General features: G+C 34.6%; 6 protein-coding genes, 2 long non-coding RNA genes and 2 pseudogenes across 10 annotated transcripts; 3 read left to right on the forward strand and 7 right to left on the reverse strand.

Moving 5' to 3' along the window:
• Window positions 1–2,790: 2,790 nt before the first annotated feature.
• Window positions 2,791–6,606, forward strand: MIK (pfkB-like carbohydrate kinase family protein). Its single transcript, XM_047324642.2, is given in 3 exon segments — window positions 2,791–4,122; window positions 6,045–6,181; window positions 6,183–6,606. Coding segments are annotated over 3 exon segments (1,095 nt in total). The 5' UTR covers window positions 2,791–3,273; the 3' UTR covers window positions 6,292–6,606.
• A 1,181-nt stretch (window positions 6,607–7,787) lies between these two features.
• LOC124847188 (elongator complex protein) lies at window positions 7,788–12,372 on the forward strand. Of its 2 annotated transcripts, none has more exons than XM_047324629.2 (10): window positions 7,788–7,856; window positions 7,964–8,178; window positions 8,256–8,348; window positions 8,494–8,660; window positions 8,821–8,867; window positions 9,685–9,754; window positions 9,952–10,172; window positions 10,264–10,353; window positions 11,714–11,789; window positions 11,876–12,372. In XM_047324629.2, exons 2-10 carry the CDS (start codon window positions 8,012–8,014, stop codon window positions 12,058–12,060), a joined length of 1,116 nt encoding a protein of 371 aa, XP_047180585.1. In that variant the 5' UTR covers window positions 7,788–7,856; window positions 7,964–8,011; the 3' UTR covers window positions 12,061–12,372. The 2 variants fall into 2 exon arrangements, with proteins under 2 accessions (XP_047180585.1, XP_087947767.1); XM_088091641.1 differs by having other exon boundaries at window positions 7,798–7,856; window positions 8,010–8,178.
• Window positions 12,373–14,178: 1,806 nt separating this feature from the next.
• Window positions 14,179–18,849, reverse strand: LOC148204399 (uncharacterized). Of its 2 annotated transcripts, XR_015783961.1 has the most exons (7): window positions 18,508–18,849; window positions 17,859–17,976; window positions 16,393–16,506; window positions 16,145–16,208; window positions 15,284–15,916; window positions 14,774–15,040; window positions 14,179–14,434 (listed from the first exon to the last, which is right to left on the reverse strand). It is a non-coding gene; the product is annotated as an uncharacterized LOC148204399 (long non-coding RNA). The 2 variants fall into 2 exon arrangements; XR_015783960.1 differs by having other exon boundaries at window positions 14,774–15,916.
• Window positions 18,850–26,501: 7,652 nt separating this feature from the next.
• LOC124847181 (uncharacterized) lies at window positions 26,502–27,703 on the forward strand. Its single transcript, XM_047324609.2, has 3 exons — window positions 26,502–27,112; window positions 27,451–27,508; window positions 27,577–27,703. The coding sequence occupies exons 1-3, from the start codon at window positions 26,649–26,651 to the stop codon at window positions 27,655–27,657; spliced, it is 603 nt and encodes a 200-aa protein (XP_047180565.1). The 5' UTR covers window positions 26,502–26,648; the 3' UTR covers window positions 27,658–27,703.
• Window positions 27,704–29,775: 2,072 nt separating this feature from the next.
• On the reverse strand, window positions 29,776–36,123 carry LOC148204400 (uncharacterized). Its single transcript, XM_088105611.1, has 6 exons — window positions 36,058–36,123; window positions 31,337–31,809; window positions 31,129–31,255; window positions 30,733–31,011; window positions 30,546–30,650; window positions 29,776–30,462 (listed from the first exon to the last, which is right to left on the reverse strand). The coding sequence occupies exons 2-6, from the start codon at window positions 31,804–31,806 to the stop codon at window positions 29,950–29,952; spliced, it is 1,494 nt and encodes a 497-aa protein (XP_087961737.1). The 5' UTR covers window positions 31,807–31,809; window positions 36,058–36,123; the 3' UTR covers window positions 29,776–29,949.
• A 1,619-nt stretch (window positions 36,124–37,742) lies between these two features.
• LOC148204401 (uncharacterized) lies at window positions 37,743–38,753 on the reverse strand. Its single transcript, XR_015786952.1, has 3 exons — window positions 38,661–38,753; window positions 38,438–38,539; window positions 37,743–37,921 (listed from the first exon to the last, which is right to left on the reverse strand). It is a non-coding gene; the product is annotated as an uncharacterized LOC148204401 (long non-coding RNA).
• A 5,657-nt stretch (window positions 38,754–44,410) lies between these two features.
• Window positions 44,411–44,951, reverse strand: LOC148204402 (uncharacterized). The gene is made up of 2 exons (XM_088092144.1): window positions 44,739–44,951; window positions 44,411–44,671 (listed from the first exon to the last, which is right to left on the reverse strand). The coding sequence occupies exons 1-2, from the start codon at window positions 44,949–44,951 to the stop codon at window positions 44,411–44,413; spliced, it is 474 nt and encodes a 157-aa protein (XP_087948270.1).
• A 10,944-nt stretch (window positions 44,952–55,895) lies between these two features.
• On the reverse strand, window positions 55,896–56,345 carry LOC148204403 (uncharacterized). The gene has a single exon (XM_088104532.1). It carries the CDS (start codon window positions 56,343–56,345, stop codon window positions 55,896–55,898), a length of 450 nt encoding a protein of 149 aa, XP_087960658.1.
• A 1,614-nt stretch (window positions 56,346–57,959) lies between these two features.
• LOC148204404 (uncharacterized) lies at window positions 57,960–59,770 on the reverse strand (annotated as a pseudogene).
• A 1,289-nt stretch (window positions 59,771–61,059) lies between these two features.
• Window positions 61,060–64,241, reverse strand: LOC148204405 (uncharacterized; annotated as a pseudogene).
• Between the last annotated feature and the right edge of the window lie 7,848 nt (window positions 64,242–72,089).

The raw sequence follows: 72,089 nt of genomic DNA on the forward strand, positions 1-72,089 counted from the left end.
TAAAATAATCTTATAATATAATTAGAAATTTCTAAAGCTCGGTTCATTATCTAAATACATTCTATCTCTCTAAAACATTGTTTCCTTTCCTTTCTCTCACATCTCTCTAGATTTTCTCACGCTTGGATCCTCTGTTTAACGACCAGGAAGTGTCTAGGCGATCCTGACGTCGAGGGCTACAATTCCTAACGATCAATTTCTCGTTTTGAGCCGGTAAGATTCGTTCCCTTTTTCTAGGTTTTTCTTGAATCTGTAACGTGCAAAGAAAATTTGTCTTTGCATGAGAATTTGATCTTTCTTTCTTGATTCTTAGCTTAATTTAGGTTCTAAGGATGGTTTTCAATCACAAATATGGGATTTGTAGGATTTTCTAGAGTTTTCTTCCAGTGCAAGCAACTGTCGGGGTTTCTCTAAGTCGTGCAGTGTTTTCTGAGGTAAGGGAAAGTAGATTTGTTTTGAATTAGTAGTGGGTAGTATATGCATGATAAATTGTAAATGTTGAATTGGTTGAACTGATTTTGGTTTTAAGATGCATGTGATGTGTAACTTGAATATGGTAGTGCACAAATTGATGGTCTGTGTAATTAAACATGATTGGTTGTTGTAGGATCGGTAATTGGCAGTATGAAAGGTTAGAAATATGTTAGGAAGGTGTTTAATTTTAATTTGAGATTATCTATATTTGTTTTAAGTTATTTGTGAGGAAGTAGAGCAGTGAAATTGAGAAGTTGTGGTTAGAAATTTAATTGGTTTGTTGGAGCAGGTTTGGTAAGTCAAATATGACTGGTTTGAGCCCTTAAATTGGTCAAAAGTGTGTTAAAAGTGGTAAATTTGATTTTGGGTCTATAGGTTATGATTTTAGGGGTTTTGAAGTAGGAATTGGTCCATAAACACTATAAAATGATGGTAGGAAGGTGTAGAAACATTTAGTCAAGTCTAATTAGGTATATAACACAATTTATGAGTGTTAGAAGTTGAGAAAAATAGTTAGAATTGGTAAGAGGGGTTTGAGTTGCATAATTCTCCAGAATTTCGTGCTGTAGAATTATGCAGACTCGCTGAGCAAATGAACAATGAGTGGTTAGGGTGAGTGCTCTCTGTTTGAGCATTCGTCCAGCGAGAAGATGCGTTGTGCGAATGGTTGTGGCTAGTTGCTCTCTGTTTGACAATTCACACAACGAATCATTTCACTGAGCCACTGGTTGTGGCGTGGGGTCACTGCCAAATTAATTTGAATAACGATAGAGGCGCATAACAAGTGTTTGGGGAGTCTGGGTCACTGGCTAGACTTTCGCATAACGAATTTGGGGCGCTATGCGAGGGTTTGAGGTCTAGTAGCACTGGAAGTTTATTCGCACAACGAGTTTGGGTCGCTGTGCGAGAAACCTCTAGATTCACTATGCGAAAGGGTGCGCTGAGTGAATGGTTCAGTTTTAGTTCACTCTTTTCTTCTTTGTTTGAATTTCATCTAAATGAAATATTGAGTATATTATGAAGTATGTTTAAGTGAGTAGAACATTATATGATTGATTATTATCACGAGTATGTTTCCAAGTGGAATTATGTGAATTCTGAGTAATGAAAGTAAGTTTCAATGTGGAATCTCTTGGTGAGATTCAAGTTGTTTAGAATGAATGCAGGAGCTCAATCTTGTGGTTTATCCTGAAACTCTAATGGTATTTCATTCTCATGTAGAGAGGATTGATCTATGTCGTGAGGAATAACAGGAGGTCTTAGTCTTTGAGGCTTCCAGTATGCTCCAAGGCGTGGTATAGACTAACCTCATGAGTGTGGTAGGGTGAAACCCATTGACAATGACTTTGCAAAGCAGTAGAGGCCACCACGAGTACACAACCCGCCATAGCTCGACAATCATTCTAAGTCCGGACGGTCAAGTCTAGGTTATAACATGTTAGGATGTTTGAGATGGTTTATCTTATTTGATTAAATCTTGAGTATGTTGTATGTTAGGTAATATTATGAATTCTTTTATATTTAGCTTACCCTTCTGCTTGTGATTGTGTTTTGTATGTTTGGTGTTCTTTCTTTGCAATGATAATCTTTTGGGTGTGAGCAGAGGGAGATGGGGTACTTCTAGAGCAAGCGTTGGAGAGAGAGGATGTAGCTGCTTAGTATAGTTAGAATGTTATTTTGGTGAATAGTTTTAAAATACTCTTCTTGTATATAAAATTTTAAATTTTATGGTTATTTTGGATGACTGTAAAATTAATACTTTATTTACTAGTCTATAACCGTTCTATCATATTATTTTGTGATTAATGATTTATGACTATATTTTGGGATGTTAAAATAACATTAAACTGATTTAGAAATAATTAATCTAGTTTTATTTTACTTAAAAGAAAACTAATTCTACTATAAGAATAACAATATATCTATAATTTAAAATAAATATAATGTAAGTTACTGAGGACGATAAATTTCGTTTATTAATGAAAACTCAGTTTCTTATTCCAATCTCTCTTGAAAAACAATTAACAACTTGTTCAATAACTAGTACAAAAGCATATAATTTAATCAAAAAATATCCGCAGTCATTAACTTTTTATTTTATTCCTTTATGTATGGAAAAAAATTATATTTGACTTTTTGAAATAGAAAAAGAATATATGCACATCAACATTAATTGGTCATACAGATGTGGACTCTTGTTTAAATTCGTTTATGGAACTTGGTTGTTATCATTAGCAATTTGTATTGGTTATTTTTCTATAGTTGTCAAATACTATAGAAAGTGGTGCATTCCCATTCGTTTTTGGTCTAAAATGATATTTGTTTTCATTAGCAATAGGATGATGAACTTCTGGTTTTCGTAACTAAAAGGTGGTAGGGTTAGTCGCACAAAACTTAAATGCAGTGTTTTTATTTTGGTTTTGTTATGATTCACTGAAGAAAACAAAATAAAACCGTATCTGCTTAGGTCTAGCCAAGAACATAGTTTCCAAAATTGACCTGGATTTCAAATTTTTAAAAAAGTCCAAAAAGAGAAAGAAAAATCGAACAATTACAATATCCATTGAGTATGATTTGGTGCTTGGTGTCGGCGGTGGAGTCACCATAGCGTGACACCAAAATCTGTTTTTGGCGCGCGTCCACTTCCTTTCACATCTCCGCTGTTCGTAACAAAACCTTTCATCATCATCATCTTCTTCTTCTTTTTTCTTCTGATTGTTGTGGAATTGGCATGAACGATCACAACCCATAAAAAAAGACCCTTCATTTCCGTCCCATGATCGACTTTCCACTTTCCTCATGGTCACGGACTCCATAGCCACTCCCCGTCGCGGCCTCCTCGTTGGAAACTACTGCCACGACGTCCTTCACCGCGATGGCCGCATCTCCGCCGAGACCCTGGGCGGGGCCGCCTCTTTCATCTCCGTCATCCTCGACGCGCTCTCTCTCCCCTTCCACACCGTGTCAAAGGTGGGCCCGGATTTTGCCTATGCCGCTGCTACATCCTTGCACCCACCATTAACGATGCCCACATCGCGAACCACCCTCTTCCACGCCCATTTCGGTTCGGGCAACCCGGACCGTCTCCTGAACCGCGTGATTTCCTGCGATCCAATCCGACCGGACGACCTCCCGGTCCAGACCCGGTTCGCGTTCGGCCTGGCAGTCGGGGTCGGCGGGGAGATTCTCCCGGAGACTCTTGAGAAGATGCTCGAGATCTGCGACACCGTGTTCGTCGACATTCAGGGTTTGATTCGCAGGTTCGGTCCCTCCGACGGTCGCGTTAGCCACGTGACGCTCAACGAGAGCGGGTTCCTCCACCTCTTGCCTCGCGTTGCGTTTCTCAAGGCCTCTGCCGACGAGGTGTCGTTCATCGACGTAGAGGAGGCGAGAAGGTGGTGCTGCGTGGTCGTCACGCACGGGAAGGATGGATGCGAGGTTTTTTCTGAAAACGGTGCGTTTCGGGCCGCGCCGTTCAAGGCTTATCAGGTTGATCCCACTGGCGCCGGCGATTGTTTTCTCGGCGGCTTTGCTGCTGGGATTGTGTGGGGCTTGAGCGTGCCTGATGCGGCCCTGTTGGGGAACTTCTTTGGGTCGTTGGCCGTGGCGCAAGTGGGACCCCTTAAGCTTGACTCCAACTTGGTTCAGGTTTGTTTCTCACAATATTTTTGTCATCAATTGGTTTAGTGGCCATGTTGTTTAGGGTAATTTGATGTTGGGTTAGTCTGAAAGGTAGAGAATGGTTAGTTTGACTAGTGATGATTTAGGATGATTGGATTTGTAGTTTAGTAGAACTGAATAAGAAATACAGAAGGGCATTGGGTTCATGAAAAATGTAACCCTTCTTAATTGGGCTCAACCTTCTTAGATTTATGTTTGTGGCTCTGAGAAAATTTTAGAGTGCTGTGATATATATTTTAGGTTGGGAAGATGAAAGAAAAAGAAAGAGGGAGAAAGAAACAAAAAGAGAAAGAAGAGGGGAAGTGAGAACAAAACAGACAGGGAGGTTTAAGGGAGATATGAGAGAAGTTGAGGAGTCAAAGAATATGTGCACTGCACTTCTATCATTAACATTCAATCTGGATTCAGCTATCTAGAATACAGCAACCCACCTTATCTATAGGCAGCTATCAAACAACTATGAATTAACGGTACCTGGCTGACTAACTAACTAACTAAAACGATTGTCCTGCCTATATTCACATATCAATCAATTCCCCTTCTTCAAGGATGATGCTTTCCCTCAAGGGTCTTGCATTTCAAATGTAGGGAATTGGTGTTGAAACTCGGTAGAGGAACCCATGTACTCTTTATGAGGAAAATCATGCCACTGCATCAAAATTTTAGTTAGAATTTAAGTGGGAAAGATGAAAGAAATATAAAGACAGGGAATGAGGGGAATAGGGAAGAACAAAATAGAGAGTTCAAAGAAACTGTGCATTGCACTTGACTGTCATTTCAATTTGTCTAAACTCGGTCTAGATGCAGTTGTCTATAATATAACAACCTACCTTATTTATGGGCAATAACCATACATCCACAAACTAACAATAGCTGATTAACCAACTAAAACCTTCGTCTTATTAATATTTACATATCATGGTAGATGCTTTTTTAAGAACAAAATAGGTAGTTAGATTTATATTTGAGGCCTGATAAAACTTTAGGAGTGCTACGTGTTATTTTTCTTTGTACACCTTGCTACTTATGATTTATATGGAAACTGGCTATGCTTACCAGTGGAATTTCCATTTAAAACTGTTGTCAGTTTGTTTCATGGCAATCTATATATAGTTGTCAATGTTACTTCAGCCTGCAGCCTTGGAAAGGTTAGAAATTTGTAAGTAATTCATGTGCTTCAATTTCCATTATGGCACAAAAATGATCTATGGAAGACCATATTCAATTAAGAATTTAATTATTATTTGGTGTCTTTCTGCTTACTCTGTAGTGGTTGAATTCCTTTAATTGTAAACTACATGTTTCAGTTATTTCTTTTCTATGGGTACCATTGTCTTCGTCGACCTTAAGAAAGAAAACACGCATCAAATCTAGCGAATATCATAGAAGAATTGAATGGAGATTGGGAAAAATGACTTAGCAAGATCAAAGAAAGTGTCTGCTGCAATCTGCAGCAATAAGAATAAACCATCATTTTAGCTACTCAAATTGGTATATTTTACCAATGTCCAGGGAATAATTTGATGGATTTTTCATTACTCGGAGGACTATTTGTCGTGATTTCTAATAGTTGGAGAATTGCTTAATTCTTTTACTTTAGGAACCGTTTAGGAGAGAATAATATTTCAAGAAATGAAATTAAGAATTTATTGGCTGCAATAAATAAAAGTTAATGATCATAAGCATAGGCCTGAGAACATTTGGTTTGTAGCAGGTTACTTTAATTTGCCACTCAATTACTGCTGTATTCTTGTTCTGTATTGTGAGGAGTGGATACTTGAAACTTGAGAGGGTGTTTTGTTTATATATTCATCAACTCATGTTAGCAATGTAAAAACATAGGTAATGATGTATTCTTCACTTCTCTTATTATATGATACAAATTTCAGATGATTAAGGATGAGATGCAAAAAAGGGAGGTGCAGGATATTCCCTGCTTAGAAAGTACAAATGGGTGCCCGGGGATTTGGAAGGCACACGAGCAAGACCAGTTCCATGCATCTCTTGTTGCTGCCAAAAACATAATTACAGGTTCTACTAACCTCTCATAAAGTGTTGGAGCAAACTAATGTGAAGGCAAGACGACTGAATTCTGTGAGCGAGGAATCGGTTCCAAGCGTTGATGGAAAACCTTAATATGGTATAGATGGAGTTCCATATCTCAATGCAATTCTCCACTTCCCTTCATTTTGTCTCTCAAATAGGTTAGAGATGGCTTCTCTTCCAGAAATCTTTCATTTTATTGCACCTTTTGTACACCAAGTCTCACCTGCAGCCTAATTTGTAGTTTTATTACTAATAAATTATTCTTAAAAAATCAAGAAATTTAAATTCCATTGATGTTTGTGCCATTTTCTTCACTTTCCATGGAAAGGGAGAATAAAGTGACACTATGACTTGTGTCTGAACTATGATCTGTAGTATAAATAGTAACTGGATCCTTATGTTTTAGAGACGAACGAAAAGTAAAGAAAATTCTAAATGGCTTTCTATACATGAATTACGATTATGATTCATAGCATAAATAATAATAACTGGATCACTATGCATTAAAATAACCATAAGGATATTTTTTAAATGGCAGTTTCTTATAATCACTATTTCTGCACATCGACTCTATCCTTCATACAAATGATGTTACATTGTTTGACTGTCATCTCCATGTTGTTTCTCTTGAAACTTTGAAGAGGGAAATTCCAACAACACTAGCACATTTCTTTTATTAAACAAGTGGTTGATTTTTATTTTTTTTAAATCATAAAAAAATGTTGATCTTACAAATTGTTTAATGCCTTTCTTATGTTGTTTATGAATTTTGAAACTTAGTTAACAATGCATCTAACTAAAACGGTGATTTTATAAAAGTAATTAGAGTAAGATGATTTTATTTTGCACCGTAATTGCTCATATGTATCCACATAGAAATTAATTGCTTAATTAAATTTTAATTTAATTATAAATTTAAATAATTTCAATTCAATCTCTGTTCATTTTTTCTTCTCCTATTCAATACACAATATCTTTATGTTTTTAGTTGAATTGATTATTTTGTCTTTAATTTGAGTAATATAACCGCTGCGAAGTATTAAAACCTACTTGTCTTTATAAAAGAATCACATCATGTTATTTTATGAATTAAATACTAAAACAAAAATTAAATCAACTGTATAAAGACACAGGTAAAATAATTAATGTTTTATAAATATTATTCAAGTTGATAGTGTTTTGCTCTAAAGTGCAAAATCAAACAATTAAATCATTACATTAGAAGTATAATTATTGTTTTTAATAAAAAAAAATATATTTTAAAAATTAAATATATAATTAAGTTTTCATTTTTACTTTTATGTCAAGCCAAACACAATGATAATTTAAAACAAGTGAAGTGTTTCATCATCTCAATTGAGGATACAATAAAATGATAGACTCTCGTTTTAAAAATATAAAAGTTTTAAATACCTAATAAAAAATTTAAGAAAAAACTAATTTAAAATATTTCAAATTTACTACATTTCAAATTAATTAAACCTAGTAATAAATTTACAAGCTTTAATTCTACATTTTTGCTGTAAAAAGTTTATAGTTAAACTTAATTTTATTAAAATAATTCAACCACATTCTAAAAGAGATTACCAAAACGGCGTCCAGTTTAACGCCTTCGACATTCCGTTTAACCAGCAAAGGAATATCAGTCGGGACAGGTCGAACCCTTTGCCTTTTTCTTTTTCCGTTGTTTTTTAAATCTGTTCATAGCGGTTGTGCGGCCGTGCCGCCACTCACTGTGAACTATACATATTCCATCTCACAGTTGTTTCCGCCGCGCCGTCGTGAGTAACAGTTGTTCCGTCCCACAGAGATGGCAGATTCGATTTGTAGGACACTGAGGGATGGAGCGTTAGAGGGAGAGCTTGCACCCACACTCACAATCAAAGACTCTCTCGCTTCCCCTTTTGCCTTTCATGTATTCTCTCACATTCTCCTTCAACTCTCGTCACACGTCATCGCTCAGAAATCCCAGTCACAGTAAGTTTACTATCCCGGGATTTTTTTATCACACACTTTGTATTTTTAACCTCAAAGCTTGGAATTCTCTTGTATAGGGGCATAGTAATTGTTGCTCTTTCTCGGGGTCCATCGTCTTACGCTGCTTTGTTAAATATGAATGGAGTGGATGTTGCTTCTTCTAACAAATGGTAAATGTTCTGAACTTAATTTTTAAAATGTCTCTTTGTTGTTTTAACTGCATTTCTTGTCCCTTACCAGGTTTTTTTTTTAATTTCATTTCAATCTTGGATAAATTTAGATTTGTTGAATTCATAATGAAATGTTATTTTGCAGGATTCACATTTTGGATTGTTATACAGATCCTCTTGGTTGGAAGGACAAGACAAGGAAATCTGCAAATGCGACAGATTGTTCTCCCCAAATTTCGATTGCTACTAGTTCTTTTAAAACCGTGAAGGATGTGGATAAGTTGTTTTCGGTAATCACTGAACTGGGTAGAGGTATTGAATATAAATTGTTATGTAGCTAAAGTTAGCTTATAATTTGTCTTGTTTATTTTACTAAGTAAAAGTTTGCTGTATCAGTTGATGAATTTCAGGCTTACTGTTTTTGAAAAAGTTGTTTCTCTTTTGAATATTTTTTTGAATCATATACCTGCAGGATTGGTCGGAGAAAATAAAGCCCGCTTCTGTGTTGCCATAGATTCGGTACGTATTCATTATGTGAATTTTAAAATAAAATAAAAGATATACAAAGAGAATATCATGCCACAACTTTAAATGAAGTTGAATTTAGTTTGATGGTGTCTTGGGAATGACTATTCTTTGTGCCTCAATGCTGGACATGTTGCATGAATAAGTACCAGAATACTGTATGATTGAAACTTAGTAGAATTCTTTTTTTGTTTTCATTTTCTCGCTAATGGAAATAAATAACCCTGGAACAAGAACACCTATTCTTGAAATGGCCATAAGAACATTTTATCTATGATTACTATGCCAATTTGAATAATAGGTTTTCTCATTTCACTGAATGGAGTCTGGGGCTTACGTTCTAAGATTTATACTGCTTCAATAGTTATTAATTCAGCTAATAGGAACTTGTTAACTTTGGCCACATCATGATTTGAATTCTAAAGTTGGCTTCCTGAAAGTTAAAAGGGCTTGGGAAAAGCAGGAAAATCATGGATGGAATGCATCAATTTATCTTGTTTAACCTTTTAATTTTTCTTGGAAATATTTGAACTTGTTAAGCAGTTATAAAGCTATTGTGTTACAACTTTTTTTCCCAGTAGTCTGTATCTAATTATCTAACCTGTTTGTATATGTAAGTTTCTTGTGCAAGAAGATTTTACAATGACTTCCAAATTAAACTTTAATATGACAATATGAAGAAGAGAAAGTACTTCCTGCTCAAGGATTCTATGTGGAATATTCTATTTTAGTTTTTGTGGTTTGTTGGTTTCTCTCATATTATTAGTTTTTGTATTTGTAATCCTAATGCATTCTTGTCGGATATAATCAGCTAAGTGAACTGTTGAGGCATGCATCTTTGCAGTCAGTTGCAGGACTTCTTAGCGATCTGCGTAGCCATGGTATTCCATCTTGAACTATTTTAGTGAAGTTCTTTTCATTGTATTGTGTAATGAAGTGTTATTTAGTTGAGTAAATTATTAAGAGTATCTGAACGAGTGGGACAATTTGATTATTCAGCAACTAAAATTTATGGCGTGGATTGACTTGATGCATCAGTGATTTCTTCCTTACATTGGTTTCTGTTCTATTGTTGCAGATCAAATTTCAAATATTTTTGGATTATTGCATTCTGACCTTCATGAGAAGAGGGCTGTGGCTGTTCTCGAGTACATGTCCTCCATGGTAGCCAGTGTGGACCCATATCATTCTGCAGATGGTCAGAAAGGATGTTTAGGCGATTCCTTTTCTCAGCAAAACCTTACCAAGGGAAAGTTTAATGTCAGGTCCAAACGTAGAAATGGACGAGTTAGAGTAACGGTGATCTCTTTCTTCCTGTTTGTATGCTTATCTGTAATGACAAATCTAAAAGTTTGATGCACTGATATAATATCTCTGTAATTTTATACAGTGCGAAGAATTTAAAGTTGAGTCTGGAGGAATCAGCTTTGCGTCTGTTTCATCAGTAGATGGAACTGCCGTTGCAGGCCTACTGCCAAAGGTTAGTCTATTGTTTCCTGTAGATGGAAGTGGTACTGTTATGTTATGTCCATGTCACTAGAAGCAAAAACCAAAGTACTAACAACTTGTTTGTAATTAGGTATTTTAGTTTTGAAACCAAATAATCTACAAAAGGTTTTTCTGCTTCTGTTGAATGGAGTGCATAGCATTCACAAGGCCTTTCCTGAAAATAAACATGGTAGAATTTAGGGGTAAATGTCCAAGTTCATTTCTAAAAGTGTATGATGGTGCTAGTTTAGTTAATGACTACTACTATTATATAATCATTCATAAATTAGTTTACTAGTTATTTGATCAAATACATATGCAGATTTTTTTAGTTACATGCACAATTTGCAACTTTAAAATCTGCTATAAGATTTTTAAATTTGAACTTTAGTTCAACAAAATATAGTCATTCTATAAGCATAACAAACAATGCGTCATAATTTCATATATTTATTTGATTAAAAGCAAAACAACGACAATGTGAAAGAATAGCTCAAACTAAGCATTGAGCCTTGAGACTAGGACTCAACACATTGAGGTTGTTACTATTAGAAATGATGAACTTGATATAAAGACGGATAAGGGTAAGTCAAGATGGACCATAAATTGTGCGAATACAAGGTAAGAAGTGAAAATGGTCGAGGATGGTGATATTTGTGCTTATAAGTTATGCGTAACATAGGACTTAATTAGAGGGATAAAATGAAATCTAGTGGTTAAGTTCAAGGACTGAATCGAAAATGACGTGATTTCATATTCTTGAAAAATTAAAAGAAAAAAACAACTTTTACTTTGTACTTTATGTCATCTTTTTGTTTAATTTCAATTATAACGTAAATAGACATGTGTCACATTGGCATAGACGTTAACTTTAATAGAAGGACGAACTTGAGTATCTTTTTTCACGTTTAGGACTTTTTGATAATTATGCTGCTTTCAGGAACGAATTTGGTAAGCTACCCTAAAATTTAGATGCTAGGAAAGATGAAATCAAGCTTAGTGTCCAAGTTCCAATTACTTCCCAATTTGGCGAGTCGGTTCTCCGCGACGTCAGTTTAAGTGCTTAGGGCTTCTAACATTACATGTCATAAAAGTGTTCTATATCTAATTTGCAATGGGCACAAACTGTGTTTGAAAACATCTCATGTGCTGAAGAAATGAATATACATGCTAAGGACTTAGTTTGTACTCCTACTCAAAACAGAGGATATTGGCATATACATAACTAAAATCGGGGTAAACCTATTTGGATACTACCAGAAGAGACCAAGTGACAAGTGCGTTGTGATAAGAAGTTGCTTCCTTCTTGTTGACTGTAAATAAATAATAAGAATCTTGATGTGTTCTAATAGGTACAATTCAATCTCCAGCTGTCAGAGAAGGAGCGAGTTGATAGGTCAAATGTTGTGCTTCCTTTTGAACACCAGGGTATGAAATTGATCTATATTTGTTAATTTTTTTACATGGTTTCAGTTATATATATATTCTTATTCTTAGGCTCTTTATTCTTGAAGGAAACGGTAAACCAATACAAATTTATGATGGTAGAAGATCCCTTGAAGAGAGCAACAGTGAGGCAAATCCCATTTCAAGCGGTAAAAAGGAGGATTCTGCCATGGGTGAGATTATATATTTTCGTGATTCAGATGACGAGATGCCAGATTCTGATGAGGACCCAGATGATGACCTAGATATATGAATACACTCTTGTCGGTAACTTGTGTATCCCCCTAGTTGACTTGAAGAATGTGAAGGAAATGTGAAGTAAATGCCAATACTGTTTAGTTGAAGAGAAGTGAAATGCTAAGTGTATTATATTCCAACGTATTGTACAGCCAACTGGAACTTGACGATGAACCTTTTGGATATAACTTAATTAGTGTTTTTCAGAACTTCTCTCCTGCAAGTATTGAGCTTTTTTCAGCAGAGAAGCTCTTAAAAATACTTTTCTGGCTTTGTATCTATCCAAAGAGACTCTTACTGTGGATGATTTTGTGAACGTTTCTGCCCATTGCCTTTGCCCGGTCTTTACAATCCTCATTCTTGCTTCAACTGGCAATGAAAAGCCATTCTCTATAAATTCACCATAGTAATTGGAACCATTACCTGAACTGCATACTTCAAATAGGTTTTTCAGACCTTTCTGGTTTTGTCCAAATATATAAGCATATTTAATTTTCCTTTCCTCTTGCCTTCTGGTTGAGATTTGCATTATAACTATGATTGCGTTTGATGACACCAATAAGCTAGCTATTAGTCTATTTGAATAATTTATAAGCTAGTTTTTAGCAACACAGCGTTTGGTAAGGAACACAACGTTTGGTGTTTTAATTAATTTTTTCTGTCATTTGTGTGAAAATCTAGGATATGACTTAAAAGCAGCGGTGATTTTTTATAAAAAATAACATTATATTATTTTAATAATAAAATGTTTAAATTATAAATATATTTCTAATAACTGGAGTTTATTTCATATAAAATTATCGTCTTTTTAGAAATTAATTTTTTAGAGTTATATGTATTTCTTTTAAGTTTTTGATCATTTTATTAACATGTTTGATGATCAGAGACCACTTAAGTAATAAGAGCTTTGAGTTCTACAAGTATAGTCAATAAGAATTTTCAATAAAGTAAGTTGATTTTTTACCCTCTCTCCTTGTAGTCATGGTTTCCTTTCTCTTTGCATGGCATCATCAGTTGGTCGCATGTAGTGTTTTTATACTCTTTAGGAGTCTCTATTAATCAGGGTTCATAACGGTATGGTTTGATAATTTTTGTGATGTTTCTATGCATAGATAAAGTATCATGCGAGGTTGAAGGTAATTTGGCTTTTTAAAGCAACTAGAGTTGTCACACCAAATAGGAAAAGTTAATTTTAGCTATTTCGTTTTGTATTCACTTTGATCTCTGATTTTGAAACTTAAATTGTGATTGTGTGATGAATTAGTTTGGTTAATTTGTTGATAGTTGGTGATGTGAGAAGTAGGATTACTGATAAATGATTATGGGGTTGTGTTTTGGGAGTCTCTTGGCGATATGTACATAACTATATTATGTAGTGTAGTTATATAGTCTCACCTTGTTGATTTTGAAGGATTTAAAAACTTATGTATTTAAGATTGAAATCTTGTGATAAGTGTGAAGACCTAAAAAATGATATTTTAGAAGTGGTAGTGAGTTAAAAATAATGATACTCTACTATTTTAATATTAAAATATTTAATATAAAAGGAGACTCTGTCACATGTATGGTTTGAGTTTACTCTTAGATTCTCTACTGATCAGTGATTTTAATGGTATACCCTGATCATGCTTTCGTGGTCTATAGGAGTTGTTTGGTCTCTTTGAGTTGAGGGAGCAGAGTCGGGTTCTCTAGAGTTAGTTGGAGTTCTAAGAGGTAAGAAAAGCTAATGTTATTTAAATAACATTAGCTTTTCTTATATACCTGTTAAAAAAAAATTGTTGAACCGAGTAGCTATAGAAGCATGGGTATAATTTTTTTTTTCACACCGATTGTTGAACCGGTGTAAAAATTTCATTTTTTTACACCGGTTCTGTCTATAACAGGTGTAAAAGTTGGTATTCATACATGCTATTCTGGGAGTAGGTATAAAAAAGCATCAGGAAAAAAACCCATTTTTATACTTGATGGGTCCACAACAGGTATAAAAGAATAAATAAGACTTTTTATAGCTGTTGTGCTTTAACAGGTATAAAAGTGACGTTTTGTTTTTGAATATTTGATTTGTATGTTCTACTATCCATATTTAAATCGGTATAAAATTCAATTCTATAATACAATCTAAGTAATTAATAACTTGAAACGATTATACATAGAAATAGAAAATTACATTGTTTGTAATCCAACTTAAAAAATTAATAATTACATTGTCTATAATTCAATAACTTGTCTTTCTAACAATTAATCACTTGGAGAATTTGATAAGCAATTTATCACCTAGACTCAGCTTCTTAAAGCGTGAATCATATTCTTCTAGTAGATCAAACTCAAATGCAGTCATGTCAATAGCTCGAACCAGGCTCTTATCACCCATTTTTCCACTTCCATTAGACCTTTAAATTGGAGGTAGAAATAAAATTATAAAAAAGCACCGAATGTTGATTCTATATATGCAAAAGGGTTAGAGTAATAAAACAAAAGTATTAATAGACACCAAGAGAAAAGCGGCAGTAACATTATCATATTACTAATCAATCATAAAAAGATTGGTTTAAATCATGAAAAGGATTATGAATATATGAATATATATATATATATATATATATATATATATATATATATATATATATATATATATATATATATATATATATATATATATATATATATATATATAGAGAGAGAGAGAGAGAGAGAGAAAAAAAAGTTAATTAATGAGAGTGGTCTCTAACCAGGAAAGTGAAGGTGGATAAACCCCAGTTCTAATTGAAGTGTACTTGGCACGTCGCACAACCGTGTGAAGCATGCAAGTGAGTGATTGCCATTGATTCAAACTCAAGGAGTCCCCCACAAACAAAATACTCTTCCCTCTAAGCCTTCTCAACAAATATTCACCATTGAATTTGTACACACCATGCACCAAATTTCATTCAACTCTAAGGTGGGTCCATCACCATAATGATAATTGAAATAGTATTTTCTGTGAACCAATCTTGCATCTATGCATTTCATTATAACATAACAGGTCAAACATCACAACCACATGCCCTTAATTTAAGATTGGGAAAAACTCCCTATGGAATATTGCATTAAATTGTATGTTAGTGGAAACATTTATTAAGCCTGACATTTGAAGCAATACATTTGGTGATTGACATTTTTTTTTAACTTTTAGAGATTGAACACATATATACACAGTTTAACTATCACAATTCACCTTGAGGAAGAAGAAAGCAATTCACCTTGCTTGGCTGATGTAACAGTTTGATTATTCTAGCCTCTTGAACCTCTTCTATTAGTCCGTCCACATCCTAGCAATGAGGGACAGTAGATATTCTATACCACTAATGCATCTTTAGAGATTTTCCATATTTATATACATTGCAAAATGAAGGATGATATAACATGATATGAAGATACTATGTAAATTACAAGCAACAAATATATGGTTAAGTCATCACAATATATACAGCTGCTTTTTTCGGACCAGTTGTAAGTTTCATCTCCAGTGAAGGATTTTGCTGCTTGTTATATGACAATGAAAGATAACAGACCGAGTTCTCTCTATTATAATATATACTGGAATATATTATAATGATCTTTCAAATGTGATAGGTCCCTACCGGTTTGATGCAAATTTATTTGCAGTGGATTCAGTCTATTTGGAAGAATATATTATAATAATCTTCCAAACGGGGCATAAAAAAGTCTGAATGCTGCCTGCTATAAAAATTGAAAATAACAAGAAGAAAAGCCAACCATTTTTCAAATTTAAATACAACTACTATACCACAATGTATCCAAAAGTAAGTCCTGTCCCAATAACAACTAAATGTTGATATCTCCCCATGATGTCTGATGGTGACAAATAATCCCTGCATCAAAAATCACCCAAGTGTTTATAAGAAGTAAAGAATAATGGAATAATGTGCATATGTTCAAACAAACTGGGTAAAAATTTGATACATCTTGAGTTGAGTTTATACCAAATAAGAACTCCTCCCACAAGTACAACAAACGGGTAAAGCAGCCCAAGAACAAACACATTAATAAAGCATCCAGATCTTATAGAAGAACATCATCATATGGAAAAAATATATTACCATTGCCAGTACAAGTGGCATGCTTCCATTCCTTGCCTTCACAACCTTATAGACATTAGTAACACTGCATGTAACAAAAAAATAATGTTGACCACCAAATAAGCTAAGTAAAACAACATACAGAAATACCAGGATCATTCCGTAATTAAATTGGTGAAAAACTTTAACTTAATATCATATACGCAGATATTCGTAGGCTAATTATTATCAGATTCTAGATGTGATTTAAGGTACTGAATTCTGCATACTCTAAAATAACACCATCTGAACCAGAGCTTCCACTCAAGAGGTAGTTTACAATGTTGAAGGAGTTCACACTTGAGAGATTGTTGAAGTTCAAGTATGCCAGAGCCCTCTGTTATCTAAAAATAAGTAAGTTGAGCAACATATAAATGAAAATGACCTACAAATCCACTGCCTAATATATGTTAAAGCATTAAAGAAATCAGCTTAAAGATTTTCAAATGTACAACATAGAAAATAAGAAATTGACACACAAGATGATCCTAAAAGATAAATGTACTGTTTGAGTCATACCATACTTTTAGAATCCCGCTTGAATAAAGAAGTGAATGCACATCACCATCAGGTTTTGTCTACTTAAAGAGAAATGGTCATTAAATTAATATTAGTTTCAAAATATAACTATGAGGTTAATAGAATGCACTACATTCATTACTTTTTGCTAAATGTCACAATCATACTGGTACCTATATATTACTACCTGAATTTTTTACTTTTTTTTTGGTTTCATGGCATCATTATCTTCTAAGCATGCTAATCTTTCCTGAATTACAAAAGTTAAGAATTAATTAAAAAAATATCAAAATAAAATTTTGGTCCCCGCATCAAATATTATTTTTTCAATTTAGTTCCTAAATGAAAAATATATTTATTTAGTTCCAATATGAAAAAACATTTACCAATTCATCGCTAAGTTTCTCAAAGTTACAATATAATATTAGATTTAGGCACTTTACTTGACACCATTTTTAAGTTTCTCAAAGTTATAATAATCTCATTGGTTGAATCCCTAATATGAAATTAAAACTTCCTATCAGGCCATTTATATTTTTAAGTTCAAATAAATTTGGTGGAAAAGTTCCATTTTTTGAACAACCTAATTGCTTAAGACACGTGCACTCTACACTTTCAAACAATGAAGGTTGAGAAAAATCTCACATCAACTAACTCAAATTAATTATCAGCTTGCATCACATCCTTCCTCCACCAATCAAATCTTACAAGCATCCAAAAAATCGAAGAAGAAGAAAAAAAAGGAACCAGAGACATGGTCGAGCGATAGAGAAAATATGAATTTTCTACTTGTGAAGATTATAAATGTTTATGAATTCTAATAAAGCCTTTACAAGTTAATTACAAGACCCAAACTTCCCATAACCACTTTACAGAACATGACACGAGTTGAAATTTGATGTTGAAAACTGAAATTGTAATAAAAAGAGAAATAATATTGGGCAATTGTGTCATGCTGTCTCTAATCATGTGATGGTAAAACATTGTTATCCTTTTATAAATTTTCTCCACCCAAATCTTATTTCTCTACATATTTTATTATCTCTTTGATCAAGAAATATTCATGGTTGTTGAAACTGTGAGATTGGAGGAAGTAAAAGCCTAAAATAAATAAACTAACACAAAAGCAATCATGGTTTCACTATGAAGAGAAATGTAAAGAAAGAAAAAACGAAACCTCATGATTTTGACGCGGAGGAAAAAAAGAATCCAATCTTGTTCCCACCCTTCGTCTCCAATACGTGAGCCTTTAAGTTCTTGTTCCTGCTCACGCCGGAAATCACCACCCTCCCATCCTGTCCCGCGAAATCTAAATTTTATTAGGCATTTTCCAATCAAAAATTAAGTATAACAAGTATAACAATAATAAATGTACTGATAAATATAAACTTCAATTTTGATAGAAAAGTAGGAATCGAAAATAGTTACAGAAATGAATCGAAGTTTGTTGATAGTTAGAAATGTAATGATAAATATAAACAAAAATTTTAAAATTGATATATAAAATAGGTGTTAGCATCAAATTTAAATCCCAAATCACTCGAACAATACAGAACCAGAAGCAAATGTCCAAAAAATACACAATGTGCACGTGAACGTGGGAATAAATTAGGCAAAAATGAAAAAAATGTTGGTACAAAAACATAGAACGCGTACAAATTGGGGAATCGGTTAAGCAACATAGAACGAAAAGAAAATAATAGATGCAAATGACAAAAACATGGTTGAGATGCAGAGGACAAGCTAACAGCGAAAATAGATCGAGATTGAGCATGAGAGGAGATAATGTATAAAGAAATGGGGGGATTAGGGTTGAGAAATGAGACCTGAATGTCGTGTTGAAGACAATAAAGCTCCCAACAGGCGTTTTCGATCTGAATGCCAGCCTGACCAATAGGGATTGAGATGCACTCTCTCACTGTTGCTGGCGAAGAAGGAAGATCGAAATGGAAAAGAAGGAAGAGTGAAACCCTAAACAAACCTTCGAGAATGGAGTCTTTGTCACTCGTGCTTATCAAACTCTAAACAAATAACAGTGAGTGTTTCATTGAGCAACAACCCACAAGAGCAGCAAACACGTACAAACATTCTGCTATGAAGAGATAGAGGGGTCGAAGAGAGAAAGATGCAAAAGAGAAAAGTGACCCGAGAAAAGCGATCTAGGGTACCAAAATTTTTACACCGCTTAGAGTGTCTAACCGGTGTTGAAAAGGTTTTTCAGCATTTTTGTGGTCACATTATTTTTATACCTATTATAAGTTTATCAGGTTTAGAAAAAATATTTTTTACACCTGTTTTAATTGTAATCGGTATGAAACTTTTTATTATTGTCCTTACGTCCTTTTTATACCTGTTTTTTTTATGGAATAGGTATAGAAAAATTTCTTTTATTTACGATACTGCCACTGTATCACTTTTTATACCTAGTGAATTTTAGCAGGTATAAAAAGGCGCTAGAAAAAACATATTTTACACTAGTGTTTTCTAATTTAAAGTATAAAATGATATTTTGAAAGTATATGTTGATGAATGTTGTGATTGTGTGTATGTATATATAATTGTATATGAATAAAATGCTTGTATGGTGTTGAATGTGTCTATATGGTTTATGATACTTTGGATGTTCTAAATTGAGTGAATAATGATTGTTGTGTTCTTGAGTTTGCACGAATGTATAAAGGTTGTGTAAGTGTATGTATGCTGAAATTGGAATGGATTAGAATGCAAAATTGTGATGAAGATGGTATTAGTGAAGAGAAGGGGTTGAAGTACTACTTTATGGTTCAATTTGATGGATGTTGATGTACTAATTGTTAGAATAAGGAGTTTAAAGAGGGACCTGCATCTTTCTCAGTTATGTCTCTAAATGGGTAAAGTATGAAGTTAAGTGGAGGGAAAGAATCTCATTTCATTTTACTTTGGTTTTGGAGTGAAATTAAGAGGTTTTGATAGGTGAGTTTTTGAGGAAAGGGTTGGTTGGGTAAAACAGAAGTTTGGGGATAGTTATGAAGTCATTTAAGACTTATTTAAGCTGTAAAACTAGTACAATCTGGTTTAGGATGCAGGGGAGGAGTTGAGAGGATGTGTTTTCAGGTTTTTGGTACAAATGACGTGTTTCAGGTAGTGAATTTCTAAAGGAGTGTATCTAGATTGAATTGGAGGTTTGGAGTGAATGATTATGTCTATTCAAGCTGGTTTAGACCCCTAACCTTCAAAGTTTTGGAGTAAAAGTAGTATAATTGAGTTTGGGTAACTTAAAGAAGTAAACTTGGTTTAGAGTGGTCTAATAGATTAAAACAAAAACTACAGTCTAATAGATTATGTTAATATCATAATAGATTAAAACAGAAACTACAGTCTAATAGATTATGTGAATATCATAATAGATTAAAACAGAAACTACAGTTTAATAGATTATGATAATAACATAATATATTAAAACAAAAACTATAGTCTAATAGATTATGTTAATAACATAATAGATTAAAATAGGCAACTTTGCCCTTACTAGTACAGTAAGAGGAAACGACAGCGGTTATTTTCGCTTATACGTAGCGGTTCCGCAATCGAGGCATATACAGGCAAGGTAAAAAAGGGTAAGCTTTTTGCCTCGGTTCTGAACCGAGGCAACAAGATGTGTGCTTATGCCTCAGTTCAAATCCAACCGAGGCAGTAGGGGGTGCGTGCTTATGCCTCGGTTCAAATCCAACCGAGGTAGTAGAATCAAGCTTTCAAAACAGAAATATGCACCTCGCTTGCTTAGTCAAATATTAATATGCAGCTACACTCTTCTTCGTTACCATTGCTCTTACCAAAGTTACCTTTTTTCAGTTCAACTTCCCTTCCTTCCCAGATGACTCTAATCTATGGCTGAGCAAGAGTTCAAGTATATTAATTGATGCAATCCAAGTAACCCCTGAAACTCTAGGTCTCATAGATCATTATTCTGGACATATTTCTACATAAAGCCATACCGGCTTTGGAAAGAGAAGAACAACCAAAACCAAATAGCTTCCTTCAACACCACTTTTGTGCTCAACATAACTCCAGAAACTACCCCTGGTGGTGAAGGCTTGGCCTTTATCTTAACTTCATATAGGACTGGATTGGACTGCATAATAGCTTCCTTCAACATCAAATGATATTATTACTCACTTAACCATTGGACTGGACTACAGAATAGCAAACATCAAATGATACTTTCACTGTAACCCACAACGTCCACCGCTCCATCCTGCAATGAATCAGAAACCCAAAACATCAACCCCCAAGACGAAATCAAACTCTAAATCACTACAAGAACAAGAAACCAGAGAATCAATCAAACAAAAAACACAATCAAAATCAGAGAACCATAATCCAATTTAAAAGGGGGTACGAGAACGAGAGGTATACTCGGAGCAACTATGAATCAATCTTTGAATGTCATCGCCAACAGCAATGTCAGAATCGGCCAATTTTGCCTCCTCGAGCTTCTCAATCTCCTTCAATCACAATCCAGCGTGCAGCCTCTGCTTCTTCAGTCAATAATCCTTCTTCATATTCTCCACGCTGTAAAGCGCGCCATTTTCTTCCCTCTTCTCCTTCTCCTTCGATCCTTTTCGCCGCTCGTTCCAATTCTCGTTCATCTCCGCCACGAATGCTTTCATCTCCTCGTCAGCCTCGGCCACGGCGTCAACCACCACTCCGGGGGAGGAAGAGGAGGAAGGGAAGTTGACGTCGCTTTCCCATGGAGCTCACGTCTTCGGTGTTAAGTCCTCCGGCAGCCACGCCGTTTCCCAAGCCTCGTTCCCGAGAAGAGGAATGAAGCCTCCCTCTCGGCAACACGAAAGATAAAACCCTATTTGGCTTGTGTAAGACCCCTGGTGCTGCCCCAAAGTTGGGTCTCTCTGTGAGAAAAGAATCAAGACGAAGGAGGAGAAAAGAAATCTCGCTCCCTTGCGCAATGCGGATCCAACGCAGTGTCGAATAGAGAAGAGGAAGAGGATGAACTCCCCCTTCCGCGACGCAGAACTCCTCAATGCGTTATATGATAGAAGCCCTTAATTTGGTTCAAGGAAGAAAAAACGAAACAAGGGTCGAACCCTTAATTTGGTACAAGCCCACTTGAAATAAAAAAAAAAACTATTTATGTTGTGGAGGAAGAAGAAAGGTCGTGGAGGAAGACAAAGCATTGGTCGCGTCATAAGATTTGTTTGGTAGGTCTAGGAGGCTTTTATGCCTCGGGTGATTAGCAAACGAGGTAGTAAGGCATTTTTATGCCTCGAGTGATTAGGAAACCGAGGTAGTAAATTATTTTTGAAAATCGCAGTCTGACTTGTCAGAAAAGACATGTGCTCTAAGCAGGGTTATATGCTTCGGTTGTTTATTTAACCGAGGCAATATACCTCTTACGCCTCGGGTCCCCTTGAACCGAGACATATAACTTCGTAATAACTACGAAAATGCCACCGTGTTTTGATATACTTCGGTTTTTACAAAACCGAAGCATATATAACGATATAATAACCTCTTTTTTTACTAGTGCCTATTTTGCTTTATATGAATTATGGTTTGCCTTAATAGATTATATTATATATCTAATCGATTAATACTTCCAGTAATGTGCAATTTTGACCAATTTAAACCAGATTCACTTGTACACATATGATTTATGTATTTCGTTGTTCTCTTATGATCTTAAGCCAATTTATTATCAATTTCAATGTATAATAGATAATCAATTGTATTATCAACTACTTTGTGATACTTGATAGGGTTATTTCTGGTTCTTTTATGTATGTTTCATGGATTCATATGTTTGGATGCAAAGTATTATGATATGATTAAAGTGAGAATGAGATGTTGTGGAAAAAGAATTTCAAGGAGGAATTTCTTATTGGGGGATTCATGTATAAATAGTATAAATTGTAAGAAGCAGATATGGAGTTATCTTTGACACTCTAATGATCATCCATGCTTAGAGAGTGGTGAGTCATGTCGTGAGAGGAGTAGGAGGTCCTAGCTTGAGGGCCTTTCTTTATGGTGAGAAAAGGCGTTTTAAGGATTAATATTGTGTGGTAGCTTTGAGTGGGTCAAGTGTTCCACCACATAGGTGCAAAACCTTTCATGACTTGACATTTATATTATATTGTAAAGGATTTGGCCAAGTCCGAGTCAGTGGTGTGAATAAGAAAGATGTTTTGATATGTGTGAATGGGGAAAATGATCTACTAATTGTGTGATTGCAATTGTATGTTGAATTTTATTTTTACCATGTTAAACTATTTTATCATTAGCTTACGCTTGCTTTTGTTTTTGTTTTTGTGTATGTTTTCTCTTTTGCGATAATCACCTTAGTGGGTGTGGCTTAAGGAGGACATCTTTCTAGTTGTCTCAGAGTAAGGGTTGAGGATGAAGCAATAATATAGATAACTTCTTTTGTTCTTTAGGTGTAGATTTTTCTTCTCTTGAAATCTCAAGTTTGTTGTAAGTTATCATTTTTATAGCTCTTATTTTAGTGATTTTATACTACTAAAATAGGATGTTACAATAAGATTATATTAAATTTTATTATAAAATTGTATATGTTTCTTATATTCATTTACCCAATACCTAATTTGTAAAGAATTTTATATAATAGAATTTGTTCCAATTTGTTATTATTATTTATTTTCCTCTTTAATTTCATGATAAATATGTAAAACTAAAAGTTATATGTAGGATTTTTTTAACAAAATAATAACTAATCTTGAACTTTAAATCGATAAATAAAATAGTTTTTCACCTATGTCACTTTAAAAAAGATGTAAGCAATTTATGATTAGACGACAAATGAAAAAAAGTATATTAAAATACAACCATACACTTCTTTTAGATTTGTCCCTTAAATACGATGTATAAGTTATCATGATTCCAACTAATGAAAAGTTGTTTTTTTTTATAAAGTTATGTTAATGATTTTACAAATTATAAACGCTTTATACATATTTCATATTTTAAAAGTGTTATATATTGTTTTTGTCAAATTTATAAAATATTAGAAAGTTAAAATAACAATTAATAAAAAGTTATTCTCTCTATTATTTATTAAAACTTTTACATATTTAAAAGAGTTATATTCTGAACACAACACCAAAAATATTTATGGAAAAAAAAATTATTAAACATATCCGGCAGCACTTGGTAGCTAACTTTGAATTTTTTTTAGGGTTGTAAGAATATGGCTAAATTGCTTCAAAATAGTCATATCATTAGTCAAAAGAGGTTGGGTTTGAATAGGAATAAACATGATATCGTTTCGATTCTTTATTATATTTATTATATTATTGTGCATATATTGCATACACATATATTTAGAATTGCACATTGATTCACATATAAAAGATACTTAAAAAGAAAAAAAATATATTGATCACAATATCTATATGTATTGATTTTTTCGTTTTAGAAATTTAACATGTGGTCCATTTTAGCATTTTAGATATGCAACCTAAATTATATAAATCAAGACGAATTTAAAGCAATATATTAGTTTAATATTCATAGATATTTACATATAATTAAATATTTGTTAAATATTTGTAACCTTGAAAATCACACAAACATCATAATTCAATACAAAGAAATACACAATTCAACAATATTTTCATATTAAATTTGAATATGAATGTCAAAAAATTTCACTTGATAGAATACAAGTTCAGTGAGAGTATTAAACGATACCCGCTTCAGAATGTATGTTTTTGCTCGAGCGAAAATATTAAATAATATTCTCTCACCTATGTGACTGAGATGAAACATATGCTTATAAGGCACACTTGTTTTTCCTTAAGTGAAGATATCATACAAAACACTTACTAGAGAAATCCAGATGATACCTTCACTTAGCAACTCATATAAATCTTCCTACCCTAACATATATACATTTTTAAAACAAAGCTACTTATGAACTTCAAAACACATTCCCGCCTTAATTCATAAAATTATTCATTTTATACCTAACAAGAAATTTACTTCAATTTTAAGACTAAAGAAAATAAAAAACATATTAATTCATCATGTTAAACAATGAATTTCAAACTCAACACACGAATGAAGAATGTCAAATTAATTATGCAGTTGTTGAATCCTAAACTCATCATGCTAATTCACAAGTATACAAGGAACATATTTCTTATGTATAATATAAGAACCTCAAATTTACATAAAACATATAGTCTTCGTACTCATTTTATACCAACGAATTTCATATTCAAGATGTATCGCAACATTACTGTATTGAAATCCCTAAATAAAATAGACCTTATATCACATTCACCAACTAAAATCAATAAGAGTAGCTTCCTTTATTTGGAAAATTCATTTACACCAATTTGAAACACAATAATATCACTACGATTTCAAACTCACCTTATACCAAAGAATTTTAGATAGAATTTTATATTCAACATGTATAACAATATTACCATATTGAAATAGTCATCAATAAAATAGACTTTATATCACATTCGTAAACCAATATCAATAACACTAACTTTCTTGAAAAATCCATTTATATCAAGTTGAAATGAAATTTTAGACTAACAAAGATTTATCTTATCAGACAATTAAAAAAATTAGGGTTAAATATGTTTTTGGTCTCTTAACTTTCAGCGAAAATTGGAATTATTAGTCCCTCTTCAAAACTTTGGACTAATTTAGTCCCCAAACTTTATAAATGTGTGAATTTAGTCCTTTTAACCAAATTTTGTTAACTTTATTTGATGTTTCAAACGCATTTATCAGTGAGCATTGAAGCAAAAATGTGTCAAACGGGATAAACAACTCAAATGCTATCATGAAAAGCACTTAAAACCTCAAATAAACCTAACAAAATTTAGTCAAAAGGACTAAATTCACACATTTTTAAAGTTTGGGGACTAAATTAGACCAAAGTTTTGAAGAGGGACTAATTCCAATTTTCGCTAAAAGTTAAGGGAGAAAAACATATTTAACCTAAAAAATTATCATTGAAAAAAAGAGAAACGATTTTGATTGATAAAGTATATTTCCTCTTGTCATCTCTATAATATATTTAAATATTTTTATACTTAGATCTTAAAAAAATATCAGTTAACTCAAAATATTAGAAAGAAAGTATAGAAATATTTTAGAAAGATAAATCTTATAAATAAAGTTCTAATAATTAAATTTTTATATTTATAAGTGTTTTTTTTTAAAATTTGACCAATCAAATATTCAAAGTGTATCTCATTTAAAACACTTATACTCTTATACCAAATTACTCAATACCTATACGTTACATTTTGTATCAATAACAAACAATTCAAAATCGTGCTTCAAAATAGATGAAAAAAGGGTAGTGTTTCAAAACTACATCATTGACTTAATTTTAATAGTTAAATAATAAAACGAAACTTCTTTCTATAAAAATAGAAAACATAATATATTAAAAAAATCTCAGAAATATATTTTAATTGCATATAAAAAACTATTCCAATACTTACATATACGTAAAGTCCTATGACTAATCTTAAAAAAAGTCCCAGTAACTACGCTTTTACACTTTCCCGTGCCGTCAGCTACGAGATATTTATTTTTCTTCATATTTTATTCCTTTAAAATATTCAGGACGCGGGGGATATTTCCTTATTCATTTATTTATCATCATATTCAAAACCCAATAAGATATTTATCTCCTTTCCTCACCGTCTGTCATTTAATTTGCTCACAGACTACAATTGCCACTCGCCAGCTCCCCAACAACGCCAAATCACCCCACTCTCAATGGACTGTCACAATCAAATATCACCTACCGAATTCACAAGACTAACCGCCATGGTTGGGTCAATGCCCCGTGCCTCCAATTTCTCACTGCCGCAAGAAACGCCACAAGAAACTTCATTCCAATACTTTTCTCGAATACTGAGACTCTCGTGTGAACAACGAAATGTTCGATCGTACTTGAAATTAGAAATCGGCGGATATGGACGAAACCGCCGAGACGACGATGCCTAATTGGGTCAACGACAGCGCGAAGGTTGCCGGAGAGAGAACCGATGACTTCGGCGACGAGGATGAGGATGAGGATGAGGACGAGGAATGCGACGGCGATGAAGAGGCTTGGAACATACTCACTCGGAGTTTCCGGCAGGCGCAGACGGTGCTGGACGAAAACCGTGCGTTGATCGAGGAAGTGAACAGCAACCACGAGTCGAAGATTCCTGACAACATGATGAAGAATGTTAGCCTCATGACTCAGATCCACGGCAACATCTCCAAGGTTCGCTCTATCTACTCCGATTTATCTGTGAATTTCTCCAACATTGTTCGACAGCGCCGCGTCGCCGCCGTGAACCACCGCAATCGCGATGGGGACTGTGAAGAGGATGGAGATGAGGCGGAGAACCCGGAGGATGATTCAACGGAGGACGTGTCGGAGAAATCGGAGTAATTCTTTGTTACCTTATATATGTTATATGATTGTTATCGCGTTGTGCCATGAATCTTAGGGTAGGGTGATGATATATGATTGTTATTGAGCTTCAAGCTCACTGTCTCGAGTCTTTGTTATCATGTGAGGTAGTTTGTGAAATTTGAAATGGAGTATTCAGTTCGTGTTAGTATGAGTTTTACAGTGATTCTATTCGGGGAAAAGAAAATGTGCTGAGTTTGATCATTTTCTAGGTTCGTTTGTGGTGGAGGTGGTAGTGACTTGAATATTGAGAAATCTGTCTGTGTGCTCATTCCTGGTTGTGTCTTTCTTTGTTGGTTTTCTTTGTTGTAAGGATGGTTGAATTGATAGATCCAGGAATGTATAGAACATCATCCACCCGCAGAAATGAGGTATTTATGTCAATGTTTGATTTTGCTTTTTCCATGGCTGCTTTGATTTTTTAATCTTTTGTTTCAAGGAGGCCCTGCGGTACTGTGAAGCAGGGAAGGGGAAAGGGGACAGGACAAGGATTGAACATGTATGTCGTGTTTCACAATGATAAAGATTATAACGGCCAGTAATGTCAGCTATTGCTCATTGTTTCATGTCTTTGTTATTGTTGTTATTATTCTTTATTCCATTATGTTGATGATGCATAGATAGTTCTTGAGGTTAATGGTTGATTATGTCGATATCAGTTCAGAAATCCGCCATCAAATATTTAAGAAGTGCTTCAATGAAAGCAAAACTAGTTGTTTCTGGGGGGTTTCGTGAAGTGAATAGTGGCCTTTAATTTAAATCATCTGTTTCTGGACTATAATTCTAAATGACCCTGTTACTTTCGCACTTAAAACATTTTTACACTTATTTTCCATCTATTATTTTATATTTCAATTCACTTTTTTAATGACTGAATTATGCCTAAAAATACTGTTTAGTGATATTTTGGTATAAAAAATATTTTCCAATTTTAAAACGAACCCTGCCTAGATGAATTGGTCAAATCGCCAATGACAAGTCTTTATCTTTTTTTTACCTATAATTAGAAAAATCATACACATACATAATTATTTTATCTACGTTTATTATATCTTTGTTTTTACTTTTTATCATATTATAACATCTATAAACTTATATTTTTACTTTTTTTAAGTGTATATTAAAGGTTCAAACACCGTGTTCATGAATACTTTTTTAAATATGGTAGATTAATATTTTTTTTACAATTTTTTATAATAGATTATATATTACTATTTTTTTAGTCGATATATGCGGACCAATCACAAATTATGTAAAAAAGTTGTGAAAAAAAATATTATTAAAGATACATTATATTCATAATCTTCTTGTTTCTTGCGTAACTCTAGACTCTCCTACCTTTGTCTGCCACACTTGCTTTTTTGCCCAATGGTTATGGATGATGAACAATTTTATGCTAAAATCTACGTAGAAATATAATTACAAGAAATATAATTGTTTTAAAAGAATATTATTATGGAAATAACAACACTATAATGAATCTCATTATCACTCTTAGTATTTCCGAAAGATTATTTTCACTTTTCTCTTTCAATATAAGTAATATAAGCGAATTATGATAAATAGTTTATATTAATTAAATCATTCATCAATGAATGGTTTATAAGGACTGTTTTTTGCTGTAGTATTGCATCAGTCTTTTAAATATAAAAATAATAATTTCTTTTTTAGAAAAGTGACTAAGATGGTACATCATACTATTGACTATAATTATATTAAACTATTCATATACAAAAGTTTTTCTCTTATCAATTTTAGAATTATTCTTCACCTGTACCTACATTATTCTCTACTGGCTCAAAGCACGTGAATAACAAAACACCATATACAAAACACAAACGATAAGTTAATATTGAAGTTTTAAACGAAAAAAATATACTAGCAATTTAGAAAATATCTAAATAAGTTTCATAAATCATAAAATTTGCATCCAACCATAAAGACTCTCATAACTCAATCATGTACAAATAACCATAAATACAACCACACTACAAGAAAAAAGTGTATTACATACAACAAAAATCCGTATATAAGACCAAAAATCCATATATAATCTGTGTTTATATACGGATTACATACGGACAAAAATCCGTATATAATACCATCGTAGCTAAGTTTACATACGGATTTATCCGTATATAACATATATACGGAAATTATATACGGATTTATCCGTATATAACTTATATAGGGAAATATCCGTATATAACTTATATACGGAAATTATATACGGATTTTTCGGTATATAAGTTATATACGGATATATCCGTATATAATTTCCGTATATAAGTTATATATGGATATTTCCCTATATAAGTTATATACGGATTTATCCGTATATAACTTATATAGAGAAATATCCGTATATAACTTATATACGGAAATTATATACGGATTTTTCGGTATATAAGTTATATACGGATATATCCGTATATAATTTCCGTATATAAGTTATATATGGATATTTCCGTATATAGCTTATATACGGATAAATCCGTATATAACTTATATACGGAAATTATATACGGATTTTTCCGTATATAATGGTTTAACAAGAGCTAAATAAATTCTCTGTATATAGCAGTTCTCCATGCACAATATACAAGCAGACCTGGACATTATACATTGCACATTGACATATAAATTTAATAAGGTTTTCATATACACTTAATCCACAAAGAAAACATTGTATATGAATACATAAATATTGTATAATGTAATTATAACTGCAACATTTGGTAAGTTCATAAACAGATTGTAGTTATGGTTCTAAATAAGTTCAACAGTAATGGAAATAAGTTCTATAAAATTCCTAATAATGCATGTAATCATCATTTCCATCTTCTGGTTGTTCATGTGGTGGTTGCTGGTGTGGTGGTTGCTGTTCTGGAGGTTGCTGTTCTGGTTGGACTGTATTGGGTACGTCATTTTGAACCTGAGGATTTTGAAGGTTTAAAAATTGTTGTGCAGCCGCGGCTGCTGAAGGCGGAAGGAATGGCAGGAGGACGCCAATAAAGCCTTCAAACTTTTGAAGCTGCTGACCATATTGTTCTAACTGCGATTTCAGGTTAACAATTTCTTCTGAATTTTGAGGTTGAGCAGTAGAAGATGCTTGTGTCTGTTGGATGTAACTATCAACACAGTCATCTTGGGAAGTGACATTTCCAATGCCGTATACGCGTCCCTTGTATTTTCCACCAGCAGCCTCTAACCAACATTGGTTTCTCAATCTTTCCTCCTCCGCAGGGTCTAGAGGAGAAGATGTTGAGACACCAACAGATGCAGTCTCAGATCTAATTTGAGAAAATTTTGCAACAAATTGTTCCTGTTAAATGAATAAATATTATCATTACACATGAGGTTTAAAAAACGAAAATTTATAATGTGATAGAGTTAGTACAAACTTACATGGGTCCGCTTAGACCTTTCGTCCACAAATTCTCCCGTTGATTGACGAATATGTGTCTGCTGAAATATTTCATCAACATGCGCAGACCGACCAAGCTCTTGTGACTGCAAACAAAAGGAGTTGTTAATAAATATTTGTAAAGTTTATGATTACAAATATAAGAAAAAAAATGTACAAGTTATATACCAAACGAATAGCATGCTCATGCACGCTTATAGATCCTCCAGTGTGCAAACATCCACCCTTTTCAGATGTCCGATTCTTCTTTGCCGTTTCACACTTTTGTCTATAAAGTGGCATGTTCCACTTTTCCAAAAGAGCATTCCAAGTATCGTCCCCCAGCCAATCAGGTCTTTTTCCTAGAGTTCTAGCTTTTTTATACATCTCTGAGAGTCTATGAGATGCCTTGGTGTGATAATTTTTTTTGACCTTTTCCTCATCTTCAGGCTTCCATGAAACCTTTCTCTGTTGTTATATTAGAAATAATAGGTTTGAATAAGTAAAGAAGTTCAAAGTATAAATTAAATGCAGGACACCAACTACTGACTTGTAACAACAGGATTAGGAATGAAAAGTGTTTACCTTAAAACGTTCGAAGAAGACATCTCTGGTTGACTTAGGGATTGCACCCCATGTTAGCCATGGCTCATCAAGCTGTTCCTTGATGGTTGCTGTGATTGCCTTGGATGCAGTTTTTGTAGGATAAAACCTAAAACAAAATTAAACTCAAACATTACAATAATACAACAATGAATTGTGTATATATTAATTGAGTTATTTTTTTTCTTACCCTCCTCCAACGGGTGTAATCATTGGACGACTATTGGAACATTCTTCCATGTTATTGGCGGCTGAACTAGAATGTGGATCTGCATCCTCTATACCAGGTGATGCTGCAATATTTCTGGGAGTTGATGGGTTAGAACCAACATTGGGAGAGAGTGAAGCCTGAAGATAAGGAGGCACTTGGTATGGAGTGGGTGTCAAGCCAGGCACTTGTATTGGAGGTGGAAGAGATGTACCAATAGAGGTAGGTGAAGATGTAGGAACTTGATGTGGAGTGGGAGTGAAGGCAGGAACAACTAATGGAGGTGGAACAGATCTACCAGTAGAGGTAGAGGTAGGTGTAGTTGGTTGACTGGTTGAACTAATTTCATTATTGAAACGTGTCATCAACTTCACTACGTAAGATTTCTTCCCCTTGCCCTTATCAGAATTTCCTGAAGGTGGAATAGGAGGGCCAGAAGGACCTGATGCCATATTCTTGAACATAATATATATTTTTATACAATAGAAGAAAAGAAAATTTAGAAATAGTACAATCAAAGATAAATGCAATAAAAATCTATTCTGTAACCAACTTGTGAGATAATATAATATTGTGATTGTGATAAAGGTATTTGGCAAGAATTTTTCAGCAACATAATATAATATTGTGATTGTGATGTGTGGAACTTGGTAGAACATATGGAATCACGTGAATAGTTTTTCACAATAGTTTTCGCAGGTAAAGTATTTGCCAAGAAAGTTTCAGCAAGATTTGGAATTAGTTATGTGAGATTTATTTATGTACGATTAATATTCTCAACCACCAAAAAGAGACATATCCGAATAACCAGCCAAATTGAAATTCAACTTAGAATCTCTAAGTTCAGATTGACAAGTAACTAATAGACATCTTTGGCAATTGACAGGAAACTAATACTTTGGATTAACTCAAATGCTAAACACTGAAACTCAAGTCTTGGGCTTTTATTACCTTTGAGGTTACCCAATTGATTATTTTTGCTGCCATGATAGTTAAATTTATTTCTCAAAGAAAATGGAGAAGTATATAACTTAATCCAAGTGGTAAGATAACAAGATTGTTTTTCTTAAATGAACTTTTGGGGGTGACTAAGTGTTGTAAAGAGAGTAAGTGGTAGTATAGCTTGTGAGTCCACTGGCTTTAATTTGGATTAGTTGGAAACTGAGTTGACTTCTCCACGTGAAGGATCTGAGACAAATAAAAAAGAATTCTAACTACTAACATGATATTATAAAGTTGTTATTAATAGAAAAATGATCAAGAATGGTAATTAGAAAATGGAACTGTTAAATTGGTCATTTAGTGCTACTTCTGTTTACGATGCCATCTATTGTTGTAGAAGAAAAATTGGCTTGCCAACATACACCACACGGCCTAGGACCACACTGGAAGGCAACTCTTGGTTTTCTTGGCAAACACCAAAGCACATAGAATTGAAATGAAAAAATGAAAGAGGGGGCCACGTGAACAACCAACACTCACGGCAATTTCACACAAAATGGGAGGTTTGTTTCTCTTAATGGGAGACAACAAAGTAGAAAAAGGGGGCCACCATTACAAGAGCTTCTCACGGATTTTTGTTGAAAGGATGACTTGGCAAAGCTCAACAAAATTAAGGAGTTTCTAGCTGGCCACATTCCACACGGTTTGCAACATTGGCAAGTCAACAAAAGGTAAAAAAAAAGGGGGCACACTTACTCTTGGCTGGAAAATTTTAGGAAGAGAGAGAGCAATTTCAGAACTCAAACCTGGGGTAATTCGGGGTTCAGACATCATTAAAGAAAGATAATAAAATGCACTAAACAGTACTGGAATAAGAGAAATGTTAAATCAGTGGTGATACCAAATTTGAGAGCTAACTAGTCAAAACTAGTGTTTTTGGGGGATTGTTGGGGTATTTTTCTGCACAAATTGGACATAACAAAGTCTGATTTTGATTTCGGCTAATTCTGAGCTATTTGATAGCTTGAACAAGTTTAAAATGGTGTTTAAAAGTTGCTAGCAGATTTCAATTAGTAATATCTTGGCCTAAGTGCAGACTTGTGTCTTAAACCATCATATTTTGAGTTATATTATGAAGTGGCAAGGTCAATTTGAGTAGCAATCTGTTTTTAACTCATTTCAGAGTTTTAACACGTTTCAAATCACTAATTAAAGTTGCTGAAGTGATTCATTTCGAGTTTAAGCCACTTGTGTGCAAATTTGAGTTTCAAACCACCAAAACCAAGCCAATTTTCTGGTGCAGTGTTGAAAACTGAATCTGTTTTGATGAATGTACTTTGAAATCCAATTTGGCTTGCAGCAATCTGTTCTAGCACCTTTCTTAGGATCCATTTGAGTGCCTACTTCTGTTGTAAACCTATTTTTATTGCTTTTGAGCTTTTGGCCTCTTAAATTGTTAAGTTCAAGTCAAATTTTGGTGTTGAAACTGGTGCAGATTTTTAATCTGTTTGGTCAGTGTTTTGGATGATTGCAATGGTGTTGTGAAGTCCAATTGGAGCATTCAAGTTGCAGAACCCTTTCCCTACCAAGGTAGCATCTTAGGAAGTGGAGAGGAACCTGAATTTGTGAATTCAAGTGTGCTGTCCACCAAACATTAATTGTATTTTTTTTTTCAGCAGCATAAAACACTTTTCGCGGTGAGAATTTGAGTGAAAATTGGCAACTCTATAGACAAATTTTGAGAGACCAGCTCCATACGAAAGTTAATGAGAGATTGAGTGTTTGGAACCTAAATGGAGGCTTGCACTAGTGTCACGGTTTCTATTTGGAACCAGAAGCTGCACACGGCCTAGGGCCATTGGAAAATTATTTTGGCAAGGATCTACATGGAACAAAAGTGGGAGCCGCCACCTAGGATTGAAGAATTTTTCTTTGGCCTCGGAGAATGAAGTAAAGCCGTGAAGCACATAATCAATTTGAAGTAAATCAATTGAAATGAAATGGAGGGGACCACGTTCCAACACTTCACGGCCATGGAAAATCTATTTTGGCAAAGTTGAATTAAAAGGGGGCCACCACTCACGGTTTTTATTCCATTCAAGGCTTTATTTTGGCATTTAGTTGATGCTTGGGAGAATGTCACGGTCAGAGTTCAAAGAAATGAAAGTGCTGAATTTGATTAAACTAGTATTATCAAGGTGGTGCCACGGTCCTTTGAAAAGAATCTGCAGAATTTTCTTCCACTCCACACAAAGCACACGGACATTCTCAAAATGATGAGACACCAGCACTCATTCAATTTGAAGAAGAGGTACATTTTATTGGGGCTGGACGTTTTGGAAGAAACAGTTCTCGGTCCAGCAGTGAAGGAAGGAGCACGTCCAACTCACATCCAAGGGAAGTAGCTCACGGTTTTTACAACACAGCAGCAAGGCACGGAGGCTGCACATCCAGCAGCCACAATCACTCCCCATGGCAGTAGAAGCTCACGGTTCTTGGTCCAGCACGTTGGCAGCAATCCAGAAGACAACAGTAGCATCCATCAATGGAGGAGAGCCGTGAGGAGAAAGGAGCTTGTGGGTCACAAAAAGCACAATCAATGGTGGAGTTCTTTCATTTGGTGTGCATGTCTACAAGGTGTAGAAGATGACAAAAGTAGTTGGCAAAATGGAGGGACCCTTACCTTTCTTTTCTCACGTCAAATTTGCTGGAAGAAATTTTCTCTACTAGTTAGAGACAAAAAAAAAACTTACGCTGGAAAGAGGGAAGGACATAATGGCTGGTCGGATTTTTGGCTATAAGAGAGTGGCAGTAGTATAGAGAGGAGACGGGCCTGGGAGAGGAGTCTCTCTTCCAGGAGAAGTCACAGAGAGTTTTTCCAGAGTTCCAACTAGAAAGGAGTCTTAGAGGAGGAGAGTTTCAATAGAGTTCCAGAGGGTAGACGGTCCTGGGAGGAGGCTCTGGCCTCTTTCTCTTCCTTTTCCAATAGCAAGTTTTCGGTTTTCCAATTTCCAAACACAGTGCGACCCTCTCGTCACTGGTTATACAACTAATTAAGCTTAGTTATATATATGTTTAGGGTTAGTTAGTACAATCTAATGAATGTGTATACCCATTCCCTGTTCAACCCTTCTATAATCCCTTATACCCCTATACCACCATTATTCTTCCCAAATAATTTACCCTTAAACTCACTATGACCCCTGGAATCATCTCCACCCTAAAACCAACTATATTTCCTACTTACAATATTCATTGCATGCCGTAAACTTTTAATATATAATATGTATCAATGTACAAGTTCTAGTATAACTTAGAGTGATTAATTAAGGTTTCAATATAGATCATTATTCAACTTTTTATATAACTTAGAGTTATTAAACTTTTTATATAAAGGGTTACTCATATTTTAACACAACTTAGAATGACTAAGATTTTAATATTTTAATATAGAAGGTTGTACAACTTTTAGTACTAATTTAGAGCAGTTTATTAATGCGTGACTTTTAACATAACTCAGAGATTTATAACTTTAAGTGCAAGTGATTAATATCTTACATAGATCGATGTACAACCAAACATAGTTAAAGAAAAGTGCCTCTCTGCACCAGTACAACCTTATGTGCATTCCATGGAGGATAAAGACAAAAACATACAATAAAGTTTTAAATGTAAATATGAAAAATGCTGATAGAAAGCATTTATAACAGATGCAGAGGATACAAAATGGAATAAAAATATGAGAGAGAGATAAAAAGTACCGCAAGCCCTTAATTGCACCCTAACTTGCAGACGGCAGTATTGGATATGATCTTTTCACAACACCTACAATGTAAAATGCAAGCACCATTTCTGTAAACATCTTTAAAATACTTGACAGCTAGAAAAGAAAAACAAGAAACAGAATCCACACATTCAGAAGACACTAATACAAATTAACCAAAAGAGGCTAGAATAAAATATTTCATACCAACAAGTATCTTCTCAATCTCTTCATTGTGTATTTGCTGAGGTAAAAGAGGGTATAAGGAAGGCAGGCCTGAAGGAATTAGTAAATCTAACTATTCCAAATGACGTACTTGCCACGTCAATTGTTTTTTTCCAAGGGTCGTCCAGTAACATTAGCACAACAAGAAAAGAGGGAAGAGGATGCCCTATTTAGGAGATTAGAAGAAAGGACTTCAGGGGAGAAAAAGCTAAGGATCATGTCCAAACCCTTTTGGCAGGATCTTCGGACCATATCAAATCACTACCCTTCATAGCAATTGAGTGGTCTTTCTAGTATGCAGCAATTGTTTCTAGATATATGATAGGTTCACTGGAGAAGTCTATACTAGGATAAATAAATAAAGGAGGTAGTTAAAACCTCCTGCAACTGTAACAGACTAGTATATATATACTGTGTTTTAGGCTGTTATTGGATTATTGAACTAACTAGCCTAGCTATAGTTATAAATGCAAAAAATCACCTCTCCCGTGGTGTTTTATATGTTTAAGAAACTGTGGACCCTTTATGTACGATATTTTATCATTCAACCAACTACAATCAATCATCAACAACCAACTACAACAATCATCATCAACCTTTCGATCAAGTATAGTCAAATAAAACAACAACCAGTTGTAGCAATCATCATCATCATCATACTGTAATTAGCTTAGGCTGAAGTGATGTTGATAGGTACGAGAGGTGATAATGAAAACAATAATGGTAGTAAAATGATTTTAAAGAGAACATTAAGTTTATTTTATCTCAGGGTTACTTCAATATATACACAAAATTTCTGCATGAGAGAGCATTAAGTGTTTCTTACAGAGATGATGGAGTAAACTATGGGAAAACTACTGCACCTGATTCTAAATTACTTGAGAAAAGATATATGGACTTCAATATTTTGGAAAAGCAACCTTTGAGTAGTTTAAAATGGTTTGATTATTGTTTTACAGAAGTAAATCCTAGAAAGGTTGTCACAGACCTAGAAGAACTTGGAATGTTGCTTCACTATGGCAGAAGCGGAGTACTGTCCTAGTACATCTTTTTGGGGTATCGGATGCTATAGCAAGAAACTTACTCTGCCACTTTGACAGGCTAAATATCAGGAATTATATACTTATGGGCCCTCCATTTGACAACTTATTTGATCTGGCAAGGAGGGGACATCATATAACAACAGTCAAATTATTTTATTATTTAATTACTTTTTAAATGTTTTTAAAATATTTTTAGAACTTAAAGGACCTTTTACAATAAAATAATTTAAGAAAATATATAAAAAAATGAAAATCTCTGCATAAATTGATAAACTAAGAGGGCTTGTTTAAAGGAGTGAGGAGTTGAACTTTTAGTATTATAGTGACTACTTTCAAACTAAAAAAGATTGAAGTAGATGGTTTCTCCTCTCATCTGCAATAAAATTTGAAGTGAATAGTAAAAAAAAGGTGGAAATGGTAGTGGCAAAGGAAGTGATAGGAAACACAAGATATGATGGAATCATATATCTCCCTATTATTGATTCAGAAATGAGGGACAGTGAATGTGTGTACTGGACACCCATAAGTAATAAGAAACACAAGAAAATGATGGATGCTAAAGGCATCTTCTTCACTGCTGAAAGGATCAGCTACCTTGGTGACAAGACAAACCCCAAAATGAAATCAGAATGCTATAATATTACCAAGGCCATGCACATTCCACAGAGAAGAACCAATACTGTTAAAAACATTTCACTGTCCATAAATAGCACCAGAGTAGTTTCTGACAGTATACTACAAACAAAATTAGACATCAGAAACCTATCATGCAAAACAGAAATGCCACAGCCAAAATGTTTCAGTACTAGATTTTCTTATAAAACATCAAAGCCAACACTCAAATACTATTATGATACTAACAAGTTTTCATGTCATACCTAAACTAGAATCACATTTATAAAAGCTAATTTCCATTACAAGAACAAGGAGAGCAAACCCCTGGCCTAAAACATCTATGTCCCTCCTGGTGAACACAAGGTACTTAGTTTTTGCTTTTATTTTTCCCATTACCATGCTGGAATTACTTTGAAGAAAACTCATTCATGGAGGGAAATTAAAAACCCAACTACATTGCATACAAAACCGAGCAAGAGAGGAAATTAAAAACACCTTTTTGTGGTTCCTTCGGCCTTCGCAGCACTAAGTTCAATGTCTCAGCTTAAACCGCAACACAGCAGCCTCAATCGATGCCTCGTCAAAATCCAACTACGTCTTCCAGACGAACCAAAAATGGGGCAATGAAAATAAAATCAACACACATTAGGTTTCAATTTTAAAGATTTCTACCCATTACAGATTACCATTAACATGAACGAAAACAAGAATCACTTACCAGATTTAGGGCTCCAGAGAAGAATGATTTACAGCTGCTGAGAGGAGGGCTCCAGACGATCCAGAGGGGAGGTGACTGAAGGTTTGAGACGAAGGTTCGACACGAGAGCTGATTGAAGGTTGGAGAGGAGAGTTGAATCAATGGTTGATGAAGGATTGATGAAGATGACTCCACAGAGAAGAGGGTTGGAGAGTAAGAGAGTTCGAGAGAGAACAAAGTTCTAGAGTTCGAGAGAGAGAGAACATAGTTAGGGTTCGAGAAAGGGAAAAACGCTTCTTCAGCCAGCATCCAATTAATCAGAAAAATAAAATTTTAAAAAAAATAATTTCCCATATCCGTATATAATATCCGCAGTTAACAATTTCGTTTTAACTGCATACGGATACTACGGGTTATATACGGATATATCCTTCGATAATTTTCCCGCCACCACGCGCAAATTTTATATACGGAATTTATATACGGAAAATTCCGTATATAAATATCCGTATATAATATCCGTATATAAAGCTTTTTCTGGTATCCGTATATAACTTCCGTACATAATTCCTCATTTATATACGGATGTAAATCCGTATATAATTTTCCGTATGTAATTTCATTATTTGTTGTAGTGCCATGAGAGGACTGATGTACTGACTAGTATCTTAAGACCATACGCATGTTATTACTAAATTACTCTTGTCACTTTAGAATTATAATTATAACGTGTATGGGTAGCTCCTCGATCTACCTAGCATGATAAGGTAAATTTAAGGTTTAATGTCTCCGTAGGTCCCTATTTTGGTCATGAATTTCAAATAGGTCCTCTTCATTTTCGGCGTATCAATTGAGTCCTTGTTTTTGTAAAATTGAATCAATTACAGGCATGCCGTTAATTTGGACAAACGGCCGTTACGGTATTGGTTAGGTGGCATGGTTGAGTGCAGACGTGGCATTTAAAATGATTATTGTATTAAATAATTGGTATGCACGTATGTTTATTCAGTTTTGGGTAAGGGCAAAGTAGGAAATTTGAAAAAATTAAAGGGCAACTGAGATTGGGGAAAGAATTTGAGGGTTTTTATTATTAGGGTTCGCGTGAGAGGCCAAAAATCGCGATCGTAAGTTCGAGCTGAAGCGGCAGAGTGCATGCAGTGGGCGGTGTCTGTGGGTCCTTTTGTTGTTGGAAGCAAGAAGCTGAAGCACGTGGTCAGTGGAGGTTCATCTAAAGGAAGGTAAGTGTTTGTGCTTTATTGTATTCGTTTTTATTCAATCGAAACTACAATATTCGGTGGTGGTCCCCCATTGATGTATGGTTTGGTCTCTGGTTTTGATTGCATTTTGGTGGTCCCCCATGTATGTTTAAAGTTATTTGACTTTGTCTGAGTGCGTATGTTTAAAGTTATTTGATCTCTGTGCCTGTTTTAATATATATTTTTTTTGTCGTGATATGTTTTCATAATAGGTCTGTAGATATATTTATGTTGTGTTGTGCGTAATGGAGGACGCTATTGTGTGTGTGTTCCACCATGGAGGAAAGTTCATTAATGATAGTACCGTAAAGTATGAAGGGGAGACAACAACTTTGTCCTTTGACCCTGACACGTGGAGTATTTTTGTGGTTGTCAGTGTAGTCAAAAGTTTAGGATATGAGAATTTTAAAGATTTATGGTACTGTTTAGGAGGGGGTTTAGTGTTGGAAAATAGGTTGGAACAATTGATTGATGACAGAGGTGCCATGCATATGGCTAACTTAGCTAGGCTTAATGGTGAAGTTCACTTATACGTTGTCCATGTAGTTTCTGATCCCGAAGTCATTCATATGCTTGAAGACATTACTAATGATGAAGGAGAAGTTGAAGGTAATGGTACAGTACAAAAAGAGGTTGAAGAAGATGGTGATTCTGTTAAAGTAAATGGTGAAGGTGATGGTGACTTACAAGAGGTGAATGTTTGTGAAGAAGATGGTGAGGGTGTTGAAGTAAATGGTGTAGTTGATGGTGACTTACAAGAGGTCAATGTTTGTGAAGAAGATGGTGACGGTGTTGAAGTAAATGATGTAGTTGATGGTGACTTACAAGAGGTGAATGTTTGTGAAGAAGATGGTGACGGTGTTGAAGTAAATGATGTAGTTGATGGTGACTTAGAAGAGGTGAACGAGGGTGAAGAAGATGGTGGTGCTGTTGAAGTAGAGGTTGAAGGTCATGGTCACGTACAAGAGTTGCATGAGGTTGAAGAAGAGCAAGAGTTGAATGTGTGTGAAGGAGTCGTGGAGGATGAAGTTTATCTTTGTAGTTGGAGTACATCTACTGAAGAAGGTGGTGTACATGGAATTAATGAGTGCTTAGAGGGCCTAGTAGATGTGAGTGTTGAATGTGATATAGATGGTGATGTAGATTGTAATGTCGAAGTAGAAGTAGAAGTAGAAAGTCTTTATGATAGTGATGATGACCGTGATAATGTCAGTGTTGAATGTGATGATCATGACGATAGAGGATTGTCAGATTTTGAGTGGAAATCTGAGGAATTTCTTAGTGCAATAGATAGTGATGAAGAGGTTAATGACAGTGAAGGTTATGGGAGGTTTGGTATTTTTTGTATGCCAAAAAGTATGGTAGACTTTACATGGGAAGTTGGGACTTTTTTTGCAGAAAAGCAAGATATTTTAGATGCTGTAAAAGGGTATGCCTTGGAAAATGGGAGGAATATAAAGTTTGTAAAAAATGACAAGAGAAGATTGAGGATGAAGTGCTTTGGTGCAAAAGGAGAATGCCCATGGACCATATACTTTGGTTATATGGAGGCTGTAAAATCATGGCAGTTGAGAACTAAAAAAGACATTCATACATGCAGCAGGGAGTTCAACCTGAAGTTAGTTGACGCCAAGTGGTTGAGCAAAAAGTTGGTGAAAACAGTTCAGGAAAATCCTAAGATGAAGGGTGTTGATATTCGTGAAAAAGTTCAAAGGAAGTGGAACATAGGTATATCAAGGTCTATGGCTTATAGAGCCAAAGCTATTGCTTCTAATGAAATTGATGGGTCCTTTAATGAGCAATATAAGAGGATATATGATTATGCGCATGAGTTGTTGGAAAGAAATCCAGGATCTACAGTTAAGTTCCATGTTGAGAATAATGAGGGTGAGTTAATTTTCAAGAGATTTTACTGTTGTCTGAAGGCATGCAAAGACAGTTTTGTCTGCTGTAGGCCAATAATTGGATTAGATGGAGCCTTTTTGAAAGGGAAGTATGGTGGTGAGCTGTTGACGGCTGTTGGGAGGGATGGAAATGATCAAATGTTGCCCATTGCATATGCGGTGGTAGAAGTCGAAAACAAAGATTCATGGATGTGGTTTTTGGAACTTTTGATTGATGATCTTGGTGGTGGAGAAGTGTGTTCTTCAATTACTTTTGTCTCCGACCAACAAAAGGTAATAATCATATTTAAATTGCTTCTTTCGTATATTGGTTCATTAATTTGATATGGTGATAAATCATTTATGTTAACACCACAGGGTCTACTACCAGCCATACAACAGTTACTCCCAGGTGTTGACCAGAGATTTTGTGTCAGACACTTATATTCAAACTTTAGGAAAAAGTTTCCTGGTAAAAATCTGAAACAGCTGATCTGGAGGACAGCTACTGCCACTCATCCACAAAACTGGGAAAGGGAGATGAGAAACATTAAAGATATAAATGAAGATGCATTCAAGCATTTGATTGCCATCCCTCCCAGGTTGACAATTTGTATTAATTATTTTTGCCCTTTGTATATTATTTTATGTTTGTCCATATTAGTTGCAGTTTTAACATGTGTATATATCATCTGTTGTAGATATTGGTCAAGGTCCAGATTCAGTCCAACACCAAAATGTGACACATTGGTCAACAATATCAGTGAGGCTTTCAACAGTGTCTTGGTTCACACCAGGAGTAAACCAATCATAACAATGCTGGAAGAAATTAGGGTATACATAATGCAAAGATGGGCAAAAAACAGGTCTAAGATACAATCATTTTCAGGACCAATTTGTCCAAAGATCCAGGCCAGATTTACAAAGGAATCCCAAGCAACCAAGAATTGGATACCTAGGTAACTTTCTTCATAACTTCATAAATGTTTATTCATTCCTTGGTAAACTTTATGTCAGACACTTAAATGTGTTGTTTAAATTTTTTATTTCTTTATAGCTGGTCAGCACACAAACTGTTTGAAGTAAGACACGTCTCCCAAAGTGGAGAAAAATTTGTTGTAAACATAGACGAGTTCTCATGCTCGTGCAGGAGATGGAGCATCACAGGAATTCCATGTTGTCACTCCCTTGCCGCAATGAAGTTTCTTAATATTGATGGCCAGCAGTTCATTCCGGCTTGCTTTCTAAAGTCCACCTATGAAGAAACCTATGCATCAATCGTATATCCCATCAACGGCAACAACATGTGGGACCTAACACCATATCCGGATGTCATGCCTCCTAGGAAAAAGGTTATGCCTGGAAGACCTAAAAGGAAAAGAAGACTGGAGTAGTGGGAGATCAGAAAGGATGATTCACGAGTGAGCAAGGGTGGTTTGCGGAAGAGATGTGGGATATGTAGGGAGGTTGGGCACAACAGGAGTCGTTGCCCGAAAGCAACCCAAGAACCAATCATGCCATCATCGCAATTATCTGAAGTGTGTATGAATGATGAGGAAGCTAAACTATAGATGTGTGTATAAATGACAATGATGCCAAGTTTAAGGAACTTTGGTTATGTAATAGTCTAAGGAACAAGGTTAATTGTTTTACTGCTATGTAATTTAATGAATGACAATGATGCCAACTATGACCAGGAACTATTTTGGATGTATTACAATGAGCAGGAACTATTTTGTCAATGACCAGGAACTATTTTGGATGTATTACAATGTTTTGGTTATATTACAATTTCCTTCTTGGACGTCTTATATACAACGATACAGGACGACCAGACCGAACGGTCTGCAGCACGGAGGTTGTTGGAAGAGCGATGCACGAGGGTAGACGACCAGACCGAACGGTCTTGAACACGGACGTAGTTGGACGAGTGCTAGACAAGGGAGGACCACCAGACCGAACGCTCTTCAGCACGGACGTAGTTGGACGAGCGCTAGACAAGGGAGGACCACTAGACCGAACGCTCTTCAGCACGGACGTAGTTGGACGAGCGCTAGACAAGGGAGGACCACCAGACCGAACGCTCTTCAGCACGGACGTAGTTGGACGAGCGGTAGACAACGGAAGACGACCAGACCGAACGCTCTTCAGCACGGACGTAGTTGGACAAGCGCTAGACAAGGGAGGACGACCAGACCGAACGGTCTTCAGCACGCACGTAGTTGGACGAGCGCTAGACAAGGGAGGACAACCACACCGAAAGGTCTTGAGCACGGACGTAAGTGGACGAGCGGTACACGAGGGAGGACGGCTAAACCGAACGCTAGGGAACAGGGACCTAGTTTGACGAGCGATACACACGGTAGGACGACCGGACCGAGCGTTAATTATTATGTAACATTGCTGTGAATAAAATAAACATTAAACAATTTTCAAAAGGCTTAAAACCTGCTACATTAAACCAAAACCTCAATTTATTATGTTTATCACTTCAGTAACACAACTTCATTCCTTCACATCTAGTCATATACATAAACACTACTACATCTAGTCATATACATAAACAGTTCCATCCTAACAAACCGAAAAACCCGGCTAATTTCTTCCTAAGAATACGATCAACACTACTACATTATGGATTTATGATCCATATTGAAATTACAATAATATTAAGTAAAAAAATCAAAATAACCAATCCTGTCAACACCTTCATCCATTTCTCCACAACGTTGACAGATTTAATCAAATCACTCATCATCTTCGATCCACCTCCCATTTCTCTTGTCTTTGACAAAGACTCATGCTTTTCTTCCCACTTCACATTCGTATAGCTTTTGTCATCACCGTCTTCACAACACCATTTGAAGAAATTGCAACCACCTTCATGTCCAATCTGTGAAAAAAATAAAAATTAAAACCACTTTCCACTCAAACAAAACCCTACTTCTACACGTTCTTACCTTGTACTTAGGGCAGCTCCAGAATTGCTTCCCTCTGTTCTTAGCAGTTCTAGCTGTTCTTACCACTGTTTTGTCTCCACAGAGGCAAAGGGGTGATACACCATCAATGGTAGATACTCCACCACCACGAAAAACGACATCACAGTTTTGATTCCGCCACCCATTGCATGTCGAAGATGAACAAGAATGCGACTTTTGCACTTCATTATCCATCACTTCGAATCGAACAAAGAACGCGCACCCTCCCACTTCGAATCGAACAAAGAATGCGCACCCTCCCACTTCGAATCCAACAAAGAACGCGCACCCTCCCACTTCGAATCCAACAAAGAACGCGCACTCTCCCACTTCGAATCGAACAAAGAACGCACACCCTCCCACTTCGAATCGAACAAAGATACACCTGATTTTTGGATCGAACTTAGGATCCCATTTTTGGCCTCTCACGCGAACCCTAATATTAAAAACCCTCAATTTCTTTCCCCAATCTCATGTGCATTCGTCAATTAAAACCTCTTGGCCTTTAATTTTTTCAAATTTCCTAGTATGCCCTTACCCAAAACTGAATAATCATACGTGCATACCAATTATTTAATACAAAAATCGTTTTAAATGCCACGTCTGATTAGTTACTGCACTCAACCATGCCACCTAACCAATACCGTAACGGCCGTTTGTCCAAATTAACGGCAGGCCTGTAATTGATTCAATTTTACAAAAACAAGGACTCAATTGATACGCCGAAAATGAAGATGACCTATTTGAAATTCATGACCAAAATAGGGACCTACGGAGACATTAAACCTAAATTTAATAGCTCTCCTGAGTTTGACTATTGCCGACACTTTAGATATGAACCTCCATCGATTTTTATAACTAGTCATTTTCATCTATATGAATATAATTATTAGTAAAATCAAGATGAATTCATCTCAATCATTATTGTCAATACACCCCACGCAAAACAATACATGGTAGTATTCCCTTTAATACATACCACACCAAAACAAAATAATACAATTAATTTCTCATTTCACATCATTTATATTAAACCAAAATAAAATTCCATTACTTCAACCTCATACATCATATTTCAATAGTATTCAAAGCTCTTAACAAACTTTTCACAATTTCAACACATTTTTTTAACAAAAGGAAGTTCGTCAAACTTAATTGGAAAACTCAGTTACTCACTTAACAAGTCACCTCAAAGAAGGTACTCGCTCAATGATTAAATGGCTCGCTCAACGAGTCAAGCCTCCTCTGCCTCTCTTTCAAAATCAAATTTGGCACTCGCCTAGCGTAGGTTGGCTCGCCCAACAAGCAATCCAACTTTTCTTTTCTGCCAAACTCAAAATGGACCCTCACTTGACGACATATAGATCGTTTGGCGAGAGAGTACTAGGATTAAATTCCTTAAAAATTCGCCTAACAAGACTCTCTTGCCTATTGAACCCGAAATATTGAAGCTCTTTGACCTGCAAATTATGAACTCTCGATTAATGAGCCATTTGCTTATCTAGGAATATTGCATAATTATGTAGGTTAGTTGGCAGTGTATTATGAACCATTTGTCAAGCTTTTCACTCAATTCTAGTTAAAAGGTACATAATTTTATTTATAAAAAAGTCTTACACAGACGAAATCAGATCATAACCATTTTATATAGATATAAGGAGAAATAATTCAAACTCACATATCATATAATCAATTTCAATTAGACAATGCATACATGAAATGCATCATAACGGATTTTGCAACTCAGTTCATCACAATTCCACCCCATACAATTTTAAATTCATCAATAAAAACTAAATTTCAAAACTATCTTCTTATGCCTATAATAGAAAAACTTATTTTTCTCCACATGTACTTTTAAACTCTATATCTCACAAGATTCTTTAAAAACAAAAAAGAGCTCAAATTAATGATCCAAGTACATCCTTAGAATCACAATAAAATAATAATTACTAAAGAACTTCCTAAGATCAAATGCAAAACCAAAATAGTTCGCATGCATCAAATCAAAGATTTGACTATAGAATAAGATAAAAGTTTAACTTACTCTATTTGAAAAATTGATCAATTATATGTGTTGTCCTTGATGCTAGGAGCACTAATGTGTCCTTGGATATTGAAAGAGATGAATGATAGGGTCAGAAATTTAGAAAGAGGGTAGAGAAGTCTAAAGGAAAGAGTTTTAAAGAGATTTTTTTTTCGTAAAACAAACTTGTTTATAATAGAATACTATTTACACTTAACTTTCTTTATAATAAAATATTCAAGTGTTCATTTTATAAAACTTTTTTTCTACTCTTAAACATTTTCTAGGTTCTTATATTAATCATGGAAAATATTTATTATCATATATATTATTATTTATATTCTAATATAAGTAGAGACATAAGATTATCATATATATTATTATTTGAAAAAAGTGGGACTAACAAGGACTAATCATTGGTCATACGTATTTCCATTCACAATGGAATAGTTTATGTTTTCCTTGAGTAAAAAAGTTATTTGAAAATTATTTTTATTTTTTTATAAGTGAATATGACAAAAACTTACCTAAGTATTTCCATTCATAATAAAAAATTAGGAATCACATAGTTAATAATAACTTTTGAAAAATATTGATTTTTTAAGTTTTCGAAAATTTTATATTTTTTTGATATTTTAATTTATTTGTAATTAAGTATAATGTGACAAGAACGACCAAACATCCAAAAAAAGAAACAAAAATATTTTTATTTTTAATTGCTTAATATTTTTACTATTTTAAAAAAGAATATTAAATTTTTTTTTTAAAAAGAAGTAAAACTATGTATGAAAGAAAGGACTGCAAAACAAGCCAACCTTAAAAGCAAAACATTCCATATGGGGTAGGAGTGTAGGTAGTAACTGATAGTATATTAAGCAAATATAAAATGAGTCCAAACCATATGGGATGTAGAAAAAAATAAGATGGGAAGTATAAAGGGTATCGGGGATAGACTTTATCCCAACCCACAAGGGTTCCTTCCTCCTCCCTCATCCCTATCTTCCTCCTTTACTTGTATCCTTTTGTTTTACAACACTCAAACTTCATTTTAGTCCCATCGCCTTTGAGGTCAACCACCTTTATAGGATTATCTTCACCTTCAAAGCATTTGGTGATGAACTTGCACTAGTGCAACGAAAAGATATTGCCTTGGTTGTTTTGTGTTTATGACAACGGTTGATGAACCAAGGTATATTCAAGCAAGGTAAAAAGTTGAGACTTTTTGTCTCGGTTCAAGAAACCCGAAGCTATAAAGCAAAAAAAAAAATTGGGTCTATTGTCTAAAGTATGTTTTGTTTTTAAAAAAATGATCATTTTTGTAACCATTTCAGATCCGCAGACAAACACTATCCAAAAACACAAAAACAAACACATATATAAACAGATTTGCACACAAAAACGCTGTCCAGAAAACATTATTTTTTATTTATTGAGAAAACAAAAAACGTGAAACGTCTAAAAATTTGCACACAAAACGTTGTCCAACAAACAACCAAATGAAAACATGAAAACCCTAAAACGGATCTAACCTTGAAGGTGAGTTTGGGGTTGAAACGAAACGAAATGAAATGAACATCCTAAACCGTTTATTCGAAGAGCACCTGTGCACAAAATCAATCGGTCAAATTGAAATAAAATCATTTCTAAGCACTTAATCAACAAAAAATGAAAGAAAAATTAGATGAAATGTTGAACATGGTGGTCGCGAAATCGAAGAAGTGAGAGAGAGCGACACAAAATATGGCTTCTGTCCAAAAATGTCTCTGTTTGCGAAATTTAAACATAAACACATGCTATTACCTCAGTTGTTTTTTTAACCGAGACAATAAGCCTCTACCGCCTCAGTTCTATAAAGAACCGTTGCCTAAAGTCTATCAAAAAAACCTTCAGTTATTTTATGTCTTGGTTCTCTAAACAACCGAGGTCGTAGACCACTTTAGGCATTTTTTTGAACTGAGACATATACGTTTGTGATAATTACAAAAATGCCATCGCGTCATTTTATGCTTCGGTTGCGACAAAACCGATGTCAAATGAGCGAGTTAAAATCCTTATTTTTTACTAGTGTTGACGCGTTGTACATAAATGCTTATTTCCTTCTTGCAAATTTTTTTTTCTGTATAACTCAAATTTATTTTAAAATTCTCTATATAGCATACTGGGTACCAAATTTACAAGATAACACACTTTTGATTTTAGGTCAGAATTCAGTCTTTGGAAATCGAATTTCAACCTTTATTTTTGTGAATGGTGACCAAAATACTAGTTGGAATTCGGTTCCTGAGAAACTCAATTCTAATTTGAATTTTTATTTATATTTTGAATTTTATTAAAGAAAAAGAAAGAAAAATAAAGATATTATATATTTTTGTAATGGGAAAATATATATTTATATGTTTGAATTTTGTTAAATTATACTTTTGAAATAATGTTGTTTTTTATTTTCTTTTATTAAAAAATAAGAGATGGGAGTAAAAATTAAGAAATGATATGTTTAATAATTATTTAATTATTTGCCTTTATTAATTGTTTAATAATATTTTTTTCAATTATTTATAATATGATTTTTTCAAATGATATGTTTATAAGATGATATATATATATATATATATATATATATATATATATATATATATATATATATATATATATATATATATATATAAAAGTTGTTTTAATTTTGTTCTTATTTCATGAAATTTATTTTTTCATTAGAGAATTTGTAATAATGAAATTGAAAATGTATAACTGAATACAACATTTGTATATTCAATTCAATCAATTACGAGAGTTGACATACAAAGAAAATGAAATTAAATAAATAAAAATTACAATATTAGTGATCTAAATCTTATACCATCTTTCAAAGCGATATAACTCCAAGTTTTCATATCTTTCCATTGTTTATCAGGTGTTGGTAGACTTATATCTATTATTTAAATGAACAATTCAATATATTTCCAAGTGTGGGGATGCTACACAAATGAATTTATACGTTGAACTTTTTTTCATTAGTTGATAATTTGTTTGATACCATTATTTGATTTGATTTGTACTGTGTGATGGATGATTTTTTTATTAACTACTCTCATTGGACGAAGATGGTCGATTTTAATTACTATTTTACGGTCCCCACAATGTATTTTATGGGTTATATTTTGTAGAAGCTCATTGAACGTGTAATTTTGCTGGATTGACATGGTGATAGGGGTGTTTGATTTGAAGTAGATCGTAACCATATGGATTGTCCATGATGTTTTCCCGTGTTAGAGGTCCACAATAATAAAGATTGTTGGTGAATATAGGATAGGACTTGGGGTAGTGGAAGAGGACGACGAAGTTGGGCTTAGAAGTGAAAGTATTTCTTCAGTCGACCTTGTGAACCTAACAAATAATTCAATTATTGTGTTAATAGGGAAGTTAGACTTACAAATAATCATTTGTGCAACGTCACCATTAGTTGATATTTGAGGAGCATCATACATAATGAATCCTTATTCATTCAATATGGGTCTTTTGAAGTACAACTTGTTGAGGGATGTGATGATTGGAGAGTTATGCACACTTTTTGCTTTAGGAGGTTCAATGTACAATTTTATGGAATGCGAAGGAGTTTCGGATTTTGAGATTGGAACTGCACACCATCTTCAGACCCAACGATTTGACTATTTGCAAATAAGGCAACAAGGTAGAAAATTGAATAGTTGTCTTCTTCATTGATGCCAAAGTCTTTCATTTGAAAGAAGTGTATGTGTTGATGTGTTGAGAGTGATTGTAGGTGTTGAGTGTATTATGAAATAAAAGATTATGATAATTTTTGTTTAAAGTGTTGAATTGGTGAAATGTAAAACCAAAATCTTTTAAAATTTTCTTCACAAAAATGATGCCTTGATACGTTTCTTGAATCGCAAGGTAAAAGATTTTCAATGCAACGAAAACTTAATCGAATGAATGCATAATTTAATCAATTGAATAAAGAGAGTAGAGATGAAAAAAATTCAAACACTGTGTTTTTATACTAGTTCGGCCAAGCCTACATCCAATGTCCTTCCAACCATAGGAAGTCAATGCACTATAATGATCAAGGTTTTTACAACAAGACTTTTATAGCGACCACACGTCAAAAATATAAAACACCTTTCTAACCCTCTAATCAAAATATAGGTAATACACAAACTAGACCAACAGTAAGAATCCCCTCTTGTGCTGTCTAAACCCTTTGAGAGACTCTCAAAGTCAAGAACGCCACATGCTCTTCTTCTTGTAATCACAACAGGAACCTCAAACCAATCTTCAAAAGATTGCATAATCTGATCTCTCAATGACACCCAAATGTGCAAGTTGATCAGCCTTTGAAAAACACAACAGTCTTACTCTTCAAGAAATCACAAGTAATTGATCACCACGGTCATTCTTGTTTCTTGGAGCTTTTTCTCTCTTCCTGTAAGATCACAACTCTCTGTAAAAGATATGAAAATGTTAGAATCACAAAAGTTCTTACAGAAATCAAATTTGTGTCAATTTATAGAATAACACATCTTAGACGCAATTTAATCAACTAAGCTACTAAAGCAATCGAATATGACAATTATGTTATAACAGTTAGTAGCAAACACAATAATTAATTGAATTCGCAATTAATGCAGTCGACTATCATTTAATGCTTGGTCAACACAATTAAAAATATGGCCGTTAGACAGTTATGTCAAGCATTAACAAAATTTCAAAACACTAATAGACTTAATCGAATACAGCATGCAATCGACTAAGTAAATATGTTAAGCATAGTTTTGAAAAACTTTCTCTTTGAAAAAAATCTCACAGCACACTTGAAAATAATTTGTGCAAAGACACGAGTTTTAATCGATTCATCCCATAATGAAATCAACTTAAAACTTTTATTTTTCCACCATTTAAAGTTCAACATAAGTGTTTGTGGTTTTCCTTTTCAACATCATATGTGATGCATTCACATATAAAAACACATATGTAACACAGTGATATACAGTGAACAACACAATCATGCTCTCATATCTGCTTAAACAAATTTAACACATTGATCAAAAGCATATAACATGTAAATATAGAACATGTAACACAAAGTACACATGTATTATTAATTATGTGTTGTCATAATCAAAAACACAGATATCACTGAGATTGTAGGTTAAGCTGAACCTTTGCTCCCCCTATCAACAATCTCTCCCTTTTTTTATGATGCACAACCATGATTAATAATCAACCATGTTGCACAAATCAATATCCCGATTATAAATCAATTACCAATCATCATAATTCTCCCTCTTTGGACATTAGCAAAAAAGCTAAGCATATAGTAATTGATACATAGATAATCAGTTACATAGATATGCATCAGATATATCAAAAACAGATTATGATGCTCCCCTTGACAATGTTATTCACACGATTTAGGATTTTCTCCCCCTTAAATGAATACATGTGAAATAGATCAATGATATGCAATGCTCCCCCTATCATTATGCATGTTTCAATCTCAAAACTCAGATGTACAATGCAATAAACAAATTATATATCAGAGCATGTAAAAGCATATTCCAAGTAATGTATCAAAGTAGATCTGTAACAATTATATCAGATCAAAATAGATACATTTTCAATCAGCCAAAACAGTTTAATCTCATTTCATCTTAAAATATTTCTATTAGTTAAGCAAAGAGATATATGAAGAATAAATATTTAACAACATATAACACAAGATTTAAAGATATCAGAAGTTCCAAGTTTGGAATCTTTAACCCTTGTTTATATTCAATCGATTAGATCTCAGTTGTAATCGACTTCTTGCTTCCTATAAGTTGATTTTCTAAATAATCTTTGTCAGCAATTAACGTTCTTGCAAAACCTTTCATGGTCTTTCTAGATCAAGCATTTTAGAATCAATATAGTATAGGAACTATCACAGATAATATATGAGTATGCAAAAATATGAATGTAACAGTAAGCAATATTTCATTTGCATACAACCATAGTGAAACAAATTTAGATCTAATTAACTTGATATACATAGTAAGTCATTCAAATATAGATTGAAAACCAACCATAAATCTGATTTCATTAATATTTAAACATGAATTACAATCAGATTGACCAAAACAAAGATGGCATATAAAGCCAACTTCCATAAAAGAAACTAGAAAATACTACAATCAGAACACAAAAAGAACTAAATGACTCAAAACAGTAATCACAAGACTCAAGATGTGTAATCCCAGAGCCCTATTCCGAATCAGACGAGTTCATAGAGTCTTTATCACAAGATACATTTTCTCTCTAATGTTGATCTTGTCAATTTTTCTCTCAAGATTCGTCACCCTTTCATTCAGATTTCTGAACTGGTCAGCTACAAACCTCTCAAAATTAGTTTCAGGAAAAAAAATGGTTTGGTCTTCATTTAAAGCAGGTGTGCTACTTGAACTATAGACCAAGTCTTCTTTCCCTTTAAAGCACCACCTTCTCATTGTCTTTACCAACCAAGAGACGCAACATTGTTTCGGTTAATCACATTTGTGCAGTTACATGAGCATTTATGCTCTCCATCAACATTCACACCTTGAAGAATTAATATTCTACTAAACAGGACTGCATGAGGCAGATAATGAGATTGACATAGGGCAGCTCCAGGCATGTGACCTTTTAATACCTCTACCCAGTTGGTAGGAACATCATTCTTGATTGCATGTAACAGATAAACATCATCTATGGTCATTCTATCCTGCAGCAATCTTCCAACCAGAATCACCCATGCAAGAAGGTACATTATTATCTTTTCTTCCATGTTTAAGCCTTCATGCATAAAGAGTCTTTCAATTGTGTATTTTCCCGGAAATCTCATCCAGTTTCTGTAAAGATCTCTTTTCTTTAGCCAATAATTTGTTTATGAGTTTGGTAAGTGAGAGAGTATTCCCTAAGCTTTTAGTCCAACAACTTGTTGCCATACATTATTATCAATGCATATACTAACACCTTTCACCTTTGACCGAATATCACCATTCATCATTTTCAGGTTGTGGTAGAACACCCTAACTAGATCAGGGTACCAGTCACCATTCATTTGAACCAATGTAGAGAGTTCTTGAGTTTCTAGCCATCCTGGAAACAGAAAGCCTTCTCTTTCGGATAAACTTAAGTTTAGATACTTAGGGGGAACAACAATCTTGTTCCTTCCATCCATAAATATTATTCTTGTCTCATCATCACTAATTCAACCTGAGGGATCAGGACCTCTTGCAGTTGCCACTATTTTTCCTCTGCTTTCTCCTAAGCGATGATTAAAAGACGCCATGTGATATTGAGCTCTTGAACACTCTTCTTCCGTTCTAGGGTTATGAGGATTACACAGATAGAACACACTAAATGCTAACACAGTTTTACAAACTTGATATGTATGAAGGCGCGAACAAAAATCACATACAATCAGGCCCATTTAAGTTTTCAAAATAAGAAAGCATATTTAACAGATTATTAAATAATCGGTTTCATTAAAGCTAAAGTTGACTCATGTTTAACATATTATTTTCAAAAATAGAGAAGCATATGCTTAGAACATATTCGACTTAACACTTAATAGAATCGATTAAAATTCGAGCAACTTAATTTTCACAGAGAACATTCACTCAAACATGCATACAACAAACATGAATTTAACAATCAATCATACAAATGCTTATGATGCATGAATGTGTGAAAAAATTGTTCCAGTCACCACATTCAATGACTCAAGAACTTGTGATTTGTTCTATTTGTAGTTCATCCTTGAGCACTGTACTGCTTTAGTTGCAGCTACTTTCCTACAAAACAATTAAATGATTTTGACTCTAGTACCCATTTGAACTTGGGTCCTGAATTGTCAGTTGCAGGAGGCAGTTCCTTAGGAATCCATTTGAATTTTCCCTTTGGAACTCCAACCTTTCTGTAGTACCAGTTTCTAACATTAAGACCAATAGTATTACAGTAAAAACAAGCATTTGTAATAAGCTTACTAAGATCAATAAACTTCTTTGAATTAATCCTATTACTCTTTGCTTTGTAACCAATACCTTGCCTATTAATTGCTCTTCCAGATGATCTTAACACAACATCTAGATTTTCTTTACCTTGTGTAAATTTAGCTAATATGATGGTTAACTAATCAATTTTCTCAAGGTGTACTGGACAATTATCACATTCTTTTTCAACAATTTGTATTTCGGTCTTAACTGTCTTTGCAGACTTTAAAGCATATTCAAGTTCTTTTTCAAACTTTTTATTATCCTCTAATAGATTATCAATTCTATATTCATATTCTCTTCTCTTAGAGGATAATCGATTTACCCTATACTGGAGTCGCATGGCTTCTCATGTATCTTCTGAAATGCATCCAACAACATGTGGTACTTGGCCTCTATTAGTTCATTCTCAAATTCACTATCATTGTCATCATCAGAGTGTGCAGAGCCTGCCACGAAACATAAATTTGACTCCTCTTCAACGCTACAATCATCATCACTTGAAGAGTCTCCATCACTATTTTCCCAAGAAATGTATGCTTTCCTTTGCTTTTTGCTCTTGTCTTGAGGATGCTTGGTGATTTCTTTCTGCTTGTTCTTCAAGTCTGGAGGCTTGATATGACCATCCTTTCCACATTCATAACATTATACAACGGTTCTTCTTGAGCTCTTCTTTCCTCCTCTTGAAAAGCATGCATTGTTAGTTGCATAATTGTTATTCTTCATGAATCTGTTAAATTTTCTCACCATCAATTTCATGATTTCCTTTTCTGGTACTTCTACATCTGATTCAGCTTCAGATTCAGCCTTCTTGGAGGATTTCTTGCTTGTGGCTTTGAGAGCAATCGATTTCTTTTCTTCAATTTCTTCTTCCTCTCTCAGCCTTCCAAGTTCCAGTTCATGCTCCCTGAGCTTGCCAAACAAAGTTGCCATATTCATGTTAGTCAAATCTCCTCATTCAGATATGGTTGTTACCTTTGGTTGCCAGCTCCTGTTGAGACTTTTTAGAATCTTTATGTTGATCTCCTCTTTATCAAACACTTTATCGAGAGCCATGAGATGATTTACTATATGTGTAAATCTTTTCTACACTTCATAAATCGTCTCACCAGATTTCATCCTGAATAATTCATACTCTTGTACAAGGGAGTTTTTCCTGGCACGTTTCACTTTGTCTATGCCTTCATGTATCACGTTAAGAACCTCCCACATTTCATAAGCAGTCTTGCATTGTGATATCCTGAAAAATTCATCCAGTGTTAGTGCAAAATCAATTACATTCCTAGCCTTAACATCATATTGTGCTCTACGATTTTCATCCCTAGTCCATTGAGAAAAGCTTTTCAAAATAGTTTTTCCATTCACAATTTGAGTGGGCTCATATGGACTGTTTAGAGTTGCATCCCAAACTCCTTTATCCACGGATTCAAGAAAGATTTGCATCCTTATTTTCCAAAAGGCATAGTTTTCTCTAGCAAATAATGGTGGTCTATTTGTGGAAGCACCTTCACCAAAGGTCGGAGAATTGAAAGCCATTTTCCAGGATCAATCTATTAAACGAAAACAACAATTTATTAGTTTTTCAAATATTTTATGAAAACCAGTTCTGATACCAATTGATCAAATCGAATGGCTCAATTTCTCACACCAAGAAGGGAGGTGAATTGTAAAAACAAAATCTTTTAAAATCTTTTTCACAAAAATGATGCCTTGATACTTTTCTTGAATCGCAAGGTAAAAGATTTTCAATGCAGCGGAAACTTAATCGAATGAATGCAGAACGTAATCGAGTGAATAAAGAGAGTAGGATGAGAAAATTCAAACATTGTGTTTTTATACTGGTTCAACCAAGCCTACATCCAGTGTCCTTCCAACCATAGGAAGCCAATGCATTATAATGATCAAGGTTTTTTACAAAAAGGCTTTTATAGCGACCACAGGTCAAAAATATAAAACACCTCTCTAACCCTCTAACCAAAATATAGACAATACACAAACTAGACCAGCAACAAGAATCCTCTCTCATGCCGTCTAAACCCTTTGAGACACTCTCAAAGTCAAGAGCGCCACACGCTCTTCTTCTTGTAATCACAACAGGGAACCTCAAACCAATCTGCAAAAGATTGCAGAATCTGATCTCTCAATGACACCCAAATGTGCAAGTTGATCAGCCTTTGAAAAACACAACAGTCTTGCTCTTCAAGAAATCACAAGTAGTTGGTACCACGGTCACTCTTGTTTTTTGGAGCTTTTTCTCTCTTCCTATAAGATCACAACTTTCTGTAAAAGATATGAAAATGTTAGAATCACAAAAGTATTTACAGAAATCAAATTCGCGTCAATTTATAGAATAACACATCTCAAACGCAGTTTAATCAAATAAGATACTAAAGCAATCAAATATAACAATTATGTTATAACAGTTAGCATCAAATACGGTAATTAATTGAATGCGCAATTAATGCAGTCGACTATCATTTAATGCTTGGTCAACACAATTAAAAATACGACCGTTAGAAAGTTATGTCAAACATTAATAGAATTTCAAAACACTAACCGACTTAATCGAATACATCACGCATGCAATCGACTAAGTAAAAATGTTAAGCATAGTTTTTAAAAACTTTCTCTTTGAAAAAATCTCACAGCACACTTGAAAATAGTTTGTGCAAAGTCACGAGTTTTAATCCATTCATCCCATAATGAAATCAACTTAAAACTTATATTTTTCCACACATTTAAAGTTCAACATAAGTGCTTGTGGTTTTCCTTTTCAACATCAGGTATAAAAGTCTTATATTTACACCTAATACTATGGGAGCAGGTATAAAAAGTCCTCCTCGTTGTTAGAGAGAAAATTTTCTTTTTATACCTACCGGTGCTATAATAGGTGTAAAAAGTGACGTTTTTTTTTTAAAAATATTTTATTTGTATGTACTACTATCCATATTCAGACCTGCATAAGATTCAATCCCAAAATACAATTTAAATAATCAATAACAAGTAAAATAATCAATATTGTTTTCATCAACACATCAAAATGTAATATCTACCTAACAAAGTTCCTAACTATATTTACCTAACATAGTTACTTAACATATTACACATAAAATAGTTCCTAAACACAAAATGTAATATTGAAACATCCAATCATTTATAAATGGGTAAAAGAAATGCAGCCCATTGCTCCCGAACATCCTTTATTACATGTTGTTCCATTGGAGACGTGTCATCAAATATCTACACAATGAATAGTTTGAGTAAAGTTATAATATTAATGGCTTAAGATCTTAGTTATAAAATATTCACATTACCAATTTCCATGAGTCAACGACATTTGCGGATATAATTTTCTGCATGTGCCTCATGACATAATATCCGCACTCAAAGCTTCCCGGTTGACGTGAGCACTACAAGTTAAATTTATAAAGTATCATAAAATTTATAATTGTATTTATAGTTTGAAAGATTAACTACTTACAGTTGATGCAATGAACTGCAACTTCTTTCTAGAGACGATATGTGTTCCCTGCAACCTTGAATATGCCTCAACCACTCTGTAAAGTTAAATGTACATTGAAATGAGAACTTAGTAAAATCAGATATGTCTACACTACAAATAAATTATTAAAAACTTACAATATTAGTGTATTTTTAATTGCCAAAGTGTGAGGTTTTTTGTGCAATGAACATAAGAGAACTACAAGAAACTGTTGAGGAAGAATTAGTAACAATTGCCAGTTACCCCTGTAGATTCAAACAATAATAATAATAGTGTTAAATAACATTTACATAAATAAAATTTTATTAATAAAAATTATATACTTACTATTGCAAATAAGGTGCTAAGTACACTTGCTTTTCTCCGTTTACAAAAGCCTCTAAGAGGTAGTTTTGGACCTCTTCACCTTTATTCCCAACTCCTTGAATGGCAACAGGGTCAATAAAACCATAAATGTGATCATTCTTCTTTTCAATGGTCAACCGATGTAAATACCTTAAACATTGAAAATGAATAATGTTAGAATAAAATATTGAATATATTTAAACTTCATAAATGTAGAAATTTACTTACAACAACCAAAGTTGTAGTACTGATATACATAACATATAAGTGCCAGAGAGGATTTCAAAAATATCCCTTTGACATATGCAGAAAGAGAGTGAAGATGTCCTGTTTGTGACTTCAGGAGGCATTTGTAACTCTATATGAGAAAGGGAGATCTTCACTGCCAACACACCAAGTTGTTCTAGAATTATGTGTCGTGGCGGCTACAACTATTGTTGCAGTGATTCATTCATATCTTCCATCCCTTGTGCTTCAACCTAGTATACATATTTAAAAACTTACAAAATATTAATATTACTAATAAAAACAACAAAGTGCATAATTAAAACAATTACCTTCTTTACAATTGCTCTTGATAATATAAGGGTCCAAAGGATAAAATTTCCAAGGGCATGTCCCACTGTCTGAACATCCTCAGTGGGCACAGGGACTCGAGCTGTAGCATTTCGTACGTCTACAACCACCACTCTCATCATATCAGCTGTAATGGTTTCATGGTGTATGGTTAACCCCAATGTATACATTTTACCTAAGTTATCCAAATAATATTTGTAAAATATATCAAAGAATATGATTCAACAAACAAGTACATCTAGACAATATAATAAGATAAATTACCTAAGGCCACCAAGCACTGTAGGGCATGATCACTAAACAACTCGTAGTCTGCATCAATAGTGGGAGGAGCGTTTTGAGGAGAAACATCACAACTCTCCTTTGTGCTTATACAAAGATGAGAAGGTTGAGGAAGATTCCTAGGTTGGCTGGAGGAGGCGGCTAATTCTGCTCGCACATCTGCTAACAATTGTGCCTGCATATCAGAGTACTCCTTCTTCAATTGTGCTCTCATATCACCGTACTCTTTCTTCATCTCGCTGATCTCCTTCTTCATCTCCTGTCTAATTTCTTCTCTTATACCCTTCAGGACCTCCTCACTACATAGGCTTTACTATGATGACTTGTTGGAGGACCGAAGAATTGACGAATGCCAATAAATTTACCAACACCTCGAACACGTCTAGAATGCTCTGGACGACCAATGGCAACTGCCAATATGTCCTCACGACCCTCGGGAGTGAATGGACCTTGTGTGCTCTACTCGACCAACTCATCCTACAACCAAATATTTAAAGTTAAGTTAATCACATATGGGAGATCATATGTTGTTATTATATGAACTTACAATGTGCCTAGCTATGCTCGCGGTTTCCCCAGATGTGTACTCCCCAGATGGTCTTTGACGAGCTCTCTTCCATGTAACATGGCGTGGAAGACGAGTTATGGTACTCGTATCGGAGGCCCCAATAGGATTAGAGGCAGATGCCTCTTTCATCATCTTCTGCTCTAATTTCTCATAACCCCCACGAGACAATATATGAGGGTGGACATTTTTCTTTGCAATCTCTTGTGCAACTCTCCTCTTAGCCTAGTGTATAGATAATTAATTATGTTAGCAATATGTTAACATAAATAGTTAAACTATAATATAAAATGAATTTACCTGAAAGACAGGATCTAATCGCTTCAACTTAAAGGCTTGCCATGTTTCCTCATCAAGAAATTGATACTTTTCACAAGGGCTTTTATCAGTTTTGGAACCATAAATATAATGACTTGTAAGCATAGTCTTGAAATTCTTCCATCTTTCCCCGACATATGAAGTCCATTTCGTCCTCAATAGATTAGTGTTTGGGACGTCATATATGACCTGTGCAATAAGAATGAATGACATGTTAAATATGAGTTATATATGTTAATGACACATTATGTCAAAGTTAAGATTTCATACCAGGATTCTGCCATATCTGGTTCTTCACATTCTCTGGAACATGATCCCAATCATCACAAAGAATGGATGCCTTGCTTTTACCGAGCAAGGCCACATAACTAATGAATTTCATGCTATTTTCTCCCAAGGGTTTACATGTCTACATATCAAAACGAATGGGAAGCCTATGATCAGCGTTGCGGGTGGCTACCAACTCTCTCAACCTTGTCCCAGACCTACCTTTTTTTCGGGTAGGCGTATGAATGTCATCCGCACCTTGTGAAGGTGGGAGGTCACCAGATGATGCGTCACTAGACATTTCCCTACATAAATCATTAAGTGTTAATAATAATTAATAGATACAATAACAAAGCAAAATATATAATACATCTAAAATTTCAGTTTATACATTGTCAAGTTGCAATGTTCTCCCACAACCCTTCGTGATGATCATCACGTATGGCATGGACGTCGTCTACTTCATTATCGACATTCAAGGTTGGCGTATTTGATGAGAAAGATGGAGTTTCACTAATATCAAGAACGACTTCATTATTGTCATCAGTATAATGCATTAGTCTACCTTGGAGCACCACTGATCATCTATTGTCTTAGGGATCAGTGACATAAAACACTTGTTTTGCCTGAGACGCCATGATAAATGGTTCTTCAGTATAACCTTCCTTTTCTAGGTCAACCAATGTAAAACCTAGATCATCGGTCCTCACGCCAGTATTACCATCAACCCACTTACATTTAAAAACAGGTACTCTACAACTTGTGTAATCTATCACCCAAATATCTTTAATTACACCAAAGTAGCACATGGATGCCATCACAGGATTTTTGTCCTTTGAACTCGAGAAATGCATTGACTCGGCCACAACCATTACTCCACTATTTTGAGTGGTGCTTTTTTCATCTTCTTTTTGTGTATGAAATGTGTAGTTATTTATATCATACCCACACCAACATATGACATCAAAGTTTGGCTCACTTGATAGCCAATTTAATGTATTAGAAGTTGTACGGTCAGCTTGAACTTGTTGTTTGAACCACTTTAAAAAGGTTCTATTGTGTTCATTAATGACCCACTTTTGAGGTATTCGTGGATTATTTCTCTTAAATATATCTTATGAGCACTTAAGTAGGGGATGACTTCTTCAGTGTTATTCAATATATACATATGTGCTCGTAGAATTTCAGCTCTATTCAGGGTGACAACTTTTGCACTTCTAGTACGCTTACTGACACCTCTTCCATGGTAACGAGACCTAGGTACCCCTATAGCTTCAACATCTGATAAGTAGTCTGTAAGAATTCGATAGCTTCCTCAACAATATATCTTTCAACGATTGATGCTTCAGGACGATATTGGTTCTTTACATAACCTTTTAATATCTTCATGTATCGCTCAATAGGGTACATCCATCGTAAGAATACTGGACCACAAATTCTAACTTCTCTTACTAGATGAATAATTAAGCGCACCATAATATCAAAGAATGATGGAGGAAATTACATCTCCAACTGACACAATATGACCACAACCTCATTTTCTAGTTGATCCAACTTCTCAATGTCAATAACTTTACTACATATTGCATTGAAAAAGAAGCACAATCTTGTGTGTATCTAACATTCTTAGGCAATATGCCCCAAATAGCCACTGGTAGTAGTTGTTGCATCAATACATGACAATCATGAGATTTTAACCCAAGTAATTTATGATCTTTCATGGATACAACTCGTTTAAAATTAGAACAGTAACCCAGTGGAACTTTCACACCTTGTAAAAATTCACAAAAACTTCTTTTTTCTTGTTTACACAATGTGTGACATGCTGGAGGCAAGTATGTCCGCTTACCATGTGATATTGGAGCTAATTGTTCTCTTATACCTATTTCAACCAGGTCCAAGCGAGCATTGAGTCCATCTTTCGTTTTCCCTTGAATATTGAGGAGCGTTCCGATAATACTATCACAAACATTTTTCTCTACATGCATAACATCTAAACAATGTCTGACATCAAGCACCCTCCAATATGGGAGATCAAAGAAAATTGACCTTTTCTTCCATATGTTGCTTGAAGTGCCTTTTTTTGTGTCTTTCCAAGAACAACCCCAATGTCCTTCACACGCTCATATACTTGTGATGCACTTAAAGCCATTGGAGCTAATTCATTTTCTTGACACCCATCAAATGCTTTCTTTTTTAATTTACGATATGGATGGTTTGTACTAAGAAACCTTCGATGTCCAAGGTATATTGTTTTCCTTCCATGATGTAATTGACGATGACATGTGCCTTCTTCACATATAGGGCATGCTTTATGACCCTTAGTGCTATAGCCACTTAAATTACCATCAGCTGGAAAGTCGTTGATAGTACAAAATACCATGGCATGCAACTTGAATGAATCACCAGTGTACCCATCAAACATATCAACACCTTCCTCCCATAACAGCCTTAAATCTTCAACTAATGGGGCTAAACAAACATCAATGTCATTTCCTGGTTGTCTTGGACCCGAGATCATCAAGGATAACATCACATATTTGTGTTTCATACACAACCATGGAGGTAAATTGTAAATCACTAACATCACAGGCCACGAGCTATGTTTACTGCTCAAGTTTCCATATGGATTCATTCCATCTGTAGCAAGTCCAAACCTAATGTTTCTTGAATCTTTACAGAAATTAGGGAACATGGAATCAAAATTCTTCCACTGCATTGCATCTGCTGGATGCCTCAAATTCCCATCTTTTATACGTCCATCTGCATGCCATCTCATGAGTTTTGCATCATTTGAGTTACTGAACAAGCGTTTAAATCATGGAACAAGAGGAAGATACCATAAGACTTTTGCACGAGGACCCTTACTATCACATTCAAACTCACCCTCTTTTTGTTTGTATCTTGATACCCCACATTGTGGACATTGATGTAACTTGGCAAACTCGCTCTTGTATAAAATACAATCATTTGGGCATGCATGAATTTTTTTATACTCCATACCCATGGGACACAATATCTTCTTCGCATCATAATTGCGTGTTGGCAATGTGTTACCTTCAGGAAGCATGTCACTCAACAACTCAAGCAACTCTGTGAAGCTTTTATCAGTCCACCCATTTCTTGCCTTCACATTGAACAATTTTAACACAGCTGACAATCAAGTATACTTAGTGCATTCTGGATATAAAGGTTTTTCTGCGCCACTGCACAAGCTGTCATACATATGAGCACGTTGGAAGGAATCATCTCTGACATCACATATCATGTCCTGTAACCGATCACCCATCTCTAAATCAACTTCTTCTACTTCTACTTGAGAGTCACTTACACTTGGCATGTCTATTAATTCACCATGCCATGTCCACTTTGTGTAGCTCTTTAGGAATCCATCACATAGAACATGCTCTCGAATAACTTCAGTTGGTAGTTTTCGCTCATTCAAACAATTAACACATGGACAATAGAATCTTCCGTTATTGTCTGGAACATTCATCTTTGCAAATTCAAGAAATTGTTCTACTCCACTCTCATATTCATTTGTTGTACGTATCAAATTTATCCAACTCCGATCCATTGTTATCTGTGAAAGCAATCGCCTTTATAATAGTCAAAAGTATGAAAAATCAACTACATCTAAAAAGAGAGTCACATTTGTTACAACTAGATTGTCAGCTACTGTCTTAATCCTTTGTAAACAAAGTACATAGTGTAAGAATATGTTGATAAAATTAAGATAACCACATGTTTGCAAAGGTGGATAAAATGATTAAGAAACAAGATAAATATCGAATGTCAACAAGTGTATCTTACTTATTATCAAAAGTAAATTTTATCAATCCAATTGGTAGATTTAATCTTCTTATAAAAAGTAGATCAAGTTTATAAGATAATATTACATAATTTAATAGTTTTTATGTAGTTTATTTTGCATAATAAAGCAGTTGAAAGTGTCTTTCTACAAAGTTTGGTACCTAGTATGAACTGATCTTATTCCTACGCACCAGTCAAGAAGGCTTTCTCCAATGTAGGGCAGTGGATTTGGGGAGGATGAAATTTATAGTCTTAAACTCTGGTCAGCCTCATGTTTTAAATTAGTTACAAAATAACAACGTTCCAGAATCAGTTCAAAATTAAAAGAATCATGTTTCCTTAACTAATATCTCTTACCTTTATTATAATCACCAAAACTATGGTTGCCAAAACCTCTAGAGATGCACATGAAGAAAATACATATTTCACTAACAAAATGGGCATCCTAATGACTTCCAAAACCACAAAAGAGGAGTTGTTTCCAGGAGTTGAACCCATGACTTCCAAGTCCATAAGCAGCAAATTTACTGCTGTATCAAGGCTAATACAAAATTAAATCCAAATTTCATGAAGCCAAGAAATCATTCAATTGTGTTTCTTTATCTCACATTTGACCATCTAAAATTTAACATCAACGTGCACAATATAAAACTGCTCAATCAATATAAGTTTTTTTAAGGAATATAACTTAAAAGATTGTATCTCAATACTCTCTCAACTCACAAGGAAACACTTCTTATATAACTAAATGTATTTAATTATCATTAAACCTTCATTTATTATTTGTTATGTTTAATTATTTTAATTTTAGATTAATTAATCATGTTTTTAACTGTAATTATAATATTGGTGTACTTTAGATCAAACTTTGGAACAAAGTATAAGAAACTTTATAAGATGTAAACTAAGACATCAAATTTGATACGAAGTAATGATAGAAATATACCTTAATTTCATGGATATCTACTATATCACATCATATATCTTATAAATTTATAAATTATATTCTCTCTATACGTACATTAAGTGTTATGAATCTTATTGGTCTACATGAACATTATTTATACTTTTGTGATATTACAAAAGATTGTTTTGTAACAGCAGTTACTTTAAGTCCATAACTGTCAATGCCTTGTTGGATAAAAATGATAAGGTATGTGAATAAAAAGTAAATGTAAACCATTAACAGTGCCTAATGATGATTACAAGTTTGAGATTCCAATCATATATTCATTACAAGCCGAATTGAATGGCTCCTTAAATAAGCAAGCACTAATTTTGTTTACTTTTCAAATTTCATAGAAATACGTCACATATATAGTGGGATGGGTATGAAGTTGTGACTTTTGAGTGTCTATCCAGAAACCAAAAAAACTGAGGAAGCAGGAAAGGCCAAAGTGAAGGAAATTTCCCAACAACAGATTAAATAAGGCTGTGATTAAATAAGGCGATCTCAACAACATATTAGAACTTAGAATCTTGTTTCCCAACGATTTTTCTTAGAGAAATAAATCAATTCCCATGGCAGGTGGTTGAAATTTGCAAAGATAGTAAGGTCAAGTATGAGTTGGACAAGAAAAGTGGACTTATAAAGGTGTGGTTTCGATTTTCATACTTTCATTCCCCTTCTTCCATTCCATATGCTTTGATGTGTTTGAAAAAGATGAAAGACTTTCTTCTAATGGGGTAGCATTATCATCTATCATTGCTGCCTGTCTATAATAAAGCATAAATAACACACTAACGAAAGAGCTGAACAACTTAGGTTGATCGGGTTCTTTACTCATTTGTTGTCTACCCGCACAACTATGGCGTAATATCAAAATCTCCTATGTGTTCGTTGTTTTATGAGTAGAAGTTGTTATTAAACACATTTTCAAACCTGATTGATATTCCCATAATTGCTTGATTTTAGAGGGAACAAGCAAGATCTCTCCCACTATGGTCAAAAGATCAACATCATACTTAGCAAACTTAGGAAGCAAATCATGTTTTGCACATAACAGATTGGTCGGTAACTTAACTGGATATAACCTTTTATCTTTTATGGCAAGCAAACTTGACAAACTGAATTTTTGCATTTAAAACTAAAAGTGAACAGTAGAAAAGACTTGAAGTGGTTGCTAACATGTTAAGTACATTTTTTTTCTTTTCTATTTCAAAGAAGGCAGAGTATCATCACAGGCTCAGGAAATTTCTTCATATACCTTAAGACCTGTGACATCACTCAAAATTTCCAACCAGCCATTTTCACTTCAAAAATAGTATTCTCAACTATATTTACCACGAACCATTTATAATATAAAGAAAATTGAAAATGAAGTTGGCAAGAGAATGAAAAATAAAGATATAAAAATAAGGAAAGAGAGTTACCAAGTAAATTAATGGTGCAATTTTCTTAATTCAGTAGCATGCAATTCCTTTCCACAAGTCTTGAAAATAAGTAAAAAGGATGCCTAAGAATGAATTTCAGTCAAGCTAAACAATTTTAAATCATTCAGTTATAGCATATTTTTCGAGTCCATTCCTTTAGCTCAATACCACGTCCAAGTCATGGGAATTTATATAATCAGTAGGAGATTAGTTCTTACTGTTTCATGCTGGTTAAATGTCTCTTTAAGACTGCTTCAACTTCTTCCTTAACCTATAAAGAGACCACATATTTGATTCTGACATCAACTATCAATAAAAGTGGAACTAACATTTATAAGATCAAAATCTAAGCACCCTACCTCAGATGAGAGAGAAAGAATTAACATAGGATATCTCTTTAAAAAAACACATCCAATTGTTCAATAATGAACTAGAAAGAGAATTATGTTTTGCTGCATTACTGGACTTAACACTCATTGCACAATATGAACAGTACTTCATCTTGTTGATTCATTTATCTCAAAAATATCACAGCATGAATGCAACACAAGGTATCTGCAGCCTGCAAAGCATGATGTTACTCACAAACAATACTTTAATTGTCTGATTAAATTAATTCAATTATTCCAAGAAGCATAATCATGTCCAACTATCAAGAAACGCGCAAGAATATTAGACAAATCATATCTTCATGAAACAACATAAACAGAAAAGAACATTAAAAATTAGAAACATAAATAAATGCAAGTATAATATAATCCATAATGTTATGAAAGGTAAAATTTATGTCAATCTTCTTCACCAGCTGCTGTAACCATTCCGATCCTCTAGATCCCGCAACGTCTGTCAGCATAATTAGCTTCTCGCACCAAGCGCTGCAGCCAGTCGGCATTAATGTTGTAGGGCTGTCCGGAATCTTCAACGGCGACGAAGGTGACGACCGGGATGTGGTTGGTGTCGATGAGATTGTGGGGTCGACTCTGGTGACCTCGACGATGAAGCCTGGATCGCGACCTTGGGGCTGGGACAGGTGGTGAGGAGGCGGCCATCGAGGCCGGAGAGAGCTACGGCAGTTGAACCAGGTTGGCAACCCGCGTAAGTGGCATGGTGGTGACGGAGGCCAAAGGAAGGGAAAGAGCGATGGGTGTTAGGGTTTTGTTACGAATGGAAAAGAGGTTTTGGCATTTAATATTACATTTTTGCCACCGCTTTATTTTTACACCGGTTATAAGTTTAATAGGTATAGACATATCTTTTTATTCCTATTTTTGAAGATAACCGGTGTAAAAGTTTTTGTCATTTATTACAATTTTGCCACCTTATTATTTTCAATACCTATTTTATGTATAATTGATATAAAAGAACTTATATTATTTACGATAGTGCCATCGCATCACTTTTTACACCTGATAGATTACAGTAGGTATAAAATATCGCTATAAAAAGTGTATTTTGTACTAGTGCAGGATTGATTATTTGATATGTATCAACTTTATGTGAAATAAATGTTTTAAGAATTAATTAAATTACATAAGCTTACCCTATTTCCTGTCTTGTCTGTGTTGTGCTTTCCGTTGTCGTTTTCTGTTGCAATAATCATCTATGTGGATGTGAGCAGAAGGAGAAGAGTTGCTGGAAGAAGTTCTGGTAGAAGTGGAAGTGAAGGCCGAACCTTAGAACCGTTCGGTTATTATTGCTGCTTATGTTTTGTAGAACCGTTCGGTATAGGTGATTTTGGAAACCGTTCGGTCTAGGCGGTAGATTTGTAAAGTTTAAATTCTTTAGTATTTTGGTAAGGTCGTTCGGCCAAAACTGTACTTCTTAACCTAAGAACTGAACTGTAATATTGTTAATATGTTGATACTCTAGATATGATTTTATGCTATATTTTTGGGATGTTACACTCTCCAGGGACTCGCTATCCGAGACCATTCGCATAGCGAGTCTGCATCATCCGTAGAACGCAAATTATGCAAACTTATGCGCTCACACACACCCTTACCATTTCTAGCCCTTTTCTCTAATTTCTAACAAATGTAATTCATGTTTTACACCTGATTAAACTTGTCTAGATGTTCCTAAAACTTCCTACTACAAGTCCAAAGTGATTAAGACTCAAAATTTAACTTTAAGACACCAATTTCCACAACTTGGGGACCCAAATCCAATTCTACTACCTTGCACCTATTTGGACCACTTTGGTGACTCAAACAAGTCACAATACACTGGTTAAGGATGCCCCAACATCCCAAAAACACTCTAGACCTTAAATGCCCTAAATCACTACCTTACTTCCTCTCAAAATGACCTAAAACCCTATTAATTCACTCAACACAGTGTATAATTCCCTTACCACTAGTGCAGCGAAGGGCTTTTACCGCGGTTCATTTTCACTATACGTCGCGGTTCTTGAACCGCGGCATATTCAGCCGCGGTAGTAAGTCAGACACTTTATACCGCGGTTCGAACCGCGGTATATAGGCTGCGGAATATGCCGCGGTTCTCTAGGGAACCGCTGCCTAAACCCTAAAAAAAATTTAAAAAAAAAAATTAAAAAATGCACTATATGCCGCGGTTGAACCGCGGCATATAGGCCGACGAATATGCCGCGGTTAGTGTCAAAACCGCGGCCATATGTCTCGTTTGTAAAAAAAAACGAAGCACTATATGCCGCGGTTGTGGTTAGAACCGCGGCATATTCCCCTGCAGTTTTTTAAAATTGCAGGTCTGTTTTTGTGATATCCATTACCACAAAAACAGACCTGCATATAAAAACATTTACAGAAATTCAATTTCAACATAACAAACACATGTTCAAATGTATTTCAACATCAAATAAAGTAGAGAGTCTAAGAAAATTCTATCTAATCAAATGCATTGTTTAAATCTAAATCTAAGAGCTATTGTATAATCTAACTATATACTTCGCAGCAGCGTTCCTAATGAATAGTAGTGACTTCTCAGGAACTGGTGTAGTAGTCTTGAATCTCTGCAAAAGACAATTCATTTTAATTAGTGTATATGAATTCAACATTTGTTAAAAAATCAAAATTTGTTAAAGTTAAATATTACCGTTTCCCAGCTTCTTGTGATGTGAGAACGAACAATATGGGTCATCCAATACATTACATAGTATCCACACTCATATGACCCATTTTGTCTGTTACACTACAATATATCATCACAGTTGATAATAGTTAGTGAATAACATTTGTTATAAAACAATTATAACAAAGTCAGACTTTAGCATATGTCAAACCTTGAGAGAAATCCAAGCAATCTTTCTACTCTTAGCAATTGATCTCCCGTCCATCATCATACTTGCTGGAATAGAACTGTATATAAAAAAATGTTTTAGCATTCAGTTATATAACAAAGAAAGTCCAAACATTGAGGTTCTTACCAATCAATTGCTTGTCTGAGTTGTGTGGGAGGAGGCCTGTGCAATGAGCAGAACCACAAAGCATAGTTGTCTTGCACAGACATAACAAGAAGTTGCCAATGGCGCCTGAAATTCATAATAACGTAACTATTAAATATTAAAATCACATATGGAACATTATTATGTTAACAAAGTTCACTTACCCGGATATATAAGGCAAAAAGTATATTTTCTTGCCCCTTCCAAAACTTCTTATCAGACTCATGTTGATATGGTCAAAATCATTTGATTCATGAATTTCTTGGGGATCAATGAATCCATAATCATCAGAACGCCCCAACTTATTAGCGACCCCAAACATATACCTGAAATCAAAAATTAACTTTGATATAAGGATACTTGATATATAAATCAATTTTATATATAAATAATTGGTCATAGACTTACATCGTCCATAGTTGAATAATTGAAATATTCAACTCTTGTGTTCCCGACGCAAGCTCACGGACATCTTGGCTATTAAGGTATATTGGGACCTCAGAGCCATGCCCAAATACATTAGCATCATACTGAACCTCCAAAGGCTTATCATCAAGGATGTCAGCAAGTAGATGCAATGAAGAAAGAGGGTCATCCTCAGATAGAGGAATCTTCTGTTGTTCCTGCGTCTGTTGTTACATGAAAAGATAAGATAAGTTTTGACATCAAAAACCTTTAAAATTGAGAAGTGTAAAGAAGAATTTCATACCGAGGGGTCAGAAACTGGTTTAACCAAAAATTTAGGCCAAGTGATAAACGACTTATATGCTTGTTCCACAGTGAAAATCTCTTCCGTGGACAGTGGAACCGAGGCATCTGGCATGATCATTTCATCCACTGAGACCTTCACCTCATCCTCTAATAGTTGCATACCATGACATACAGTCGCTGACCTAAACTCTGTTCCACGAGCTACCAGCACCATCTCATCTTCTTCTAAAATGTATAGCAGACATGGACTACCATCGTCCATGTCATCCTCTGGGATGGCTGATGCGGAACAACTTCCTTTGCCGCTTCTCCCTGTCAGAGTAAATGTTAGATTATACAAGAGATAGAAATAATTGCACATAAATGTTTATTAAGTTTACCTGTGGGAGGGGGAGGGACCACATGTTCCTCTATAGGAGACTGCATCGGGCGCATGCTCTGAAACTGCTCCTGGTAGAGCATCTGGAATTCAGCCCTCACCTCGGCCCTGATCTCCTGCATAAGGTCTTGTCGGACCTTTTTTGTGATCTCTTCTGTCATCCTTTGTGTATCGCTGTACGAATATGAAGGCTGACGAGAAGAGCTCCCAAAATAATCCGTAATGCCTACTCCAGGACCTGCAGCACGTACACGTCCAGGGTGCTCAGGTCGTCCAATTGCAGCAGCAAGAATATCCTGGCGACCCTCTGGAGTGAATTGGCCTTGGGAGCTCTGCTCAACCAAGGCGTCCTGTAACATTACAAAACACCATTATTCTTTAAATAGTTTAATGTAGTATGTATAATGACAATATTTATTATTTTAGGAACAGTGATAACTTACAATTTTTTCAGAAATCTCTCGTGCAGTGTCGGAAGAGTAGGTGCCCGATGGTCGCATACGGGCCAACTTCCATTTCTCATGTCTAGACGGTGGAGAAGGAGGCTGAGGAGGGCTACCACTCTGAGATGGTGGTATAGCATCTGCCTTTTGCTTGAGGATTTTCTCCTCAAGCTTCCTATACCCACCACGAGATAATAGGTGGGGGTTTTTGTTCTTAGCACTTGTTCCTTGTGCTTTGCTTCTAATTGCCTGTCACATACACATTAATTAATGAGTACATATGAT

Source organism: Vigna umbellata, chromosome 1, assembly GCF_029865625.1.
Source record: "Vigna umbellata cultivar VRB3 chromosome 1, Vumbellata_1.0, whole genome shotgun sequence".
Classification (NCBI taxonomy): Eukaryota; Viridiplantae; Streptophyta; class Magnoliopsida; order Fabales; family Fabaceae; genus Vigna; species Vigna umbellata.

Coding starts and splice junctions, on each gene's coding strand:
- LOC124847181 (XM_047324609.2), top strand. CDS start 26,649: ATGGACGAAACCGCCGAGACGACGATGCCTAATTGGGTCAACGACAGC. Junction 27,113..27,450: donor GACGTGTCGGAGAAATCGGA/GTAATTCTTTGT, acceptor CTTTGTTGTAAG/GATGGTTGAATTGATAGATC. Junction 27,509..27,576: donor CATCCACCCGCAGAAATGAG/GTATTTATGTCA, acceptor TTTTGTTTCAAG/GAGGCCCTGCGGTACTGTGA.
- LOC148204400 (XM_088105611.1), bottom strand. CDS start 31,806: ATGGCATCAGGTCCTTCTGGCCCTCCTATTCCACCTTCAGGAAATTCT. Junction 31,012..31,128: donor TCTTCTTCGAACGTTTTAAG/GTAAACACTTTT, acceptor ATATAACAACAG/AGAAAGGTTTCATGGAAGCC. Junction 30,463..30,545: donor AAAGGTCTAAGCGGACCCAT/GTAAGTTTGTAC, acceptor TTCATTTAACAG/GAACAATTTGTTGCAAAATT.
- LOC124847188 (XM_047324629.2), top strand. CDS start 8,012: ATGGCAGATTCGATTTGTAGGACACTGAGGGATGGAGCGTTAGAGGGA. Junction 8,868..9,684: donor TCTGTGTTGCCATAGATTCG/GTACGTATTCAT, acceptor GGATATAATCAG/CTAAGTGAACTGTTGAGGCA. Junction 11,790..11,875: donor GCTTCCTTTTGAACACCAGG/GTATGAAATTGA, acceptor TTATTCTTGAAG/GAAACGGTAAACCAATACAA.
- LOC148204402 (XM_088092144.1), bottom strand. CDS start 44,951: ATGGATAATGAAGTGCAAAAGTCGCATTCTTGTTCATCTTCGACATGC. Junction 44,672..44,738: donor GGAGCTGCCCTAAGTACAAG/GTAAGAACGTGT, acceptor TTTTTTTCACAG/ATTGGACATGAAGGTGGTTG.
- LOC148204403 (XM_088104532.1), bottom strand. CDS start 56,345: ATGGCTTTCAATTCTCCGACCTTTGGTGAAGGTGCTTCCACAAATAGA.